At 46.6% G+C, this 71,018-nt stretch overlaps 3 protein-coding genes, 1 long non-coding RNA gene and 1 pseudogene across 7 annotated transcripts; 4 read left to right on the top strand and 1 right to left on the bottom strand.

Moving 5' to 3' along the window:
• Nucleotides 1-9,696: 9,696 nt before the first annotated feature.
• LOC143504805 (uncharacterized) lies at nt 9,697-10,251 on the top strand. Its single transcript, XR_013127654.1, has 3 exons — nt 9,697-9,726; nt 9,852-10,015; nt 10,123-10,251. It is a non-coding gene; the product is annotated as an uncharacterized LOC143504805 (long non-coding RNA).
• A 9,859-nt stretch (nt 10,252-20,110) lies between these two features.
• Nucleotides 20,111-29,724, top strand: LOC143504806 (uncharacterized). Of its 2 annotated transcripts, none has more exons than XM_076996025.1 (7): nt 20,111-20,367; nt 25,708-27,684; nt 27,799-27,962; nt 28,048-28,268; nt 28,370-28,499; nt 28,712-28,812; nt 28,922-29,724. In XM_076996025.1, exons 2-7 carry the CDS (start codon nt 25,716-25,718, stop codon nt 29,058-29,060), a joined length of 2,724 nt encoding a protein of 907 aa, XP_076852140.1. In that variant the 5' UTR covers nt 20,111-20,367; nt 25,708-25,715; the 3' UTR covers nt 29,061-29,724. The 2 variants fall into 2 exon arrangements, with proteins under 2 accessions (XP_076852140.1, XP_076852141.1); XM_076996026.1 differs by lacking the exon at nt 20,111-20,367 and adding an exon at nt 25,194-25,399.
• A 1,676-nt stretch (nt 29,725-31,400) lies between these two features.
• ccdc149a (coiled-coil domain containing 149a) lies at nt 31,401-42,068 on the top strand. 2 transcript variants are annotated; one of them, XM_076996027.1, is made up of 13 exons: nt 31,401-31,728; nt 32,782-32,943; nt 33,060-33,098; nt 33,313-33,420; nt 33,507-33,623; nt 34,233-34,405; nt 34,776-34,848; nt 34,962-35,046; nt 35,238-35,382; nt 35,584-35,660; nt 36,054-36,086; nt 39,159-39,269; nt 40,242-42,068. In XM_076996027.1, the coding sequence occupies exons 1-13, from the start codon at nt 31,678-31,680 to the stop codon at nt 40,829-40,831; spliced, it is 1,764 nt and encodes a 587-aa protein (XP_076852142.1). In that variant the 5' UTR covers nt 31,401-31,677; the 3' UTR covers nt 40,832-42,068. The 2 variants fall into 2 exon arrangements, with proteins under 2 accessions (XP_076852142.1, XP_076852143.1); XM_076996028.1 differs by lacking the exon at nt 36,054-36,086.
• Nucleotides 42,069-49,213: 7,145 nt separating this feature from the next.
• On the bottom strand, nt 49,214-50,455 carry sod3a (superoxide dismutase 3, extracellular a). The gene is given in 4 exon segments (XM_076996030.1): nt 49,214-49,622; nt 49,624-49,898; nt 49,901-49,927; nt 49,930-50,455. Coding segments are annotated over 4 exon segments (657 nt in total). The 5' UTR covers nt 50,018-50,455; the 3' UTR covers nt 49,214-49,355.
• A 9,227-nt stretch (nt 50,456-59,682) lies between these two features.
• Nucleotides 59,683-71,000, top strand: LOC143504809 (ATP-dependent RNA helicase DHX15-like; annotated as a pseudogene). Its single transcript, XR_013127655.1, has 7 exons — nt 59,683-59,907; nt 60,010-60,099; nt 61,798-62,137; nt 63,755-63,948; nt 64,031-64,190; nt 65,747-65,965; nt 69,951-71,000. The product of XR_013127655.1 is annotated as an ATP-dependent RNA helicase DHX15-like (transcript).
• Nucleotides 71,001-71,018: the final 18 nt, after the last annotated feature.

Here is a 71,018-nt window from a genome sequence, read left to right as displayed (position 1 = left end):
CAGGGGAAAGGAGGAACAAGCACCTTCCGGCATATTTGCAACAATACCAAGTGACATTACCTCCCTCCTTGGTGACATCTTCAGACCCACCAGAATGTCAAGGTGCCAAGGGCAGTGTCCAGAGAGTGAGTACACCCAAGCTGCAGTCATCTAACGTACAGTCCTCATCTGTAACAGTGGATTACCAGCCAATGGCGGTGTCACTCCCTCCATCTGGACTAGCTCAGCCATGGAGCAGTCAAGAGGGAAGTCAATGGGATCGTCATGCAGATAACCAGAACCTTTGCTTTCAAATGGATAAGGCTCTGAGCCTCAGTGAACAATCGCTTGATCTACAAAGTCACCATAGTAGTAACGGGGAACTTGGAGATGAGAGTGATGGAGACTGTACTTCACTCATAAGTAGATCAGCAGCTCACCCTCCTCATCATGCCCAATCTCAGGAGCTATTAAGTGCAAACTTACAGCATTATGTCCATTCCCCGACTCATGCAGAGATGCTGCCACAGTGCACCCTGACTCAAGCACTACCTCAGTCTGTGCCATCCACCTTACCTCCTGTGACCCGCACTGGTCAACCTGGCAACTTTGGGAGATATCAGCCACTTTCACTTCCTCAATGTATGCTTAGCCACCAAACCTATCAGCCTTTCATGCAGAACCAGCAGACATTACAGCCTACAGCGGCAAACCAGGCATGTGCCTTCTCTAAGACTGGCATGGTGACTGTAACACCGACAGTGTATCAGCCACCTCCTATCCCAGCTGTACCAACACACCAGCCAGTTACACCAGGGACAACAACACATCTGTATCAGCCTCAGTCGGTGACGAAAGGCTACCCAGCCTATTCATACTCAACCATCTTTACCCCACAGCAAGCGTATCAGCCAAACAGCACTCAAATATCTCAACCATCTCCTCTGCTCTACTCAGGCTTGATACCTCAGGTACATCAGCCTCCACCTATGTCATTTGTTCCGCCTGCATATCAAACACCAGCAGTTCCACCTACACCAATGACCTATCAGTTAGCCTCTCAGGTTAGGCCAGTCCAATCTTCCTCTCCAAGCATGTTCCAGCATTCAGCAGCAGCACCATCTCTGTCACCAACCCAACCATGGACACAGCCAGTGCCAGTGCCTAGACTTCCCAAGCTTGAGCATGACAGTGAAAGAGAATTCACGGATTTAAAGATGGCCCTCGACTGTCTCTTAAGTCCACATCCTGAGCTCACTGAATACTACAAATACAGAGTGCTAATGGAGCATCTTATCCTGGATGAAGCTCGCATGATAGCTCAAGCCTGTCGGCACTATCCTCAACCTTATATTGCGGCGATGCAGGCATTGCAATGGCAATATGGTCAACCACATCAACTCGCACAGAGCGAAATTGCCGCCATCCTGAATGCTCCAGATGTGAAAGCCGGAGACACCAAGGCCTATCAGAGTTTTGCTCTCAAGGTAACTTTGCTTGTGGGGACGCTGACCTCACTTGAAGGCCCCAGAGGGCTAGAACTCACATCGACTGGTCATGTAGATCGGCTCCTAAGTAAACTCCCGAAGTACTTACGGGACAGTTTCGTGGAGCATTTGCAAGTGCGTGGTCGCCTCCTGACTGACAACTTGAACCCTTACAACTTGAGAGATCTGGCTGAGTGGCTCACAGTTAAAGCTGAAGCCCAACGACTCTCCTCCAAAATGGCACAACGCTACCAGACCGACAAAGCTGAGCCCAAGAAAGATAAACAGTCTACTTCAAGACCAAGAAATCAAGCTGTAGCTATTTATCATGAGTCTGACAACTTAAATACTGTTAGTACCGATCGTGCTGAATCTGCTCCACCAAAGTTCAAGTCAAAGACGACCAGACGCCTGTGTCTTTTCTGTAAAAGCAATGACCACTACCTTTCACAGTGTACTAATATCACATCCTGTACCACTGAACAGGTAGAAGCCTGGATCACCAAGGGTAAAAGGTGCCGCAAGTGTGGTCGCACAAGTCATGGGCCTGAAGCATGCACCTTGAAGAAGGCCTGCACTGAGTGCCAAGAGATTCATCTAAAAGTTCTTCATGGTATCGCTCAGCCCAGCCACGGTATGTATCTTGTTACTCCGGTAGCAAGAACTACGCTTACTCCAGTGAATCAAAGTGGTAAAGTCTTTCTGAAAGTTGTACCAGTCATTATAAGGTATGAGGGCCGGTCACTACAGACCCATGCGATCTTGGATGATGGAGCTGAGCGAACAATCATTCTACCTGCAGCTGTACAGCACTTAGGCATCAAAGGTAGAGCTGAGTCCTTAGCCCTCAGAACAGTTCGCCATGATGTGGCTCATCTTAATGGCTCATCTGTCAACTTTTGTGTGTCGTCCCTAGCAAAGCCCAATAAACAGCACCTCATCCGCAGTGCCTTCACTGCAAGTCGCCTAGCTTTGGCTGACCAAGCATACCCAGTGGTAGCTCTGCAGAAGCGGTATCAACACCTTAGGGGGATCCCAATCCAGCCCTTTGACAAGGTCCATCCACTTCTCCTTATCGGAGCAGATCATACACACTTAATCACAGCCAAGGCACCGGTCAGACAAGGCATCAATGGTGGACCAGCAGCTATCTACACCGAACTTGGTTGGGCTCTTCAGGGTCCAGATGGACTCCCATCTCCTGAAGTTCAGCTATCTACATGCTACTTCACCTCACACAGCACAACACCTGATGATCTTTATCAGCATGTAGAGCGTCTCTGGCAGGTTGATGTACTGCCTTTCCGGAGTGAGAAGTCGGTTGTCCGATCTAAACAGGATCAACAGGCAGTGGATATGTTGGAGTTACGGACTACCAGAGTGAATGTTGGGGGTGCACTAAGATATGCCACACCTTTAATTCGTGCTAAAGGGGCACCACAGTTGAAGAGCACAGTAGACGCAGTCATGCCCACTCTTCGGAGTACAGAAAGACGACTGGCCAGAGATCCAGTAAAAGCACAAATCTATGAGTCTGAGATACAGAAACTCATCGATGGAGAATGTGTGACCCGACTCAACCCTGATGAGGTGGATAAAACGAGTGAGTCTTGGTTCATCCCACATCACCTCGTCCAACATAATGGCAAACACAGACTGGTGTTCAACTGCTCATTCTCCTTTCAAGGCCTCTCACTCAACGAACAGCTCCTTCCAGGTCCCACCCTTGGACCATCGCTTATTGGGGTCATCTTGCGCTTCCGGCAGTACCCGGTTGCCATAAGTGGAGACATCAAAGCTATGTTTCACCAGGTACGCCTCCTACCTGAAGATCAGCCCCTATTAAGGTTCGCTTGGAGGAATCTGCGGAAGGATGAAGCTCCGGATGTGTACCAATGGCGAGTCTTGCCATTTGGTACCACCTGGAGCCCATGCTGTGCAATCTTTGCCTTACAAAGGCATATTAAAGATTATGTGGACCAGGAGGACACTGTGAATTCCCTTGAGCAGTCATTTTACGTAGACAACTGCCTACAGAGTCTCCCAACGTCGGAATCAGCAAGGTGCCTAGTGGACAAAACATGTCAAATTCTAGCAGAAGGAGAGTTCGAAATTAGACAGTGGGCGAGCAACGACCCTGAAGCTATCAACCACCTCCCTGCATCTGCAAGGTCAGAGAGCACTGAATTATGGCTCATGCAGAAGCACACAGATCCACAAGAACCTGCATTGGGGTTGAGCTGGCATTGCATTACCGATCAGCTCGGGTACAAAGTGAGACCTCTGGAGCCCCAACTACGCACCATGAGAACTATATATAGAGTTCTTGCCAGTCAATATGATCCTCTGGGCGTAATCATTCCCTATACTACTCGAGCCAAAGTCCTCGTTCAGAGATTGTGGGCAAAGAAAAGAAGCTGGGATGATCCGGGCCTTCCAGCAGAGCTCCTGGAGGCTTGGACCACCTGGGAGAACGAACTCCCCCAGCTGAAAGACATACTCTTGCCTCATTCATTCACTCCTCCAGCCCAAAGCACCCAAGTCTCAGATTACATACTGCATATCTTCTGCGACTCTTCTGAGCAGGCATATGGATCAGTGGCCTATCTGACCACCGAACACGAAGGCCAGGTATTCGTTTCCTTTGTGATGGCCAGGTCCAGAGTGGCGCCCAAACGTCAGCTCTCAATGCCGAGGCTCGAATTGTGTGCTGCACTTACAGGAGCCCAACTCTCAGCTCTTATTCGCCGAGAGCTAACCCTGAACATCACCCAGACTTTTCTATGGTCAGATTCTACCACAGTGCTCAGCTGGCTGAAGTCGGAATCTTGTCGATTCAAAGTCTTCGTGGGTACCAGGGTCTCAGAGATTCAAGAGCTTACTCAGGCCCATGAATGGAGGTATGTCAATTCAGCGAACAATTCCGCAGATGACATCACCCGGGGCAAACCCTTAGCAGATCTTGGTCCGCAGAGCCGCTGGATTAAGGGGCCTTCATTCCTTTATGAGCCACCTGACAAATGGCCTCAAGTTCCCATCCCTGGCAACCCGGAGGACTCTAACGAGTTAAAGCAGAGTGCCTTCTGCGGCCTCTCAACAACTACTTCAGTCACCACGATTTCCGACCCGACACAGTTTACCACATGGGCTGAATTGATAACGGCTACAAAACAAGCATTACATGGGGCGGCAGACTCCGATCCTGCTTCACTTTCATTGGATCTGCATGATGCTGAAAAGCACATCTTGAGAACCTGCCAAAGTGACAGTTTTCCGGAAGAAGTCAGACTGCTAAAAGCACATAAGCATATTTCGCCCAGTAGCCGATTAAGCACGCTCTCTCCGGAATGGGATTCTGAAACTGGCCTTGTCAGAGTTGGAGGTCGTCTTCGCCGCTTGGAGAACCCCGACCTATCAGACATCCATCCAGTGGTCCTAGACCCTCAGCATCCCATAACCCAACTTCTGATTAAGGACGCAGATATTCGCCTGCTTCATCCCGGACCCGATCGTGTGTTCGCTGAGCTAAGACGTCAGTACTGGATACTTCGAGGGAGACAAGCAGTAAAACATCATCAGAAAACCTGTACGGGCTGCCGAAGATGGAGAGCACAGCCATCAGTTCCTATAATGGCGGATCTGCCACCAGCCCGCCTGCGGCTGTTCCAACCCCCTTTCTACTCGACTGGAGTCGACTGTTTCGGGCCTTACATTGTGAAGGTGGGACGACGACAGGAGAAGCGCTGGGGGTTGATCTTTAAATGCCACACCACTCGATCTGTGCACTTGGATTTACTGAACAGCCTGGATGCAGACGCTTTCCTCCTTGCCCTAAGGCGTTTCACAGCACGACGTGGTACTCCCCATGAGATATTATCTGATCAGGGTACCAATTTCAAAGGTGCAGAGAGAGAACTGAAAGAGGCATTCTCATCCATGGAACCTCAGCTACGGAAAAGCCTCGAGCAGCAGCAAATCAACTTCAGATTCAACCCCCCTGGATCCTCGCATTTCGGAGGGATTTGGGAGCGGGAGATCCGATCAGTCAAGAGAGCCTTACAGGTTGTGGTGGGAGCTCAAGCACTTTCAGAGGATGTTCTGCTCACTGTACTAGTTGAGGTAGAGGGGATACTCAACTCAAAACCTCTCGGATATGTCTCCTCTGACATAGCAGACCCTGACCCAGTGACGCCAAATATGTTGTTGATGGGGCGGCGGGACGCTTCACTTCCCCAGGTGTGTTATGCACTAGATTCAATGACCAAGAGGCGATGGCGTCACAGTCAAATTATGGCAGACCACTTCTGGTCCCAGTTTACGCGAAACTATCTGCCATCTCTTCAAGTACGGCAGAAGTGGCAAAAACCCAGTGACAACCTCTCTCCAGATGCTATAGTGATGATTGTTGATTCCCAGCTGCCACGTGCCTGTTGGCCGATTGGGAGAGTGGTCAAGCTGAATGTTAGCGCTGATGGAAACATCAGATCAGCCGAGGTTAAAGTGAAGGATAAGGTCTACGTGCGCCCGGTGGCTCGCCTAGTTCAGCTGCCGTCTATTCCAGACGATGATCCTGCACCTGATGATACTTCAGTAAATTCTTAGACATTACATAATAGCCATGCTATTCTGGGGGCGGCTGTTGCGAATTCCCTTCAGTTTCTAAGACTTTAATTCTGGCGCCACTAGGGGGCACACTAAGACAGGCATAGAATGGGTTTTAGTTCAGGCGATAGTTGGGCAGCGCTGAGGAGGTCCTCAGCACCCGGTGTTTAGCGGCAGCAGCAAGCTAGACGTTTTTCTGTTTCCTCACTGAAAGAGTTCAGTTAATGTGTTCGTGAAGAGGTCAGTTTACATCTCATGAAACTTTAGTCACATATCTTCTGGTTGTGTTGTTATTTGTAGCTGTGCTAGTTATTTTAATTATCCTACCACTAAGTACAGTTAACTATATTTACTAAAGTTATAGATATTGCATGAGCTTAGCAGCAGAGATGTAAAATGCACTACTATTTAATTAATGTGCGATTTAATCACATTATTAGCGTTTGTAACTAAGAAAGTTCATATATGAAGAATGGTTGTGTCTTTCTTGGACTTAGTGTTTGTATTTGTTATTCCAGAAAACCATTCCACTGTAACTCTGTACACTCCTGCTGAGCTACTAGTCAAAGTAAAGACCAAAACTGCATTCCCTGTCTCCGTGTCACCTCTCTTACCGGAGTGCTCCAGTGGATAAGGAATCCCAGCATAAACTGCTTTAATTTATTAACGAGCTATTGAACAACTAGTAAGGGCAGAAAGTGGAGCAGCAAGGGAGCCAAAATCTCTGATAAACCGTCTGTAGAAATTGGAAAAAACCCAGAAAGCGTTGAACCAAACGAATGGACGTGGGCACGGGCCATTGAGTTACGGCTTTGATTTTGGCGGGGTCCATTGCCAGTTGACCCTTAGCGACAATGAACCCCAAGAAGGCCACCTCGGAGACGTGGAACAGGGACTTCTCCAGTTTTACGTAGAGGTGATTCTCTAGTAACAACTGGAGGACGCGGCGAACATGTTGCTGATGCTCTTGGACGGTACGGCTATATATTAAAATGCCGTAGAGATAGACATAGGCGTAATCATCCAGAGCCTCCCTAAGTACACTGTTCACGAACCGCTGGAAAGCCGCGGGTGCGTTCATGAGCCCAAACGGCATAACTAAATACTCGTAATGACCAGAGGGTGTATTGAAGGCGGTTTTCCACTCGTCGCCTTCTCTGACTCGCAACAGATTATACGCGCTTCTCAGATCTAACTTAGTGAAGACCGTCGCCCGTTGAAGGGCCTTGAAGGCGGAGGACATAAGAGGTAAGGGGTGGCGGTCTTTGATGGTGATCTTATTTAGTCCCCTGTAGTCTATAGAAGGGTGGAGGCCCCCATCCTTTTTCCCTACAAAGAAGAACCCAGTGCCTGCGGGTGAGGTAGAGGGACGGATGGTACCAGCAGCGAGCGCTTCCTGAATGTAGGATTCCATAGCCTTGCGTTCAGGCAGTGCTAAGGAAAACAAACGCCCCCTAGGGGGAGTTGTACCAGGTAAGAGGTTGATCGCTATATCGCAGGCTCTATGCGGGGGTAGGAAGCCTGCCTTACGCTTGCTGAACACGTCTTTTAAGTCATGGTAAACAGCAGGGACTTTTTCTAAGCCTGCTATTTCTTTTTGCTTTTCCCCGGGTTTACTGCAGCGGGGCACCAAGCACGACTGTTCACACACTTTACTCCAATGATTGATAGAAAGGTTGAGCCAGTCAATATCAGGATTGTGGCGCTGAAGCCAGGGAAACCCCAAGATCAGCTGCAGTTTGGGCGCAGCAATGACATAAGGGGTGAGGGTTTCGTGATGGTTCCCTATAGTAACTGTCAGAGGAACTGTTTGGTGGGTTATATCACCTGAAGTGAGCAACCTGCCGTCCACGGCGGACACCGAGAGAGGTTTTTCTAGGGGAACCAGAGGTACAGAGAGCGAAGCTACGAGGGCGGAGTCAATGAAATTGCCAGTGGCCCCCGAGTCTACGAGAGCCAAAACCCGGTGTTCGTCTGAACCCCTCCATGAGACCACTACGTGGGGCATCAGACCGCATGCGGGGAAATAAGCGCCATGACCCGTCGGTGCAACCCCATTCACCGACGGGTCTGCCCTTTTCCCTGTAACTCGGGACACTCGGCGATTCTATGGTCAGCCCGGCCGCAATAGAGACATTTGCCTTCCCGTAAGCGGGTTTGTCTTTCCTGACGGGAGAGGCGAGTGTGCCCTAACTGCATGGGCTGTTCTGATGTTTCGCTGTCCCCTTGAGTAGTCTTGTGTACAGGAGACACTGGTTTAACACTGGGTGGAGCGAACAAACAGCGGTGTTTGCGATCCCGTAACCGATTGTCGAACCTAACTACGCCGGTTTTAAAAGTATTAGCGGCTCGCTAGGCTTGTAAACTAACCGCGCACCACGAAAATGTAGCAGTGTGTCGCCCCGTTTGTGCAGGTGAGAACGCGGACCGGCTGGGGAGCCACATGAAACCAGGCAAAGAGCCGCGGGTTGGCCACCCCTGCTCTAGACAATCATATATGTGCACTGAACACATTACATGCTTCCATTTGCATGGTGAAAGAAACATCTCCCAAAGTATTTAATGAGTTTGCACCTATTTTGATGAAAAGTCTCCTGTCCATTGACAGCCCTAATGCAGCTGTATTCAATGAGATAGTTCTAAGCATCCTCTGTGTTACTTTGGAGAAGTCCTCAAAGCACAAAGAAGGCACTGATGCTCTTAGTATTCCTGGACTGAAGGAGTTGTGCAGTGGTCTTATGCGTCTCACCCATTTAAATTATTCACCAAATGTTAGCATTCTGACTTACTGTCTGTTTGCTGACCTTTATGAGTTTGTACCAAGTCACATTAGTACATTAGGACTGCATTCAGTTCCTGACAGGGTGCTTAATGCAGCAGAGATCAGGACAGATGATGTAATTAAAGAGAAACTGCAAAAGCTGAATACAAATCTCTTGAATGGATCAGATAGTTTGTGTGAAGAAATGAATTCCCTACAGTTAAAGAACAAGAAAAAGAAGAAAAAGAAGAAGGTGAAAGAAGCCCAACAAGAGAAAACAAAAGATGTTGGACCAGGAACTAAAGATCATGCGGATTCAGATGCTGCCATGACATCAGTTGAGGAGTCAAATTCCTGCGTACAGCCATTCACAGAGAACCCTCCAATGCCGAGAAAATGGTATCCCATCAGCCAACGCTGGAGGAGCAAGTTGGAGTTACTTGCCAATATAGATGCAAGTAAGGTTTATGGACTGGGGAATCTTACCCTTTGTGTTAGCCCTGAATTCCAGATAGCAAAAGGAAGTGATGGAACTGAAGTTTATCTTGGCTTGAGGGATGATGGCACAGAGGTAGCCGTCAAAAGAATGCTCAAATCTAACTATCAAGATCTCAAAAATGAGGAGGAATTTTTACTTCTTCCAAAGCTTGACAATCCTTGTATCATTAGATATGTGGACTTTGCGGAAGATGAGAATTTTGGATATCTTGTCCTTCAGCTTTGTGAATACACACTGGAGGAATATATCCCAAAACACCTGCAAGAAAACCGCTTTCAGCAGCAAGCTGTCCTGAAGAAAATTGTAAAAGAGGTGCTATGTAGCCTTGAAGTTCTTCACAGTCAAGATACCAAAGGGACATCAAACCCGGGACATCAAACCCCAGAATGTTTTGATAGGTAGGAGTCATGCCTATTGCTCCTTAAACCTGTTTATGAATATTGAAGCAATACAATGTTTCAGTGATGTAACCTTTTTAAGAGTATTCTAAGAGTATTTAAGAGTTCTCTCTTTAATTTTTCAGATATAACTGGAAAGGCAAGATTAGCTGATTTTGGCATAAGTCGGAGGCTGAACGTGGGTCAAACAACTTTGCGCACTAGTCCTGCTGGAACAAAGTGCTGGAAAGCTAGAGAGGCTATTGAAGAGGACAGTAACAGTGGGTACAAGAGGAGTTCTGACATCCAGGTTCTGTATATCACCTAGAGTCAAATACTGATAATGCTAAAAGGTTCTAAGAAATAAAAAGTATACAAAAACAGATTATATTATGTTAATGGTTACACTTGTTTTAGGTTGCAGGAATGTTAGTGTATTACATTCTCTCTGGTGGACACCATCCTTTTGGTAAAGGTGCACGTTGTGAGAGTAACATTCTTGATGGGAACATTTTCCTGGAACACCTGACGAATGAGGTGGAAAAGGATCTGGTGGAGTGGATGGTCAATCATGAACAAAGCAAGAGGCCAAAAGTTGAGGAGACCCTTGCCCACCCCTTTTTTTGGACAGATGACATGTAGGACACAGTTCATAAAATCATTTATACATGGGAGCTTATTCTGACCCAAGCTTTTGATCTCCTGAAGTCACTGAAAAGAATAATTGCGATCTGTTTGTTAATATCTCTCAGTTGTATTGAAGTTGTGAGAAATGTAACCATTTACTCCCTCAAATACCACAAACACTACCACACTTTTTCCTTTGGAATTCCTGTCATTGTCTCCTCATGTTTCCAAATATACATTTTTATGATTAGTATAAATTTTGTAATTTCTGTGGTGTCTTGTTTTTCAAAGTTTATAAATGTACTCAGGAAAGTGGAGTACTTAAGACAACTGGGGAATATGACAGAGGTCGAGAACTACCGCCAGGCTGACAAAGAACTCCTTAATAATCTAGAGGAAATTACAGTTGGGAAATCCTTCTCAGGCTGGAAAGCAAAAGTGAGTCTTCTCAATAAGGGTTTCTTGCACTGTTTAACACTGGCTGTCAGTTCTGTCAGAAATGTTAATAATGATACTGTTTTTAATGTAATCTCAGGCAAATCTGGTGTTGATGACTATCGTTGCTTTTTCTCCAAAACCATGATTTCTAAAAATTTGGAGCATGAGTTATACCAATAGTTTTCTTTTAAGCAAACATTTAGCTATTGATATTAAGTGTTTTCTAAAGCTACCACCTGTTATACCGAGTGCTTTTTCGCGTTCTAGAATACTTAGTTTTAATGAAATCATGTTTACCTTGAACTTCCAATTTCCTACTGAGTTTGTTCAAAAGTTTACTTCTTGATGTGACGTGCGGGCAGGGCGAAGGACGAGACACGGGAATCCTTGCTTTCGTGGCAAAACGTCACTTTTAATGACAGATAACGGTTGCGCAATAGCGCACGGGCAACACAGTTTAATCACACAACGTGCAGACTTAGACAACGACGAGCACAGGACACTGCGCGAGCGCACATTAAATAGACAAACCACATTAGCCCCATGTGATCACGAGACGATTCACAGGTGAGACTTATTAATCACACGACATAACCCCAACCACGAATATACACTGACGCAGACAAAGCACGTGGACAACGTTGACACACGCCCAAAAGGGAGGGGCCGGGGTCCTCAACGTGACAGACGCTCCCTCCAAGGGCACTACCCGTCCCGGGGTGCCAACAGGACCGAGTGCCCCGAACCCACGACGATGGGCGGATCCGACGCGCTCAGTCCTGCGTCTGGGAGGTGACTGCCCTTGGCGAAGCGTCCGTCATGAATCGCCTAGCACACCCTCCCTGGGAAGACGGGGGAAAAGACGTTAGACACACACAACGGAATGGACACGAATACACACACAGGCACGTTCACACATAGAGGAACAAGAGGGAAAAAGGGGTTTGGTACACAGACGGGAAGACTCACAAACATTGGGACTGACAAACACGTAACAGGCGCCAGGCTCCCTGCCAGGAGGAGAGCGAGCAGGGGAGAGAGGTCCGGAGCTGCTGGTACTGCGTTGGGCAGTCCCCCTCCTGCCTTTGCTGCGAACCCTCCACCAGGTGCAGGGTGGCGGGCAGACGTGCCCGGTGCAGCGCCGCGGCGGGCAGACGTGCCCGGTGCATCGTCGCGGTGGGCAGACGTGCCCGGTGCATCGTCGCGGCGGGCAGACGTGCCCGGTGCTCCTCCCTCGGTCTCCATACGCTCCTCTTCATCCTCCAGGATCCCCTCCATGGACTCTACCGGGCTCTCTCCCTGGGAATAGTCCATTGAGCTAGCCCTGGAGGGTCTGGAGGACGCGTTCTCGCCGGGAATCCTCCGCCCCTTCACAGTTCCCACGGAGGAGGGAAGGCTCTCCTCCTCTTCCTCCATGTAGGAGCCCTCCTCCTCCGTGTAGAGGTCGCTGTCCGCGAACTCGGACACTCCCGAGCCCACGGACGGAGGATAGCCGTCTTGCTCCTCCTCCTCCCCGCCTTCCTCTGCGGAGAGAGTGGGACCTACGGGCGGAGGGAGGTAGTCTTCTTCCTCCGACTCCTCCTCTTCCCCATAGTCGACGGTAGACGCGTCGCACTCGGACGGAGGGCAATCGTCTTGCTCCTCCTCACCGTAGTTTACGGTAGACGCGTCGCATATCGAGGGGGGGTAACCCTCCTCGTCGTCCTCCTCCAGCTCCTCCTCCTCGGAATCTTCCGCCCCGAACTCGCTCTCTGGGGTGGACTCGGTAGCACCGATGATGCAGGAGCCCACCCTCAGAGGCGAGAGGGCGCGGGAAGGAGACGGGTGTCTGGCTAGCCAGCCCTTCACTGCCTCCTGGCGGAAGACCACCGCCCACTCAGGACTGGAGGTTTCCCGAGCCAACCTCAGCAGGTCGGCACACAGCGGGTCCCGTTCCAGCTGTTCCGACGTCGGCGTGACGTCGCCGTGCAGGGGTGAGTCCTCCCTCCCCGCAAGCCCACCCTCTGGGGGCGTCCCTGGCTCGTAGAACTCAGGGACGCTTACCCGTATGGGCGAGAGTCCCCGGGAAGGCGTGGGGTGCCTTTCTCTCCATACCCGTACCGCTTCCTTGCGGTACTCCGCCGCCAACTCGGGAATTGCGGTCTCCTGCGCCGCGAACAACATGTAGGCGCTATCGGGGTCAGCCTTCAGTTGCGCCAGAGTCGGCGTGGAGTCACGGCGTGGGGAGGGCGATGCGCGGTGATGCCGCTTGCTGGGCTTCTTGCCCTTCTTCGGCTTGGTCTTGTAGCCCGGCATGTTGGTGTCTCAAACGGCTCGTCGTTATGTGACGTGCGGGCAGGGCGAAGGACGAGACACGGGAATCCTTGCTTTCATGGCAAAACGTCACTTTTAATGACAGATAACGGTTGCGCAATAGCGCACGGGCAACACAGTTTAATCACACAACGTGCAGACTTAGACAACGACGAGCACAGGACACTGCGCGAGCGCACATTAAATAGACAAACCACATTAGCCCCATGTGATCACGAGACGATTCACAGGTGAGACTTATTAATCACACGACATAACCCCAACCACGAATATACACTGACGCAGACAAAGCACGTGGACAACGTTGACACACGCCCAAAAGGGAGGGGCCGGGTCCTCAACGTGACACTTGAGAGAAAAATAGCCATATCAACTGTTTTTTAAAGCTATATCCTTAACACTGAATACTTGTTTTGTATTCTAGAATGCTTGTTTATAATGACTTTGTGTTTAACTTCCACAGTTTAACTTCCACAGTTTTCCACAGTGCCGTCATTGTGTTCAGTTGTGTCTAGTTTAGTGCTGTGTACTTGTATCTCTGTGTTTCGCCCGTTGTCGGTTATTTGTGGTTTGTTCGGTTTTGTGAATTATCTGTCATCGCTGTTCTGGTATTTTCCGTCTCCGTTGTGTTTCTCCGTTGTGAATGGCTCTCCTGATTTTAAAGGATTTTATCCTGCACTGGTCTGTGGATGTGCAATAAATATCAAAAGTTAAACAACTTTCTGATCTACTCATTTCAACTGACTGTGAAAAATTCTTAAAAAAAAACCACAATTAATTGGCATATAACCTTTTTTAAACTGTAACGCAAATAGTTACTTTCCCTGGTAACGAGTTACTTTTATTATAGAGCAGTGGGGAACCGTCAGGGCCCTCTACGCCCTCTCAGAGGGCCTAAAATATTCTTAAAGCATTATATATATAATTATCCAATTTTATTTTATCTACTTACAGTTTGACATTCGACATCTAAACAATTACAAAAATATAAGCAAATAAAATATTCACCCGTGTCTATTCAATCTGTGTTGGAAGGTGAGGGGTTGAGTGGAAGCCTGTGAGCCTGTGTCTCCCCCTATCAGGACTGTGATGCCCGCTGTTCGTTTACAGAGGGCCTGGCAGTTATAATTCAGCGCAATACCAGTTTCAAATGACAGCAAAATTGACCAATCATATCTTCTCTCTTAGTGGGCGGGCTTAACTGTATGATAATTTCCGCCCGCTGTGGCGACGCTAGCTGTCGTTAGCACCATCGCTAGCTAGTTTTGATTCATCCCTTTGACGTCCTCGTGCGCGTTGTTTACATATTCCGCTTCCGAGAACCACGGAGCTGTGAAACCTTATTTTGTTTGGAAACTTATTTTGCTTAAGATGTTATCTAGTACAGATATTATTGTTTATTGCGTTTTTAAAGCTGTACTGTCGTCTCAGTTTTTCTTTATTTAGTTTATTAAGAAAGGGAAAAAAAAATTTCGGGGGGGGGGGGGGTAGCGGGCCCAAGTTTAAAGGTCACGGTTCGCTACTGTTATAGAGTAACTCAGTTACTTTTTTGAACAAGTAGTGAGTAACTATAACGAATTACTTTTTTAAAGTAACGTTCCCAACACTGGGCATTTCCGAGTGCACGGACAGCGAGCCAGGCTCCGGGGAGGAGGGTAGTCCGCCCCCCTCGGAGCGGTTAGCCTGGACCGTTAAAGGGTGGAACTGCTCAGAAGCAAGCGCCCCCTCTTACCGTTCAAAGGGGAGCGCGATGGACTGCTCCCAGGAGAGAAGCTCAGCCACGCCCATGAGCTGGAGCCTGGGCAGTGAGGAGGTGGAGGAGATGGAGGTCGACAGGGGACTTCCAGGCACTGCACCCGGCGCGTTCGCCAGCCGCGTTGCGCCCGGCGCGTCCGCCAGCCGCACTGTACCCGGCACGTCTGCCAACCGTGGCGCACCCGGCGGAGGGTTCGCGGCGAGGGCAGGAGGAGGACCGCCCGCCGCAGCACCGGCAGCTCCCAACCTCTCTCCCCTGATCGCCCTTCTCTTGGCGCAAAGCCTGGCGCCTGTTTCATGTTTGTCCGTTCCTGTTTTCGTGTGTCTTCCCGTGTGTCTGCCAAACCCCCTATTCCCATTCGTGCCTCTGTTTGTAAACGTGCCTGTGTGTGTTCGTGACTGTTCCGTTTTTGCTTGTCTAACGTGTTTTCCCCTGTCTTCCCAGGGAGGGTGCACTAAAGCTGTGCGTGGCGGTTCTCGCCCGTCGGGGGAGACGGCTCTCGGAGGCTCGTGGTTCCGGCGGCTCCGGACCTGCCCATCGATGTTGGTTCGGGGCTTTCCGGCTACGCGGGACGCTCCGGGAGTAGCGAGCCCCTGGTGGAGGGTTCTGTCACAGTCACAGCTCCGGACCCTTCCCTGTGGGCGTGCCGTTTCGTTGTCTGTGTGTCGTTATGTCCATGTATGTACTTCCGTGGGTGTGGGTTGTTTGTGAGCGTGTTCGTAGTCGCACCTGCGCCTTGTCTCGAGATCACGAGGGTAGGTGTTCGCCACCTATTTAATGTGCATTCGCGCAACGTCTTGTGCTCGTCTTTGTCTGAGTTTACACGTTGTGAGTGTTACGTGTTTCTTCGTGCGCTGTCTTGCGCAACACGTTTAAATAAAGCAGTGACGTCGGTTGCTAAAACCAAGGATCCGTGTCTCGTCCTTCACGCTGCACCCGTCGTTACATAAGGGGTCTACCATGGAACATTTGCATGGTTTATTTAGATGACATATTGCTCTATAACGGCTCATTTGAAGAACATCTTGCAAGTGTTTCTCAGCCTAGAGGAAGTGTTTTCAAGAATCCAACAAGCAGGACTAAAACTAAACCCCTCAAAGTGCCACTTTGCCAGAAATCATGTGCTGTTCTTAGGTCACATGATCTCTCAGGATGGACTAAAATCAGACCCAAAGAACACAGATAAAGTCAAGAAATGGCCCACTCCTCAGTCTCCATCAGAAGTAAGGGCATTCGTAGGTCTGTGTTCATACTACAGGCGTTTTGTGCAGAACTTTGCAAAACATGCAGCTCCTCTGAATCAGCTGATGGGTAAAAATGTGCCTTTCAAATGGACAGTGAATTGTGAAGCATCATTCAATTATCTAAAAAATGTCCTATCATCAACTCCTGTAGTGGCCCTGCCAAATATCAAAGTGCCATTTAAGGTGTTCACAGATGCATCCATGGAGGCTGTGGGCACTGTGCTAGCACAAGAAAGAGAGGGAGTGGAACAGGTGGTGTCATATGCTAGTAAGTCACTGAATCAAACTCAGCGTCGTTGGTCCACCTTTGATCGTGAACTGTGGGCTATAGTGTGGGCTGTGAGGGAGTTTCAACACTACATTGGACTGGATCCTTTTACCATAGTGACCGACCATCGCCCACTGTTGAGCCTACGGCGCATGGCCATTGATAATGACCCCACAGGAAGGAGAGGCAGATGGATTCTGGAACTGGAGCCGTACAACTGGGAGATTGCACACAAGGATGGTCAGCGCCACCTGAACGCTGATGCTCTTTCCCGGCGTCCTGATCGAGAGTGCCCAAGTAGCAGTAAATCAAACAACACGAACAGTGTACTGGTGGTAAACACCGTACAGGCATCACCCTCAGACCCACGAACACGAGGAACCCCAACTAACAAAGAAACTAGTACGTCATCCAAGGACTGGACGGCAGCTACGCACGAAAGGGGGGACCCAGAAAGCCTGATGTTGCTGCTAGGGTTGGCACATGATGTGACAGGCATAAGGGCATCGCAGGAAGCTGACAAGGAAATCCAAGTAGCACTGGACTGGGTGCAGAACGCCCAAAAGCCACCAAAAGCTAGACTAAGGGGGGCCTCTAGGTGCTTAAGCAAGTTCTGGACTGGATTTGATCGCCTTGAGGTACAAGACGGACTACTATGTCGTGTAGTGGGTTCTTCCCCAACAGGAGAACAGGTGACAAGTTGTGGTCCCCTCCACTCTGGTTTCTGTGGTGTTGCAACAGCTTCATGGGGGTTCAGCCTCAGTTCACTTCGCAACAGAGCGGGTATGGGAACAAGCACGGCGAATCTGCTACTGGCCGTCCATGTTCAGAGATATAAGGGACTGGTGTGAGCAATGTAAAGCATGCCAAAGACGCCGATCCCCAGTGCCACCACATCGTGCCCCATGGGGAGCTCTCCGGCAACATCGCCATTTGAAAGAGTGGCAATGGACATTGTGGAGTTACCAGTGACAACCAAAGGGAATCAATATGTGTTAGTGGTGGAGGATTACTTCACTAAATTTGTTAATCTGTATGCACTACAAAATCAAACAGCACAAACTGTGGCACAGTGTCTATTTGGGGACTATGTGTTAATACATGGGCTACCAGAGCAACTGCATAGTGATCAGGGGCGGCAGTTTGAGGCAGAAGTGGTACAATGTCTCTGTCAACTGCTTGGGATCACAAAAACGCGTACCACCGCCTACAATCCAAAATCACACTTCACTCCTTATTTTCTCACTCATGGACGGGAGACAAGGGTGCCCGCTGAGGTACTGATACCTAGCCGGGCAGTGGACTCACAGAGATCGGTGTCTTATTCTAATTTTGTCTCCTCACTGAAGGAGAAGTTGGGAGTTGCTTTCAGCAGGGCTAGAATGCAGGGTGCTGAAGCACACAAGCGTCAAAAGCTATATCATGACAAGAAGACTCGGAACAAGCCCTACATAGTGGGTGCTATGGTGTGGCTTAACAACCCAGTGGAGAGCTGCATGAAGCTAGTCCCACACTGGAAAGGGCCGTATCAGGTCATGGAAGTGATGGACTCAGGGGGTGTTCCAGGTCTCACGTACCGCATAGCAAATCCATTTGATATCACGGAGCGACGCCAGGTGGTGCACTATGACAGGCTGCGTCCGTACACACTAACAGTCCGAGTGCCCCAGCAGGCCCCGAATGCTGACCACTCTTTTGGCGCATTTCCACTAGGGCCTACTTGGCGCGGTACGGTTCGATTCACGACGGTTTGTGAGTGTTTCCATTAGTACCAGGTCCCAGTTACCCGGCCCCTTCGGGTACTATTTTCGTACCGACTCGCTCGAGGTTCTAACCATTCCGAAGCGGTACAGTTCTGTGACGTGGAGGAACAGCATGACACTGATTGGCCACGGAGTGTCGTCACAGGTTGCGTCAGGAGAGCGACTCCTCCGCTATGCTATGGACTCCTCAGCCATTTTTAAAACCCAAGGAGCGAAGTCTGTTCCCTGGTCAAACGCAGAGGTACAAACCTTTCTGTTAATAATCAGCGATCAAAAAATCCAGAGCGAACTGGACGGGGCCACTAGAAATGTAAAGGTTTTTAGCGAGGTTTCCGCGCTAATGGCCACTCATGGCTACCAGTGGTCCGTTCAGCAGTGCCGGTCAGTCCAAGCTAAAAAAGCTTAAAAGCGATTACTGGGCGGTGAAGGACCATAACGGACGCAGCAGAGCAAACCGCAAAGACTGGAAATGTTTCCAGCAAATGGATGCCATATACGGTCACCGGCCAGCCAGTAACGGAAGAGAAAAAGTGCTGGACAGACACGGCAATGTTGGTGCTGGAGGCCACAGAGAATGGTGAGTGTATTGTGATTTCACAGTTTTACTACTAGGCTCGTAAAAGATGTAATATGAACGTAATATGAACGCATCTATTGTAAACGCAGGAATTTAGAGCCGTGTTTGTAGTTAATGTTACCACCACAGTCACTACTGTACAATAGCTAGCTCTTAGCCTTGCTAGTTGCTAGTTAGCTGTAGCCATAAACAAAGCATGAGCAGCGATGACGTGCTACACATTTTGTGCAGTTACGCTATATTGTTGTTGCTTTCACGGGAATGCTTGTGTTTAATATTTGTTATTTTTTACGTTCAAGATTCCCCTTCCACTGACGAGGCGAGCGGAGTTGGCGGAAAATGTTTCCTTCAACCGGGCTTTCCTCGGGGTGCTTGGCGAACTTGTGAACACCATGCGAGACAGACGCCAGTAAAAGCACACAAAATGTTGCTTGTAGTACTATAAATATTTATTTCATATAAAGCTATACGTTATTTTTAGGTAATTTGCTTTTTGCACTTTTTTAAACTATAACTATATTATTTACATATGTTGTACTTTAAATATCTATATTTCATAATAAAGTTTGATTTCATTTGATTGTATGACTGATGCTTTTTATGCAGGGTGTGTTCAGCCTGTTTGAGTAATACCAAATTATTATCAATAATTAGAGCAACCACATACAATAATGAAGATAAGATACAATAATGCTATGTGTTAAGGGGCATCGACCGGTGTTGTGGTCGCATACAAATGATGTCACGACACTACAACCCGCGCGCCAACAGCGACTCCACCCACATTGTGGTGGTCCACCATTGTAATGGAAACACAACGCGACCGTACTGTTCCGTTGCGAATCGATCCGTATCGAACCGTACCGCGCCAAGCAGGCCCTAGTGGAAATGCGCCTTTTGTCCACTTCCCCAGCCTCCCCAGAGTTTATGTCCCCACACATTGACCCTGTTGGGATGCCCGATATATCCGATGGACCAACGAAAATGGGGAGCTCAGATATGTGGGGTACCACGGGGAACAGGGTTAGAAGGGAACACAAGGTTCCCTGTCACTTACAAGACTTTGTACTAGAGTAGAATAACAAAAAAAAAGTAACGAGAAGAAAAGAGAAATACATGAGAGAAAGGAAAAGCACTGTTCTTTGTATAACTGTTATTTGTATGCTGTTGGCATTTAAAGGTTTTTTTTCTCTGTTAGGTATCTTTTGGTTAAAAACGGGGACGTTTATTCTTAAAGGGGGGGGGGGGGGGACGTATGTAGCAGACTAATTAGTGTGCAATCCAGGTAAAATTAGTGAAATCAACACAATCCTGGAAGCCTGAGCAAAATCCTGGTGAGGACTTTTACTTTCTGAACCTGGAATTGACACCTCTGATAAACACTACACGAGTTAAACAGCTAGACTATTCCGGTGTACGTCGATGAGGCGGAGCGAGATGGAGAAGAAAGAATGAGTAAAGAGACCTTTGTAATTTTTTCTTCTGTATTCTCTTCTGTGCAGTTTTATTCGGCCACAACAGGGATTAAATATGCGGTATGGTAGTACTAGTCCCAGGGTGAAGGATCTAACCTTACAGGTGGGAGTGAGTATCAGCACTAACAGGAAGTGAATCTTGGTTTCGGTTTTCTGTAAATCGATTCTGCAAAAATCCACAAGTAATAGACTACCGACAAAGTAAGTAACGTTTTCGTATATTATTAAAGTTATTTGTTTATGTTAGGGATGACAATAATAAGAGAAGGGGACTTTATCTTAAGTACATTTCATTTAGAAAGCTGGGGTTACCAGCCAGGAAATCTTAGAGAAATCTTTACAAAGCGTACAACTATAGCTCACCTGATTACAACTGATGTAAGTGTTGGAACAATAGCAGAAGCATTATTCCAACATAGATTTGAGTGAAAGAAATGTTTGCATTGCTGCTGTAGGTGAAGTTATTTGGAGCAACTTGTGTGCGGTTAAAGACCGCCGGGTATGTTTTTCATGCAAAATCGACCACATACGAAGCTAAACGGACTAAACTGAGCAAAAGCAGCAGTGTTCATTCTCACTAAAGCTACCGAACCAGAACACACGTTCTCTGCAGTAACTTGTTTAAAAATAGTAAATTTATTCGTTTACTAAAGTTAAGCTTTTATAAAGTACCATGTTTCATCTAATGCAATAACCATTTGCGTCTCTACATTAGGGGGCGATGGGGCATGTCCCTACCTAATGTTGTTGTGGAGCAGTGAACGACATAGTCAATAATTCCACGTAACATGTAATAAAAATAAATTTTAAGTAATACAGTTGCACCTTTGTTGCATGTGACAACGCTGACCGACACACTCCAAACGTCTCCCAGCCCATGTAAACTTCCAGAGTTGTGGGACACAGTCGCTAATATAAATACTAGATTTTACAGATCTACATCAACACGGTGTAAACGTCGTTTACGGCCTCAGTAGTGCTAAGAAGCCATTGCCTGTTTGCCACAACTAGCAAGAATTTCCAAATATTGCCAATGAAACAATTTAATAAATGCCACATTTAATACAATTAGAGCGAAAAGTGGAGATTAAACGTTTGGGATCACACCAGCCAGAGGATTTCTCTTATTCGGTCTGGAAAGAACAATAGCCGTTCCTTCAATCCAGAGTTGTTCAAGAGGAAAACGTGGCCAATTGCGAGTGTAGCTAAAAGTAACTTGGTACTTTTCTTGCCTATTTAGCACTACGTGGACTACAATAGGATTCAATCATCTGAAACTTCTTTCGGAACGAGTAGCCAAACACGAAAGTGTTGGGAAATGCTGTTAGACTTGCTCGCATGGGCAAATATCGCAGCTCAGATTGATAGCTCACACACGTTATTGAGCTATACAATCAGCAAATGGAAGAGAACAGTTATATTCTTGGTAGAAGGTGTGTGTGTAGATTTACCGACGAGTCGGACACTGCCCTGGGCTTATTGTGGCCCACCAGTCTTTCTGTACCACAGACGCGACTCACCGTTTGTATTACGTGACAAGCACCACGTGTCATCTTTGCGTTCTGAAGGTGCCAAGTTCACTGTATGGCCACGCCCCTTCCTTGCAACCACGTCAACGTTGGCAGCGAGCATGATTTTTGATCAGCATCAGACTTTGATAATATTCACCAGGAGGTTCCGTTACCATTACAACCACGTCCATCCAAAAGTTGTTTACATGTCGTTTTGAATACATTTTCATAGAGTACCATGTCTCCTCTAATAATAACATACCTGGAAGAACAAACATTTCTTATCAATGAAAATGTGATCAAGCATGTTATTCAGGATTTACATCCACGCCCATCCAACTGTTGTGATTCTGTTTCAGTATGTCACGATTTCCACACAAAATAAAAACTGAGGACATATTAGCCTACAGTACTCTGCGTTAGATTTGATGTTTTAAAAGGACAGCAGATGGAAATGCAATACTGGGTTGGATTGTTTTTCAAATGTACCTTATGTTAACTTCTGACATGAATTCAGCATTTAACTTTAATTCAAAAGCAAAACCCCTGTTATTGTTTCATATCTTATGTGCACTTTTTGTAATACTATTACTCTGGTAACTGGACATGCACAGATGAATATGTTTCATTGGAAGATAAAAGTAGAATATCTCGTCAGTAATCTGCTATATGTTTTTACACACGTGTATATGGGGGGAATATGATTCCTTATTGTTTGTAAATACTGTTTGGCACATGAGAACTTTATACATTTGAGCTGGGGTAGCTGTTATTGGACCAGACTGAAAGCTCTTTCAGGACTGGATCACATAGTGTGATCACCTTAACAAGGCCAAAATTAAACCTTCACATTCTTTTTTTTTGGTACAGGCTAGCAATATGGGTTAGAAAATAAACCAAATATAAGACATTTTAGGCATACAGTAGACTACATTAGAGGAATACGTAATTCTCTGGATCCGTCATAGCCACTGTTCCATCTTAGGGGTCACTTCCTTACATCACCACTGGGACAACATTGGTGTTAGCCTTCTACATATTCTCAATTTCTTCTTTCAATCTTTTTGGGTAGTTTCTATCACTTGGCACTCAAACATCTCTTACCAATGCTGTTTTTGTCTGCTTCTAATCCACACACACACACACACACACACACACACTGCTCATATATATACTGCTTAGAAAATAAAGGCAACGCTAAAATAACATCCTAGATCTAAATGAATAAAATATTCCAGTTGAAAATCTTTATTTAATGCGTTGAGAACAAATTAAACATAAAAATGAGCAATGTAAATCAATATTATCACATGGAGGTCTGGATTTGGAATCATACTCAAAATCAAAGTGGAAAATCAAATGACAGACTGATTCAACTTCAGTGGAAATTCTTTAGGACAAGTTAAACTGAGACTCAGTAGTGTGTGGACTTCATGTGCCCCTATGACCTCCCTACAATGCCTGTGCATGTTCCTGATGAGACGGCGGATATTCTCCTGAGGAATCTCCTCCCAAAATTTGGATTAAAGGGTCAGTCAACTCCTGGACAGTCTGTGGTGCAAAGTGGTATTGGTGGATGATGTCCCAGATGTGTTCGATTGGATTCAGGTCTGGGGAACGGGTAGGCCAGTCCATAGCAACAATGCCTTCATCATGCAGGAACTGCTGACATGAGACCTATCATTGTCATGCATCAGAAGGAACCCAGGGCCCACTGAACCAGCATATGGTCTCACAGTTGGTCTGAGGATCTCATCCCAGTAACTAATGGCAGTCAGGGTTCCTCTTGCTAGCACATGGAGGTCTGTGCGGCCCTCCAAAGACATGCCTCCCCACACCATTACTGACCCAATGCCAAACCGGTCATACGGGAGGATGTTGCAAGCAGCAGAACGTTCTCCACGGCATCTTCAGACTCTGTCATGTCTGTCACATGCTCAGTATGAACCTGCTCTCATCCATGAAGAGCGCAGGGTGCCGATGGTGAAACTGCCAATCTTGGTGTTCTCTGGCAAATGCCAATCGCCCTGCATGGTGTTGGGCTGTAAGTACAAGCCCCACTTGTGGACATTGGGCCCTCATACCACCCTCATGGAGTCTGTTTCTGACAGTTTGAGTAGAAACATGGATATTAGTGGCCTGCTGGAGGTCATTTTGCAGGGCTCTGGCACTGCTCCTCCTGTTCCTCCTTGCACAAAGGAGGAGTTAGTGGTCCTGCTGCTGGGTTGTTGCCCTCCTACGGCCCCATCCATGTCTCCTGGTATCTGCTTCATGCTCTGGACACTGTGGTGACATACACAGCAAACATTCTTGCCACAGCTCACATTGATGTGCCATTCTGGATGAGCTGCATTACCTGAGCAACTTCTGTGGATCGTAGACACCACCTCATGGTATCTCTATGGTGAGAGAACTGACAAAATGCAAAATTGACCAAAACATCAGCCAGAAAGGATGAGAACAGAGAGAACCACTCCTTTATAAGGGGTGTCTTGCTGTGTGCCTTTCATTTCTACCTGTTGTCTGTTCCATTTGCACAAGAGCAGGTGAAATTGATTCACACTCAGTGTTGCTTCCTAACTGAACAGGCTGGATTCACAGAAGTATGGTTGACTTGGAGTTACATTGTGTTGTTTAAGTGTTGCTTTTATTTTTTTGAGCAGTGTGTATATATACATTTGTGTATTTCTTCACAATGTTTTATATCTATACATGTGTATATTTGCCATGCAAACTCTCCACCGGTGTTCCACAAGGCTCAGTGCTGGGTCCACTTCTTTTTTCCCTTTATACCCGCTCTCTGGGTGAGTCAATCTCTGCACATGGCTTCTCTTATCACTGTTATGCGGATGACACCCAGCTCTTCTTTTCCTTCCCACCCTCTGACACACAGGTTTCAGCTCGAATCTCTGTATGTCTGAAAGACATTGCCTCTTGGATGGCAGCTCACCACCTAAAGCTTAACCCAAGCAAGACAGAGATGCTGTACATCCCTGCAAGAGCCAGTCCTCATCGTGATCTTTCTATCTCATTCGAGAACACCGTGATCACTCCATCCATGGAAGCGCGTAGCCTTGGTGTAGTTGCCGACAATCAACTCTCCTTCACGGCCCACGTTGCTAACACAACACGATCATGCAGATTCGCCCTTCACAACATTCGGAGGATTCGGCCATTTCTCTCTAGGGAGGCCACTCAGGTCCTTGTCCAGTCCCTTGTTATCTCAAGACTGGACTACTGCAACTCCCTACTGGCTGGTCTTCCTATGCATGCCATCAAACCCCTGCAACTGATCCAGAACGCTGCAGCTCGGTTGGTCTTCAACCTTCCCAAGTTCAGCCATGTCACTCCCTTGCTGTCCTCCCTCCACTGGCTTCCGGTAGCTGCCCGCATCAAATATAAAACCCTGGTGCTGGCCTACAAAGCAAAGAATGGTCCAGCTCCTCCTTACTTGATGGCCATGGTAAAACCCAGATGCATACCTAGAGCCCTCCGCGCCTCAAGTATGTCTCGTCTTGACCCTCCATCATCCAGGACACATGGGAGACAAGCATCCAGACTTTTCTCTGTCCTGGCTCCAAGGTGGTGGAATGAACTTCCCTTGTGTGTCCGAACATCGGAGTCACTTGCTGTCTTCAGACGCCGACTGAAGACCCACCTCTTTCAAGTGCACTTTGCATAATTATGCTTTGTCTATTGTAATTTATCGTCTCTTTCCTCAGGTATTGTGCATAATTGGGTTATAGGAATTGTTTACTGTCTTTTTCCTCAGGGGATGTGTATATTCAGGTATAATTGTTAGGTATCATTTGACTTTCGTCTAGTGGTTTTTCCAGCTTAGAGTACCTTGTGTTCAGGACTATCTATTCTACCTTGGAGATTCCAAGCAACTACATAGCACTTTTGTAAGTCGCTCTGGATAAGAGCGTCTGCTAAATGCCATAAATTTAAATGTAAATGTAAATGTATATTCATATTCATTTATATTTATATTGCACAATGAATTGTATAATTTTTTTTTAATCAACAGGAGGATCTATGGAGTTTCAAATAAATGTTGCAGTTCCACTTCCAGTTGCAGTTCCTGAGCCAAAGACAACAGATCCCTTAATACAATGCATCGCTAACAACAATCGGAAGAAGTTGAAGAAACGTATCAGAGGGATTAATATTAATGGACTCTACCCTTCAACACAGTGGGGTGATCATGTGACCCTGCTGACAGCTGCAGCTGCTTGTGGACTAGAGGAGATTTGCAGTTTTCTGCTGGAGCAGGGTGCTGACCCCAATGTACTCTCAACAAAAGCACTGACCTCTCTGCACTATGCCACATGTATGCCGGGAGTACCACTGAGTGTTGTGGGAAGATTACTTGCAGCAAAAGCCAATCCAGATGGCCATGCAGTACAGATGACTTCACCATTGCAATTTGCAGCCAGAAATGACAGGCAGGATATGGTCAAAGCACTTATAGACGCTGGTGCTCATATAGAACGAAATTATGGAGTAAACCCAGATTTTGACAATAAAGTAGAGAATGTTATTCGTCATTTACCTCCAGGGAACGAAGCTTTTGAGAAATCCAGGATATTTTTTTATTTCACTTCTGATGTTCGCAAGAAAGCCCAGCCAGAGGTTTTTGACCTCTTTAAGAAGCATTTTTTAATTGAACATCGTTTAAACCATTTAACACTATTTGAGGTGTCTTTCAATGTTGTGGGCCCAACTTCAGAACAATATCGCCAAAGTAGCATCAAGTGGCTGAAGGACTCCAAGAACATAGACATCTACATTCAGGGATTCATGAAACGCTTTCCCATAATTCCTCAAGACAATCGTTTATGTGCACTGAACACTTTACGTGCAGTCATTTGCATGATGAAAAAAACATCTCCCCAAGTATTTAATGAGTTTGCACATATTTTGATGAAAAGTCTCCTGTCCATTGGCAGCCCTAATGCAGCTGTATTCAATGAGATAGTTCTAAGCATCCTCTGTGTTACACTGGAGAAGTCCTCAAAGCACAAAGAAGGCACTGATGCTCTTAGTATTCCTGGACTGAAGGAGTTGTGCAGTGGTCTTATGCTTCTCACCCATTTAAATTATTCACCAAATGTTAGCATTCTGACTTACCGTCTGTTTGCTGACCTTTATGAGTTTATACCAAGTCACATTAGTACATTAGGACTGCATTCAGTTCCTGACAGGGTGCTTAATGCAGCAGAGATCAGGACAGATGATGTAATTAAAGAGAAACTGCAAAAGCTGAATACAAATCTCTTGAATAGATCAGATAGTTTGTGTGAAGAAATGAATTCCCTGCAGTTAAAGAACAAGAAAAAGAAGAAAAAGAAGAAGCAGAAGAAGTTGAAAGAAGCCCAACAAGAGACATCAAAAGATGTTGGACCAGGAACTAAAGATCATGCGGATTCAGATGCTGCCATGACATCAGTTGAGGAGTCAAATTCCGGCGTACAGCCATTCACAGAGAACCCTCCAATACCGAGAAAATGGTATCCCATCAGCCAACGCTGGAGGAGCAAGTTGGAGCTTCTTGCTAATATAGATGCAAGTAAGGTTTATAGATTGAAGAATCTTACTCTTTGTGTTAGCCCTGAATTCCAGATAGCAAAAGGAAGTGATGGAACTGAAGTTTATCTTGGCTTGAGGGATGATGGCACAGAGGTAGCCGTCAAAAGAATGCTCAAATCTAACTATCAAGATCTCAAAAATGAGGAGGAATTTTTACGTCTTCCAAAGCTTGACAATCCTTGTATCGTTAGATATGTGGACTTTGCGGAAGATGAGAATTTTGGATATCTTGTCCTTCAGCTTTGTGAATACACACTGGAGGAATATATCCCAAAACACCTGCCAGAAAACCGCTTTCAGCAGCAAGCTGTCCTGAAGAAAATTGTAAAAGAGGTGCTATGTAGCCTTGAAGTTCTTCACAGTCAAGATACCAAAGTGCTCCATCGGGACATCAAACCCCAGAATGTTTTGATAGGTAGGAGTCATGCCTATTGCTCCTTAAACCTGTTTATGAATATTGAAGCAATACAATGTTTCAGTGATGTAACCTTTTTAAGAGTATTCTAAAGTTCTCTCTTTAATTTTTCAGATATAACTGGAAAGGCAAGATTAGCTGATTTTGGCATAAGTCGGAGGCTGAACGTGGGTCAAACAACTTTGCGCACTAGTCCTGCTGGAACAAAGTGCTGGAAAGCTAGAGAGGCTATTGAAGAGGACAGTAACAGTGGGTACAAGAGGAGTTCTGACATCCAGGTTCTGTATATCACTGAATCAAATACTGATAATGTTGAAGTTCTAAGGAAAAAAAAATTTATACTAATGGTTACACTTGTTTTAGGTTGCAGGAATGTTAGTGTATTACATCCTCTCTGGTGGACACCATCCTTTTGGTAAAGGTGTGTTTTGTGAGAGTAACATTTTTTCTGGGAAGTATTCCCTGGAACACCTGACGGATGAGGTGGAAAAGGATCTGGTGGAGTGGATGATCAATCACGATCAAAGCAAGAGGCCTAAAGTTGAGGAGACCCTTGCCCACCCCTTCTTTTGGACAGATGACATGTAGGACACAGTTTAAAGAGTTATTGGGTCCTCTTGTTTTCAAATATAAATTTTAATGAGTTTTATATGGTGTATTTTTCTTCATTTTTTTATGTCCTCAGGAGAGTGGAATATTTAAAAAAACTGGGGAATATGACTGACGTAGAGAACTGCCGCCAGGCTGATGAAGAACTCCTTAATAATCTAGAGGAAATTACAGTTGGGAAATCCTTCTCAGACTGGAAAGCAAAAGTGAGTCTTCTCAATAAGTGTTTCTTGCACTGTTTAACACTGGCTTAAATTAGGTTTCTCGGATATGGCCATATTTTCTACGAACTTGGAGCATGGGTTATATATTTTTCACTAGTTTATTTTATGAGAAAAATCAGCCATATTAACTGTTTTCTAAAGCTATACCCTTAATACTGAGTACTTGTTTTAATGAATGTGTTTAACTTCCACAGTTTCCCTCTGAGCTTGTACAAAAAATGGATAGTAAGAAAAAGCCCTACCCGGAGAACACACTCGGGCTGCTGCGATTCATACGGAATATGCACGAGCACTAGTGAGTTGCAGATAGAAACATAATGTCCACCAATAATGTGATTTGTGATCAGACAATGATGTGATCAGACCACAGACATTTTAATTTCTTCCTGATTTTTCATTTCTAGCTCTGAGGATGCAGAGAAAACAAACCTGATGACCTTATTCCCTGACCTTTTTGGAAATGCTTTCAAGTTTGCCAAAACAAGAGGATGGAATACCAGACCCAGCCTGAGAAAAATGTTTAAGCCTGTAGCGATGATCTGATAATTGTCACTTAACTGGACAACAGGGACTGAAATTTACAAAAAGTAATTCAAATTTGAGTAACATCAGCACTGCAACAGCAGAAACATTATTTTTTTTATATATAATTTTTTTATGACAAAAGAGAAAATTATATATTATGTATAGTGCCGTCAATATTAAGGCATTATTTGTAGCAATTAATTCGAAATAACGGTTTTAAAAAACGTGATTAACACAGCTGGGCATTTTCTTCCTGTGGAAAGCTTACCTGTGACCTGAGGTTTACCGCCTAACCAGATAATACTGGATAAAGATAGATAAAGACAAGGATAGAGTTTTAGATTGAAAGTATTCCTGAAAACAAAAGTAGTTTGCACAGATTGCAAAGCAGAATTTAATTATCACCGAAGTAATTCATTTTTGACATATCGCCTCTGTATCAGAGATACCCGTCGCTGCAGAAGCAAAAGTCCAGGGGGTGGAGCTGGATCTTAGATCCAACTCCTCCCACCATCGTGTCTTCATTGGTGTGAAGTAATTGCACTACGAAGAGTTGTATCAGATCAGCCATTCCAAATCACCGTTGTCGTCCTAAATTGCTATTCTTATTTACTCACATGCCGTTGTGAACAATCACGAATGTGAAAGTAGGTTAATAATAAACCAATTTTCATCTCGCTAATGCTAGTAACTAGTTTCCTTTGGTGATTAGACCTATACTAAATCTGACTATTTCTGTTTGCACGAACAGCCACTGTTAAGTTTATCTAATCTAGGTGTCTAAGTAAGTGACGGTAAAAACTGATGTTAGAAGACGAACGGTTAGCTAAACAGAATACAGATATTAAATACTTATGTATGTTGTGTTCTTCATATTGGACATAAACGGTTAAATTAATTCGTGTTTGCTGTAGTTACTGTAGTGCTGTTCGGTACCGCATGGACACTTTGATGGGGATTGTTATTCAGTAGTGCGTGCATGTAACGGCCATGATCCTCATTAACCAGTTCACTGAAAAACTTCACAACTAATATAATGCTATTTATATTTTTCCGCCCATCTGCATATCACGGTTTTGAAAAAAGGACAGACGCTTTCAGTTGTGCAGTGCATTACATGTTGCAGTAAATACCACTGTCCATTCTGCACACCTGAAGTGTACCGTCCTAACGAAAAAAGTAATTTTATTAAAGGTAAAAAAATGAAATGGTACATATTTAAGAAATGTACTGCACTTTATTATGTTGGCAATCACAGATCATTATTCCTGTCCACTTTTACGTTTTCTTGTAAACTTAAAAAAACGTATTGTGTTATTTTGATCTTTAAACGGTAAAAAGGGTGAATTTATTGGATTTCTATTTCCTGGTCGGAAACCGTAAGCGACACGTAGGATTAGATGCAGCTCCGCCCACCCCCTGGACCGACCAAAAGAAACTATGGACGGTGGGAGGAGTTGGATCTAGATCCAGCTCCACCCCTGGACTTTTAATTCTGCCGTAACGGGTACTTGGAGAGTTTCAGCCAACTTTAAACTACCCCTTGCCCTCTAGTGGCCCAACAAAATACACACAGCATGAAACGGCTCCTACACCCTCGAAAAACACCCTACCGAAATAATCTTTTTTCTTTTCTTGTTCTTTATATTTTGCACATTTGATGTTGACTTTGTCTGAAATTCAAATAGCACATAGTTCACAAGAGATAATCTGTGTTAAAAGTTGAAAAAAATTCAACTAAACATACATGAATATGAATATAAGTACATTGTGTTGATCTTATAACTATTATTTTATTTTACATTTAAAAATATGTTACTAAAAGCACCAGTCTTAATGAAAAATGCGATCAATTGCAATTAAGCACAGCATATTGTGCAATTAATTCGTTTTTTTTATCGATCGACAGCTTTAATTATGTATTATGGGAAACGATAGAATACTGAACCAAAGATGAGCTTAACAGTGTAATAAACCTCTGTTCAGTGTTTTTTCATAATATCAGGAAATAGCAGACAGGTTACTGTATTTTACTTCATTGCTTTATAGCAGTATTGCTTTATATATCATTGATACTTTTGTTCTGTAGCACAATCAACACGTCAGTTACTAGGCTTTTAAATGTTGTGTTTGGTATGAACTGAATTACTGTCTATCTTTACAGTTTCTCTCATTTCTTGCTATTCTCATGAACATTATGCCACATAAACTTTTATATTATTATTTAATTAAAATGTTAATCTTTACGAACATACTCAGATTTTCTGTCTCTTGACGCCATCTGCCGTTGGAGGTGAAGACAACGTAACATAATGCACATAATGCACGTAACATTGTGCAAGACAGGAGAATGCAACGATGCAAGATAACCGATACGCAATAAAGCTATATAACCGAAAGCTTCGCGATGGCATTTTTCGATGATACAAAGTTTACTTGTTTTAATCAAGTATTGGAAGTAAAGCTTTGGTCGGTTGACGGACCCGGACATCCCTCCTCGCGTTAGCAGCATCAGCTGACCTGGAGTAAACAGGGAGGAGGAGGAGGAGGAGGGTCCAGGATACCCAGAAAAGCGATGCCTTCATGCGCTGGATGAAAGTATACACGCTTTGAGCGATACCAAAATACCACCATAATGATTTCTTCTAAAAGAAGTGAAAGTGACTGGCAAGGTTTAGTGAGCGAGGTGAGTGTTTTAAGCCTCCCCGCCACGGGGGCGATAACATATGGGGTCGGTTTGCAGCCAGCTGTTCAGACGCCCCAACTTTCACACGCAGTATACTTGAGTTTCACACACTATTATCAGTAAAGCAGATTTTATAAACTTACAACTGCGTCTCGTTTTCAATGATCGCCTATGCGATTCATATTTATTGTGTCTATAATATACGTATAGTACATGATTTCATTGCTGTTCAGCGCTTGCTTCGTATACGGCGTTTACACCATGTTTGATAGACAGAGCCTACACCTTCGTTATTATATTAGGAAGATTCTGACAGCGTTATAATATCAGACATGCGTCTCTTCTTCTTGGTAATGGCTGTCATGCCTTGTTGACTTCTGCCTAGTTCTTATTGAGCTGCCATTCCTTATACTAAACAAACCAGTCATGACCATTCACAGCGTCTTAAATGTGTGGTCTTAATCTTGGGATATTATGAGGTTAGGAAAACTGAATGACGGCGCTAACCAAGTTTTTCAGCTATGAACTATTGCTATAAAAGTATTAAACTAAATATAATTTCGAAGGTTTGGTTGTATGTAACACAGTTCTGAAACCAGGGGACTCCGTTGAGAATGCAGTGAGCTCATCGTTTTAGCATTTTTAATAACGGAGCTGTAGCCTAACATTTGGTTTGTGGGTCGGCGGTGTCATCCACGTAACGTTTGACCGCTCCATACTTTGTATAATTCACAATGGCCTTACAGGAGCAGAGAGTAGGCTACTACACCAAGAAACGAAACGTGTGGAGTCTTATCTCCACCCTTCAAACAAAGCTTGGTGTTTACTTTTCCAGGAGCGTCAAAACTGAAAATTGCACCCTGCCATAGCACTTATACATGTAGTTTTATGCGTGGACACTTATTACAATGAATGAATGACGGGACCTCCAGTCAACTATAAATTACAAAAAAATAACAGTCATGTAATTAACAATTAACAATGTTAATCTTACTGGTGAACACACACACACACACAAACAAATGAATTTTGTTTTGTTTTTTTTCCCTGCAGTTTCTCATCTGCAAACGTAAACTGGAGAGTAAGAAGGAGGCTCTTCTGATTCTGTCCAAGGAACTGGACACTTGCCAGCAGGAGAGAGACCAGTATAAGCTAATGGCTAATCAGCTCCGCGAGAAACATCAGGGCCTGAAGAAAAAATACAGAGAGCTCATTGTGTGTCCTGTACTCCTTTAACACATTACTCTTAAGTGTGTGTGTGTGTGTGTGTGTGGGTGTGTGTGTGTTTCTGTGTCCATAAGACCTGTGTTCTTATTGTTTTTGTGCTTCAGGAAGGGGATCCTACATTACCGCCAGAGAAACGCAACCAGGTTGGCCTGTGATCTGCAGTCCCCTTAATAGAACCTTTGATTTTTGCTCTGGGTCTTGATGATGTCGGATGTTATGGTTGATGATCTATGTTGTTTTTGTTCATTTTCATGTCATCATGTATATCAGTATATCAGATATATAGTATAAATTGCAATAGGTCTCGTCCTCCTCCCCCAAACACACACACACACACACACACACACACACACACAGGTAAATCTGGCTCAGTTGTTAAGGGATTCGCGGGAGAGAAGTAAACAGTTAGTGGAGGAGGTGAAGGAGCTGACTCAGAGGTTAACCGAGGCCCAGGGCGACAACAAGGTAAAAGGACCTTCCCCTCCCATCCATACGCCCCTTATGGAGGTTTGAATTCTTCTTCAGCTTCTTCTCTGTCCTTCATCCCCCAGCTGCTGAGGATGACCATCACTAAACAGAGGCTCGGAGATGACGACGTCGGTGTAAGGCACTTCCCAGCTCATGAGCGCGAAGACCTTGTACGGCAGCTGGAAGAAGCCGGGTTACAGGTAAATGGTCTGTATTGCCGTCTGTAACGGAGACGAGCCATTGGTTGAGACCGAAACATTTTTTATTCTTTTATTCCATGAATGTGATGCGTTGATTCTTGGTTTGCTCTTGGGTATGGAAGGACTACCTGTCAAGCGATCCTTACTTAACTTCGCTTGTACATTATCACATTTTTCATCACCTTTTGACAACAATAAATGGAACAATGCCAGTGGAACAGATAAGAATATAATAAAATTATCTATATAAGGGACATGACATTTTACATGGCCTATTGCTTCCTACATTTGCCACTCCTTCATTACTCCATGAATTGCCATAATGTTTTAGAATGTTCCAGTGGAAGTCCAGTTGATGCTGAGCCTTTAATTGATTAGAATATCTCCCATTAGCTTCACATCAAGAAGTCAAATCAATCCAGTTGCATAAAAACCCACACGAAAAAAAGGCTCAACACTAACAAGACTCTTATTGTAACGCTCTTGACGGTAGCAGTGCCATGTCAGAAAATGAGCCTCAACAGTATTTAGCGTAACGGTGTGGAGTCGCAGTTCAGCTAAGCCACGGCGGACGGTGTAATGCAGTTAGCTCCATTGTAATCGTTTCAGAGGGAAGAGCTGGCGAACAGTCTGAAGGCTGTGAGCGACGAGCTGGAAGACACGAAGGCGGAACGGGCCGTGTTCCAGGAGAAAGCTGCCCGTCTCAACCTGGAGCTCAACCACGTGCTTGGAGGCCGGGGCACGCGCATCATCGACGTGGACGCCCTGTGCATGGAGAACAGGTCACGCGGGGGTCGTGTAATGGCGGCGCCATTGGCTGGATGTGACGAGCCCAGATTGCGGATTAAAGATCCATGTCCTCTTTGTTATCCTCTTGCCTGAAGTCGTACCAGTATGTTGAAGCGTTTTATGAATTTGATGGACGTTGAGCTGGGCTTTTAAAACAAAACATTAACCATCACGAAATTCCCAGTTAAAGTTACAATAGTATAGAACCCAAAAGGTTAAGCTGTTAGTATTATCACTGTAGGCTACAGTTTGAGACATTACTCAGCTCTGTGGCAAAGTAAACAACTTAGGCAGCTATTTGCTGTAACACCCTAATTTTTTAGGCTCAGAGTGAATGATATTTACTTTATGATGTCATGCCAGGTATTTACATGAGCGGCTGAAACATGTCCAGGAGGAAGTGAGCCTACTGAAGAGCAATATAATGAAATACAAGGTATTCATTTTTAAAGGACAATCAAAACAAGAAATGCAATCAATGAGTCTGCTTTCATTAATTTGCTAAACCAGGACCCTGGTTTTATTCACCGTGTGGCTTTTTCCTTGCAGACTGCTCTGGATCGGAGGAAGACGACTAAAGCAGGCGGCAGACCTACCAGCTGTGCTCTCACTGGGGTGCTCTCTGCCAAACAAGGTAATCAAGAAACGGTCCCAAACTCAGCACTTTGCAGCTAAGTGAGGAAGAGTACGCCAAGTGATTAGTTTCGGTCAGCGCTGACTGGAAACTCTCACACTTCTCCCTCTCGTTGTCCGTCTGGGCTCCACTGGTGTGCGATCGCTGGCCTCCCGCCCTCCCCTGTCACTCCAAATCACAATCCGCTGCAGTGCAAGACTTGTTGTCCGTAGATAATGGATGCGGCCTTCCGGCCACTCCTCAGTCCGTCTCCGACCTGAAGTCCCTGGCGACGGCGCTGTTGGAAACCATCCACGAGAAGAACATAGTCATCCAGCACCAGCGCCAGACCAACAGGTGTGTGAGCCTTGCTTTCTTTTGCCCTCTTTTCGCTCCCTCTCTTTTTCTTTTTTTTTCCCCCTTTTCTTTTCATCTTTGCTTTCATCCAGGATATAAAGTGACTTGCGAGGGCGGTGGAGTCGATTTTTTTGTTTTTGGCTTTTACGCACAAACAGTATGGAGACTGAATGGCCATATCTGTTGCGGTTTCTCTGACAGGATTCTGGGGAACCGGGTGGCTGAGCTGGAGCAGAAGCTGAAGACACTGGAGGTTTCTGGTCTTTGGAGTTTGCCGGGTGAGTGCTCTTTGTTTTGGCTGGGTGTTTGCTAACGGCCTGTAAATGAGCCACATCAGGACTTAGCACAATCACCCCGCGGTTATTTCCTGTCAAACTCATTGTGTATGGATTTTATTATTATTTACTGCCACAGTACCAAATTTGGCAATATCCACGGACTTGTTTACAGGTACATGCATGTCCAGGGCCACGTTACTGGACTGGTATTAGTGTGTGTTAAACGGTGTGTATGGCTGCATTTTCTACACGTCTACCTGTTTCTAGAAGATCGCTGCTTTTGATAAAACACTGAGCTGTCACTCTGTGTTCTTTCGAGCCAGCTGTGGCAGTGGGTGCATGTTGCAGGGTTTATAACGTGTGTTTTCTCCTCCCCCTTGCTGCCTTGCGAAGGCCTGACCTACGCCGTGTCCGTGGGATTAGGGAGTACGTTTCCAAGTCTCCGCCTCCTCCATCACTACACCCATTCCGTATATCAGCAGCTGATCTCAGGCCTGCTCTTCCTTGGCCATAACCACCTGGCATGAGCACGTCCCCATTATGTGATGTCTGTCTGTCCACTATAGCATGGGACGGCTAAACTCCAGATCTGGTTGAACTCATCTAGGCACTGACACTTCACCCAGTAGATATTCTGATCTCGGATCAGCTTTTCTATAACCACGTCCTGTATCTGTGTTCATAGGGATATTAGCGTCCACTGATCTGAACTCTCAGTTTGAAAGTTTGATTCACAGAACTCGTTCAGTCACTGAGTTCTGAATTAGCGAGCAGCTAATAGCTGCAGCAGGTGACTAAATTGTTGTAGATGAGTCTATGATGAGACTCGTAGCAGATTTCAACCGTACCTGTAATTCTTGGCAAGTTTAAGAATAGCTCAGTGGCTACAGGGTCCCCATTGTTTTCAATGTGCAGCCACAGAGCTGCTAAAGAATGACGTATATGGTATATATAAAGTCTGGTGGTTACGCACATAAAGACATGTTCACCACTTACAACCATTCACGCACCAGCTTCTTCCCAAAATGTGCAATTACAGAGAGCACAGTGAGCACCAAGAAGATTCCAGAAACACGAGTGGACTTCTACTCTTCTAGACTCTTCTAGTAGAATTCTAGGAGATAACTGCTCTTTATGGATCTGATATTTTAGATCACAATATTTAATAACGACATTGGATATAATAAAAAAAAAAATGCGTGTTTGCCCACAAGAGTGCAGTGTGGTGCTTTCACTCGAGCACAGGTCTGATGCGCTGAGGCCCACTGAAGCTTGCTCGTCGTAGGACTGTCATTCTACCACCACCATAAAGCTGACAAGCATCCATTACAGAAAATGATTGCCCACATTACAAACACATTTGGGGAATGTGGGGTTATTAGTGGAATTTGTAGACGAGACAGAGAGGGGCTCACGGCTCACTCTATGAAAGTAAATACACAGAGGGCGGGAGGAGTGAATGGCCTTGTGGCAGCAGAAAGCTACTAGCAGGTAACACCGGCGAGGCAACAGTGGAAAAAGACTGACCGTGGTTCCCATTACAGTTTCTAAAAAGAGGATTATTTTTTCTTTACCCATAATGCATCAGCAATCGAAACTGCTTAAATTTGAGTTGAAACCTGACGAGGGAATTACGTCAGTGTTGCGTTAGCTATCTTACTGTGAGAACAACCCTGTCTATGAAACAGAAGGAGAGAGAATTCATCATCAGATGTAAATTTCCATTTAACAAAGAAAAACCCCCCCAAAAAAAACAAAAAACAGTGTGTGTGTCGTTGGCTTTCGTGTCCGCTTCTGTCTTTGGGTGACGGCACGTGTTTGGGTGTCACGGTGTCCTGACAGGCTTGTCAGAACGCACGCTCAGACAGGTGTCTCCCCTTCATCCTGCTGTCTTTAGCTTTCCATAGCTACAAAAGACGAGCAGGTGTAAATTTGCATGGAATCACACAGATGCTGCTGGGAAATGTGAGGGGGGATGATTAGGCTTGCTTCTTCAAATAATTGTGAGTAATAGCAGCCTATTGTAACTCGAAAACCTAGGCTGTGTGTGTGTGTGTGTGTGTGTGTGTGTGTGTGTGTGTGTGTGTGTGTGTGTGTGTGTGTGTGTGTGTGTGTGTATGGGTGTATGAGTGATACACTAGCTAGAAAGGCAGGAGAGACCGTGTGCTGTCCGTCCTGCTTTTTGTAGTCTGCGGGTGGGAGAGTGACAGACACAGGGAGAGACAGAGAGAGGACGGATGGATGGGCAGCTGCCAGGTGGGTGTAGCCACTCATCCATCCATCCTGCTTTGCACAGCAGGCTGTGCCAAACCTCCACCCTGCTCTGCATACCAAATTAGCCCAAGTTTTTAATTGGTTCTGAGGCGAGTCTATGCATCACATCAGTGACCTTTTCAAACCAAGAGAGCTGAACATAGTGCTTTAAAAGTGTCACTTGCTTGCCACTACAGAAGTAATACCCCTATTTCACATTTGTGAGTGTGTGTGTGTGTGTGTGTGTGTGTGTATGTGAGTGTGTGTGACAGAGAGAGAGAGCCCATGAGAGGGACACATTCCAACTGCAGCAGTTCAGGACGCCCAAACCGAACAGCAGCAGTAGCTGTTCTTCTCGTTGTGCCATTATTCAGAACGCCGGACTCCCCGACCCGGACTCCCCGACCCGTACTCTCAGCTGGGACCGTCTCTCACCGCCGACTCTTTGCAGCAGTGCGTGACACGCTGTCCTCGGACGCGTCGGATGCAATTTGGGACGCGGCGGCCGTGGCCCTTCAACCGCACCCCCCCAACTGCCCAACCCCTCCCACCACTCTAGCGTCTCCGCTCCCCCCTCGTATATCTGTTCCTTCCTTACATCGCCTCTCCCGGGATGGCGCGCTCCAGACAGATCAGACAGCGCTGACACGTCAGCGAGAAGCCGACGGCTTCAGGTTTCGTGATGGCATGTGCATACAGTGCACGCTCCCCTGGGTGTGGCATATGGCTATATCCTACGATGCATACAGCTAGCACTAATGAAGACAGATGACGGAGGGGGCTGCAGCTACTTCCTGTGTGTGTGTGTGTGTGTGTGTGTGTGTGTGTGTGTGTGTGTGTGTGTGTGTGTGTGTGTGTGGCTAACGTTTCAATCCAATTTACGTGCATGCCTTTTGGAGCCAGCCGGTTTTTAGGTTCTGTGTTCCATCGTTTTTGTGTATTTCATAATGTCTGATAGCTTATTCAGAAACGACAACAATTCTGGATTTTTTCATATCTCATGTGCACGTATGAACCACTTTTTTTGTTTGTTTGTTTTCATGTTTGTTTGTTTGTTTGTCTTCCCTATGCGTGTGCAGCATTTAGAACAGGGAGTCTGTAAAGTCACGTTTGTCCACCGTGTCCTCGGCATCATCGTTCTGAAATCCCCTCGGTCATTATAAGCCATTTCATGGTGTCCGCGTGCGAGCCTTAATGACATGGTGAGATAACGCTGTCCTATCTCCTGGTCATGGTGTCCAACAGGAGGTAAGGATGCTATTACTCTGGGCGAGGTCCAACGAGTCACCCCTCCCCCGTCCCTCAGACTTCTGCAACCTGTGACCGCCGAATCAGCTGGCCCCCGGTCCCCCGCAGGTGAGTGGCGTAATTGCACGTAACCGAAACCGCCGCACGCTAATTGCGCCCTCTGCTTGGCGCTAAAGTGTCATAATTGCCTGGATGGCTCAGCGGCCCACCCCCGGGTACATGCGGGCGTGCACGCCCACCTCCGCCCCATACGCGCACGCGCCCCCGTCGGTGTTGTGGCTAAACTGCCAATCCTCGTCAAATGCCATGGCATTTTGCAAATGCTAGCGAATTCTCGCCCGCTGACATTCACCAACTTTTGGGGCGTTTTTTTTTTCTTCTTCTTCTTCTTCTTTTCCGTGGAAGGGACGGCCCCATAAATATGGATGCCAGCCGGACTACGGGCTGCGCTCTCCTGGTTCCTCAAGACAGCGGCGTGCAAGCGTTTAACCTTTCAGCTGCATGTTCCCAAATATGGGTCACTAACCCAAAAGAACGGGCATGGGCGATTTGGGCGTGGAGGCGAATGCTGTTTCCGGCACTGCACTCTTCTCCGCCTGGACGGCTTTATGTTTGAAGGCTCTGTTTAATATGCTGTTATGGAAGCAGTTCAGCCCGTCCATTATTACAGTAATGCTTTTGCTTCCATCAAAAGCCAAATTAGCAGTGTTTGTATTTTTAGGCTGTTTATGTATTGGGAAAAAAAAACTCCCCAATTCCCTAGTTCTATTATCTTGCCGATACGTATGGTTTTCTTGGTTTAAACAATTTAGTAAGGAGCTATTTTTGTCTTTAGAGGCCACAAAGAACCCAGCAGGCCACTATTTTCATAGTGCTGCTTCTTAAATTGATCTTGGTCTGTATTCCTAGCGACATATGCCAAGGTCATACAGTGTTTTCCTTCCAAGTAGTCCTGAATGTGGTTTTTTGAAAGCTTTCCACCATCAACACATTGTGCACATTAGCAGACAGGGCACCTCTCCATTAGCATGGCGCTAACACAATGACCATTAATCTTCTGAACCCCCCTGACTGTGTCAGCTGACAGGACAGGAAGAGGAGGGCTATCGTCATGGGAACTGGACACAGCTGGCGATGACTGCTTCCTGAACGTGCGGCCTGGCTCCCGCCACAGTCCAGATGGAGGTGGAGACGAGGTGGAGATGGGCGTCCCGCACGGAGAGAAGGCCGGCAGGCATGGGACCGGAGGCGTGGCCCAGGTGTGGCCTGGCATCGCCGTGGAGACGGGCCCGGTCGCAGAGCAGCGTCCTGTTGTGGAGGAGGGGGAGGTCTCGGAGGGGGACAGCAGCTTGACCGTGGAAGAAGGAGAAGACGCCGCCATGGTGCTGACCCCCCCACCGCCCGTCTGTTCCGATCTCTCCACAGGCCTCGGCTCCACAATGGCTTCTTTGGGTGCCAACGGCCAACGCGCACAAGACCGTTGCCACGGCTGCAGAGAACCTCCGACTGTATCAGATGGCCCCAACGATGGTTTGGGAGGAGGAGTCTCGAGTGCCGTCTCCGTTCTCAAAGAGCCCATCCAGCCGTGTGCTCCATCTTTGGTGCGAGGGTGGGATGTGGACTGGCAGTCGGCGGAGATCGACGGCCGCGGTGGAGAAAGCCTCGCCTAAGCTTTAATCGCTCTTCCACCATTACAGGGACCCTTTTTAAAAACCGACCACCAATGAAGTCTGGAGTCTTGAAAACCGGAGTGTTCATTCATCCTACTAGTTTTTCCCGTTCGCTTCTCTCCACAGAGACCAAAACGGCCTCTAAGCGCCTGGCTGGTGGCTTTAACCAGGTGTTTGTGAACAGCGTGAATAATTAAACCAAAGTATAAAGAGCCCTGCTTTAAAGTGCATGTTAAAGGCAGCAACGCTGTCTGTGTCGAAAGACTTGGTAGGTTAAAGCAAGCATGGGTCTTTGATTTTGCACTCTTTGGTTTAAGGCTTCTGTGACTCTCCATCCATTTAGGGTGAACTACCATTAGTTTACAGTACCTTACAATTTCTTGATTAGAAGCATTAAACTATTATATAGACACAGTAGTGGTTGATCTTTCATCAACGGGGACAATTTGTCTTTACCCTGAAATGCTTCCTTGCATGCATATCAGTATCACTGATTTATGCACGTATTTTCATCCAGTGTTCGGTAGTCAGCAGGTGTCACCGAAATTCATTGGCCTTGCTCCATAACGTGTGTTTGCACTTTACATGTAGTTAGGCTTGGTGAGGCTTCAGACAGGTGCCATCTCTACACCCACCAACACACCTTCTCCCCCGACTAACATTATGCAAAAGATCTGTGGTGTTGTGACGTCGCAATGCTCCTCACGTTTGCCTCCTGACCTCTCGTCGTGGGAATGCCGTTTGCCTGTTGTCACCATACGGAAAGTCAGTGTTTTGGCCCTCGCGGAGACGGAGAAGAGTTTTGAACCACCTGCCGAGCCGCTCACAATACATTTGAATCTTACTGCATTGCAGCACGCTGAATCACGCAGTGGAATCACGGAGTGTGTAAGAGACATGGTGCGTGTTGCTGTTTCGTCTGCTGATTATATGCCAGTTTAAATGTTTACAATTCCCAGTTGCCAGTGCACTGTTCTTTGTTGCTGCATGTGCCTTTATATAGGACGAGACTGGCTGTGCGTTCCCTGTTAGTCATGTTAAAGTTATGTTCTCAGTCTGGGACCGGATGATTGGCTCATGGTGTTCTGCTTGGTAGTTTTGGGCTCCGGTCAAAGATTTTGTCTGTGATGTTTGGGGGTGTGTGTGTGTGTGTGTGTGTGTGTCTGTCATTGTGTGTGTGTATATTGTCATTGTTAACTGTTTACTTTATGAAATGCTAAAGTATTTTCTCAAACTATCAATGCAGCTGTGATCTATTTCCTGATCTTTTTAAACAAAACAAGGGTATGTTTTATGCAGGCATGTGTTTATTTTTGTTGACTGATTCTTTCAGTCTGAGGTTCGCTGCGGATGAATTAGTGAATCATTATTCTGTTCCCACTGATCATGTGACGTTAAATGTCATTCCATCGACAGACACGGATGTTATTTAGAAAAAAACCTGTCGCGTGTTTATATCTATGATAATTTTCCTCTTCGACAAGTAGGAGTTGTGGAACAAGAAGAACCTTCACGTGCCTCCCAGTCCAGAGATTTGCGCGGCTCGGCACGGCGGTTCTGCTGAGAGTGTGGGAGTGGACTGGCCAAAGATGCTTCAGTTAATTGAAGTTAATATCTTAGCACCCCCACCCACCGCTTGGGGTCAGGTAGTGAGCCGAAAGGTGTGACCCCAGCAGACGGAGCAGATCCTTCTGCTCTAGGTCAACATCCCTTTCTAGCAACGGTCTGCTTTGTGCTGTACGCCCCTTTACTGGCTGGGCCACGTGTGGTTTGGTAGCGTCCCCTCCGGTGCGAACCCCATGGTTTCCTGCTCAGTAAATATGTTATCATATGAACACAATATGAACACAAGCCTTGATTCAGTCACATGCAAGGGATCACAGTCTGTTAGCAGTCTGTAGTTCTGTTGCTACCACTCTGCCAATTCAAGCAGAGTGTGCATACACACACACACACACACCCACACCCAAAAACACTAATCCAGACATATCCCATCTCAGCCTGGACTCAGCTGGCAGCTGGCACCTCCGAGCAAATGCATCATCAAAGCCCAAAACTCTTGAATTGCTTATTCTGCAGAAGGCAAGGTTTTTCTATTTTTAATCTGTCTCTGCCCTATACACACACACACACTCTCTCTCTCTCTCTATCTCTCTCTCTCTCTCTCTCTCTCTCTCTCTCTCTCTCTCTCTCTCTCTCTCACACACACACACACACTCCTCACTCAGATGGACAGACATTCTGGAGGAGCCAAGCGGAGGGGGCGGAGTGGTGCCAGGTAGCTGCTGTAAAATGCTGGCTCACTCAGAGCAGATGAACTTGTGCAGTGGGTCCAGAGACTGGAGCACGCCACCGTGATGGGGGCCAGCCCCAGTGATTACTGGGACGCAGTACTGAGGGCCCATATGCCCTTTCTTAGTCACACATACGTGTGTGTGTGTGTGTGTGTGTGTGTGTGTGTGTGTGTGTGTGTGTGTGTGTGTGTGTGTGTGCGTGTGCGTGTGTGTGTGTGTGCGCGTGCGTGCGTGAAAGATAGGTGGAAGTAGTTTAACTCTTCACTTCTACCTTGAACATTTACAGGATCACCTTTTGCAGCTACAGAGAGGTTCTCATCTCTTTTCTGTGAGCCACTGCACTATTGTCTCCACACACTCAAGTCACTGCTGGTGACAGACAGGACCCCACACAGTCATGCCCACTACAACTGACTACACCTCTTCACTGGAGACTGCTCTCTACTCACTACTCCTACTTACTGACTCCATTCTCTACTCCTCACCACTCTCTACTCGTTTACTCTCTACTCCTCTTCACTCTCTACTCGTTTACTCTCTACTCCTCTCCCCTGTCTACTCCTCTCCACTGTCTCCTCTCCACTGTCGACTCCTGTTTACTGTCTACTCCTCTCCTCTCCACTGACTACTCCTGTTTACTGACTACTCCTCTCCACTGACTACTCCTGTTTACTGACTACTCCTCTCCACTGTCTACTCCTGATTACTGTCTACTCCTCTCCTCTCCACTGACTACTCCTGTTTACTGACTACTCCTCTCCACTGACTACTCCTGTTTACTGACTACTCCTCTCTACTGTCTACTCCTGTTTACTGTCTACTCCTCTACAATGTCTACTCTCCACTGACTACTCCTGTTTACTGACTACTCCTCTCCACTGTCTACTCCTGTTTACTGTCTACTCCTGTTTACTGACTACTCCTCTCCACTGCTACTCCTGTTTACTGTCTACTCCTCTCCTCTCCACTGACTACTCCTGTTTACTGACTACTCCTCTCCACTGACTACTCCTGTTTACTGTCTACTCGTCTACACTGTCTACTCCTGTTTACTGACTACTCCTCTACACTGTCTACTCCTGTTTACTGACTACTCCTCTCCACTGTCTAGTCCTGTTTACTGTCTACTCCTGTTTACTGACTACTCCTCTACACTGTCTACTCCTGTTTACTGTCTACTCCTGTTTACTGTCTACTCCTCTACACTGTCTACTCCTGTTTACTGTCTACTCCTCTCCACTGTCTACTCCTGTTTACTGACTACTCCTCTACACTGTCTACTCCTGTTTACTGACTACTCCTCTCCACTGTCTACTCCTGTTTACTGTCTACTCGTCTACACTGTCTACTCCTGTTTACTGACTACTCCTCTACACTGTCTACTCCTGTTTACTGACTACTCCTCTCCACTGTCTACTCCTGTTTACTGACTACTCCTCTACACTGTCTACTCCTGTTTACTGTCTACTCCTCTACACTGTCTACTCCTGTTTACTGTCTACTCCTCTCCACTGTCTACTCCTGTTTACTGACTACTCCTCTACACTGTCTACTCCTGTTTACTGACTACTCCTCTCCACTGTCTACTCCTGTTTACTGTCTACTCCTGTTTACTGACTACTCCTCTACACTGTCTACTCCTGTTTACTGTCTACTCCTGTTTACTGACTACTCCTCTACACTGTCTACTCCTGTTTACTGTCTACTCCTCTCCACTGTCTACTCCTGTTTACTGACTACTCCTCTACACTGTCTACTCCTGTTTACTGACTACTCCTCTCCACTGTCTACTCCTGTTTACTGACTACTCTTCTACACTGTCTACTCCTGTTTACTGACTACTCCTCTCCACTGTCTACTCCTGTTTACTGACTACTCCTCTACACTGTCTACTCCTGTTTACTGTCTACTCCTGTTTACTGACTACTCCTCTACACTGTCTACTCCTGTTTACTGTCTACTCCTCTCCACTGTCTACTCCTGTTTACTGACTACTCCTCTACACTGTCTACTCCTGTTTACTGACTACTCCTCTCCACTGTCTACTCCTGTTTACTGACTACTCGTCTACACTGTCTACTCCTGTTTACTGACTACTCCTCTACACTGTCTACTCCTGTTTACTGACTACTCCTCTACACTGTCTACTCCTGTTTACTGTCTACTCCTCTCCACTGTCTACTCCTGTTTACTGACTACTCCTCTACACTGTCTATTCCTGTTTACTGACTACTCCTCTCCACTGTCTACTCCTGTTTACTGACTACTCGTCTACACTGTCTACTCCTGTTTACTGACTACTCCTCTCCACTGTCTACTCCTGTTTACTGACTACTCGTCTACACTGTCTACTCCTGTTTACTGACTACTCCTCTCCACTGTCTACTCCTGTTTACTGACTACTCCTCTACACTGTCTACTCCTGTTTACTGTCTACTCCTCTCCACTGTCTACTCCTGTTTACTGACTACTCCTCTACACTGTCTACTCCTGTTTACTGACTACTCCTCTCCACTGTCTACTCCTGTTTACTGACTACTCCTCTACACTGTCTATTCCTGTTTACTGACTACTCCTCTCCACTGTCTACTCCTGTTTACTGACTACTCGTCTACACTGTCTACTCCTGTTTACTGACTACTCGTCTACACTGTCTACTCCTGTTTACTGACTACTCCTCTACACTGTCTACTCCTGTTTACTGACTACTCCTGTTTACTGACTACTCCTCTACACTGTCTACTCCTGTTTACTGTCTACTCCTCTCCACTGTCTACTCCTGTTTACTGACTACTCCTCTACACTGTCTATTCCTGTTTACTGACTACTCCTCTCCACTGTCTACTCCTGTTTACTGACTACTCGTCTACACTGTCTACTCCTGTTTACTGACTACTCCTCTCCACTGTCTACTCCTGTTTACTGACTACTCGTCTACACTGTCTACTCCTGTTTACTGACTACTCCTCTCCACTGTCTACTCCTGTTTACTGACTACTCCTCTACACTGTCTACTCCTGTTTACTGTCTACTCCTCTCCACTGTCTACTCCTGTTTACTGACTTCTCCTCTACACTGTCTACTCCTGTTTACTGACTACTCCTCTCCACTGTCTACTCCTGTTTACTGACTACTCCTCTCCACTGTCTACTCCTGTTTACTGACTACTCCTCTACACTGTCTATTCCTGTTTACTGACTACTCCTCTCCACTGTCTACTCCTGTTTACTGACTACTCGTCTACACTGTCTACTCCTGTTTACTGACTACTCGTCTACACTGTCTACTCCTGTTTACTGACTACTCCTCTCCACTGTCTACTCCTGTTTACTGACTACTCCTCTACACTGTCTACTCCTGTTTACTGACTACTCGTCTACACTGTCTACTCCTGTTTACTGACTACTCCTCTCCACTGTCTGCTTCTCTTGAACTGTGTTTCCTTGACTCTGCCAGGCGCATGGTGAAATCAGGATTTTGATGTGATGCCGATTGAAGTCGACAATTCTTTTCATCCCTACGCCCCCCCCCCCCCCATGTGCCCGTGCCCCCCCCCCCACCATCTCGGTGGCAGGTCGTCAGTCTCCTCCTGCCACAGCTGCTCTGCGGGAAGGAAGATCTCCCCAGATGCTTTATCTTGCTCCTTGGTTCTATTAGACAGGGAGTGGTGCATTTGTACAGGAGGATGCACACGGGCATTGTTCAATTATTCATGGAAGAATAAGGAGACGTTGTCAGATCTGAGTGATGGAACAAGGTGTGAGTCTAAACTGGTTTGGCTCCGTGTTTTGGAAGGAACGTGTTTTTCCGGCTAGGAAAACAGATAGCGCACGTGGTTGCCAGCTAAAAAACTGACCTGAAAAGTAAATCCAAAAACACGAGAAATAGCAGTATCTTACGTCTAAATAGTGAACCCCGGCCCTACGAATCTAAATATACTGCTTAAGATCTGAAGATCTGACTTCTCGTCTGCTCCCTCAGAGCTGGTAACGGTGGACATTGAGTCCAGGACGGAGTGTCCGTCCTGGTGTCCAGACAGAGCAGTGGGCATGTCCTGCGGACATGGTGGGCCGTGGGGACGGCACTTGGCCGACAGGTGCTGGTGCTCTGCCTTCCGCGTGAGATAATTGGGTTTGAGATGGGAGTCACTGGAGCTGAAGGAGGGAGCTCGATCTGTGTCAGCTGTCCTCTTGTGAGACATTTTGTGTGTGTGTGTGTGTGTGTGTGTGTGTGTATGAATGAATGAATGAATGAATGTATGTCTTGGCTAACAAAGATTAAAGTGTGAGCTCGTTCTAATTGGGAGACATTTTGTGAATATAGTCACTACTTCTGGTTCAGAACCACCTCCCCAGACCAAACACGGACCGACAAACTTGACGCGTTATTTATTCAAAAATTTTTACTACTTAGGAGAATACTTTTCGTTTCATGTTCTGACAGTATCAGGATGAGGAGTTTTGAGATTAGCGCTGTTGTTTTGAGATGTTTGATGCACATGGAGGGCTTATCTTGGACAGACAGCTTGGCACAATCTCTGCAATTAGTGTAATATGAATCTGTTTCTAATTTGAGCTATTTAGACTTATTTTTATTTTTCCTATAATGCCTGGAGCTTTCCGTGCAGAAGGGTTTTACTCTTGCACAATATACTGCTCTCCTTGGGGTTAATTAATTCAGGTGAAACAAGACTTCGAAATGATATAGATTCACACTGACATGGACTTCATACATTTATTTATTTACACTGGTCAAGTTCAGTCAGTTCCCTGTAAGAAATATTCTCAACCATAGGAGCAGACTCACTATAAGGACTCACTGTTTAATAGCATTTCCTGAATTTGTTAATTTTTTTCACAAATAAGATTGTGATCCGTTTTAAAAATAAAGTCATTTAAGGCCAAACTCCATCACGTACACTGTTTTGAAGTTTCACATAATAAGCAGTACATTTGCGTATCATTCCAAACTGTGCAGTCTCTGAACCCTACATTTTAACCCTGCCAATAAAGTTTACTATTTAAATGAACAATTACACAATTGAGCGAATCGGCATACCATCCCGGTCTGCTCGGTTTGACCCTAAACAACCAAGCATACTCAACTGATTTCAACCACCCACAGTCTTCCGGAAGTTATTTATTGGAGCCAATTACTTTTGGTGAGCTGCCCACATGGGCATCATCCTGAAGAGACCTCCCGAAGAAACACTCGGGACGTTGCTTTTTATGCCTTTATTTATAGCCCATTTGATTTGTTTATAGGCTGGGAACTAAGGTGGTGTGTAGGTGCATGGCTGTAGAACACTACATAAATCCTGTAGCAGGATGCAGGATGGGATATCTTTTCATCCCAGGTGGTTTAAATGTTTTCCCTTCTGATGAGCGTCCTTATGTATCTCAAAGATGTAACGTTTACTGGGCGTGGGAAGCTAAATCCTTCTGAATGGAACGGTGCGATGGTTTTGTTCTAAAGGTATTTTACGGCAGATTTTGGGACTAAAAGATTTTAGTGATGATAATTTCCCATAATACAGATTCCATAAAAGTCATGACTCAGATTCATAAAATCAGCTGGAAATATAGACACTGATAAAGCTTAGATCTTTTATGGGCCGTACAAGATCTCATCTTGAGACCTCATCAGAGTTGGCCTTTTGCAGATCGAGTTTTGGAGAAACTTATTATAGCCTAAATAATGATCATGTCATAATAAAATCAGCCATGTTCTCTCCCCAAAATGCTGATCTATTTATTTATAATCCTTATTAGACATTGGCTGTTGGTTGATGTTTGTGTAGAGACTTGTGTAAAAACGGGTTTAATTTGTGTTTATATACTTTTGTATGAGATTAAGGTAATACTCTGTGTTTAAATACAGCTAAATGTAAAATGTTTATATAGTGGATAATGCTTAGTGAAGCAGGCTTGAGTTATCCATGACATTTTATTACATTTAATCTATACAGAGTTTTATATTACATTCATTATGATCAGTGTAGATTAAACAGGTTAATGCAAACTATGCCCACAGATGAATATGTAAATCAGATGAATATCTTGTAAATCTTGTAAAAATAGTTGAAAATACAAAATAGTGCTCCTTCTCCAGTTATCTTCTGAGAACATTTTATGCCTCATCTTTTCTGTTTTTTCTCCCTCTTTCTTGTGTTTTTTTTTCTCTTTTCCTCTCTTCTCCCCTCATTTTCTCTTTCTTCCCCACTGCTCTGATCACTCGCTCATGTCCTGCACCTTCCCGGTGAGTTGCAGTGTGTTCTCCCACAAGCTGGGCGAGGACACGGCGATGACACACCCAGCGGTTCTCCTCCCCACGTTCCCCCTCCGTTTGCCCTCCTCGTCTGACCCCAGTCCTGGGTTGTCCTCTTTCTCGTGGACCACAACGGCGCGTCCCAGAATCGACTGGCCTCCAAAAAGCGTGGCACCCCCAGCGCTCAGCCATTGTCTTAGGGTTCTGTTGCTGAAGAAGTAGTTGCCGAAAATCACCTCGGTGATGTGGATGCTCCACCCCCAGGGGGTTGAAGTTGAAGTGCGGGCCGGCGGTAACACATCCCTGGCTTAGGTCCCCCAACTGATGGATGAGAATGGCACGTTTGTGATGGTCATCGATAGGCAAGCCACGAAGGTTGAGCATCACTTGCAGAGTGCCTGATGGGAAGACTTGTTTGAACAGAACTTGGCCATAGATTTCAGGCTGGCCAGAGGGTAGATTGGGGTCAGGGGTCACCTCACAGGTGCCAAACACACTTCCATTGCCACCTCCAGCGGATCTTCAACAATGCTTCGGTGTAATTTAAGGAAGTCCCACCTCCAATGTGCACATTTATCACCAGTGCCAGACGTACTTTGAGCCTATCATTTCCATTGTGTGACATTGTGAAACAGGTGTGAGTAAGGAACTGAAAACCTTTTTTTTTTCACTAAAAGCAGGGACAGAAAACCCCTTCAGATAAGCCAGTCTGCCAAAGGCTAACTGGTAGATATAGCACTTTCAAACAAAACAAGGAATTACCAGACTTTCTTTTTGATTTGTATAGATTAAGATTTTTTTGCAGGTTGAATCCAGCAAATATCCAGGGAAAAAAAAGTATCCTGTAGGGATCATTACTGTGAAAGTTGAACAGACAACATAAAACCCATAACAAATGTCTAATAAACATACATTGCCACTAAGGTCTAATCCTGGTTGTTCTATGGGTCTGAGGTTCTACACTGTGCTCATGAGCTTATTTCAAAGCTAAGTCCTTTGTGTGATCTGGGATATCCCTTCCACTTCTGTGCTGCAACACGGAGCAGACTCACTGCAGTGGGACTTTGTGTTATTGATTGCCATTACTTACACGGGGCTAGAAAAAAATGTTAGGAGGACAAACACAGGCTGTTCAAATTCCCTTTATCAGTTAGTATGAGGAAAAATAAATCATTGCTTAGATACATAACCAGTACAATGCATTATTTTTGTCATTTAACAAAATGCAAAGCGAATGAAAGTTAACCCAAATCAATATTTGGTGTGACTACCCTTTGCCTTCAAAACAGCATCAGTTCTTCTAGGTCCACTTGCACAAAGTCAGGATTTTGTAGGATTATAGACAGGTATGATTAACCAATTACATCAAACAGGTGATGATAATCATAATTTTCATATGTAGGTGGAAACATCCATTAACTAAAACAGAAGCAGCTATGCAGGTGGATTAAAAGCTATAAACGTGAATGTGCAAGTTACAAACTACGTCACACACAATGGCAAGACTGAGCACAGGAGCAAGACACAAGGTAGTTATACTGCATCAGCAAGTTCTCACAGGCAAAGATTTCAAAGCGGACTTTATATTTCAAGATGTGCTGTACAAGCTCTTTTGAAGAAACACAAAAAAACGTGTAACGTTGAGGACTGCAGATACAGTTCCTACGTAGTCGGCCTAGGAGACTTGCAGCAGATGAAAGACACATCATGTTTACTACCCTCCGAAATCGGATGTCTAGCAGTGCCAGCAGCTCAGAACCGGCTGTGGAAACCAGGTTCACCCAACTACTGATTGGAGACGTCTGGCCAGAAGTTGTCTCCATGGAAGAATTGTGGCCCAAAAGCCATACCTTCAACGTGGAAACAAAGCCAAGCAACTTTAAATAAAAACATAGGAACTGGGGTACAGAAAAATCACAGCAGGTGCTCCAAACATGCGTTTAGTTAGTTGTCCTCGTTAGTTACAGAGACTTGATCTCAATATCATCAAGTCTGTCAGGGATTACCTAAACTGAGAGAAGAACTTGAGCAAGCCAACAGTTACAACCAGAAGATTTGTGGTTAGTTCTCAGAACATGTTTGGAGCAACTGCCCTTACAAGTTCCTTCAAAACCTGTGGGCAAAGGTGACTAGAATGGTGGATACTGTGACGGGCAGGTGTGAGCAACAAAAAGGAAGCGATCACGCCAAGTCTCAGGGAAAAAGGGTGGTTTAATATAAAGTGTGCAAACCTAAAACCCGTGCAATAGATCCGAATTAAGGATATAATGACCAGCGGTCAACTGGTACAAAGACAAGACATATAGACAGACAAACGACCATCAGGTGGGAACGGATCACGGGCTCCGCCCACCTGAGGGGCGTACACGACGTCACAAAACAACAACAACAACAACAACAACAACACAGCCGCTGTGGACGGAGGCGGCCGGTAGGGGGCCGCCTCACCGTGACAGACCCCCCCACCAAGCCGCACTCCCCTCCACTGGGTGTGTGGCACACAGCGGCTGCACAACAACACGAAGGGGCAGGAAGGCAAGGACAGGCAGGGACACACCTCCTGCAGTCCACGAGCTGAAACACAAAACACATAAAACATTACTCAGCTCACCTCCCCGGGCGGGACCCTGGACCGACCGGGCCGTTAACAACACATAACCACGCCCCAGTCGGTCACAGGGCCCTCACGCCCTAACCGGCGTTTAGCCAGAGAGCCCCAAGGGTGTGCGGACGAGGAGCTACGACTCCTTTGTCGTCCTTAGTGTGTGCGTGTGTGCAGGTTACCTCCCCGAGGCGTGGCTACTTCACCTCCTGGACCTACCTCCTCCCAGAGCTGACCCCTGCCTTCTGCTAGGGGTCACCCCAGCCTCCTGGGGGAGCCAACCCCTCCCGGGGTCCCTCATCACAAGGTGGACTCCTCCACCCAACCCAGGAGCGCCAGAGACCGAGGCCCAGAGCGCCCCCGACGCGGGCTAGGGAGCAGCCCCAAGGGCCTCCTGGTCACCCCGGGCAGGAGGGAGGATCTCCATCCCCAGCAGGAGCTTTTCAGACCGGAGCCCCATGGTCCCCAAACATCCGGGGGCCCCAGCCCTCTAGGGAGGGGCTCTTCACGACCGGGCTCCGGTCACCCCACAACACAAGGGGGCTCCTGCCAGGTGGAGACCCCCACAAGGTCCAGGAACACCACGACACCGCCAAGGGGAAGCACCTGCACAGAAACAGCACTCACACACACACACACACACACACACACACACACACACCCCAACACCAACATAGAACACAAACGCGCCCTACCCTATTCAGGGCCTCCCTCGGGAGAGACGCCCTCCGTGCCACACCCCATGGCACGGGACCACAGCCGGTCCCCCCCCAAACACACATTTAAGGGGAGGAGCATGTGTGGAATTACATTTAACAGTTGACATCACGCTAGGACAAAACACACACGCAAATACTAGACAAACAAAAAACGGTGTACAAACAGACAGACGGAACCCATCACATGCGCGCTCTGCTTACACACACACACAGTGACGCGCGCCGCTCAGAGCCGCAGTCGCTCCCCACATTAAACACACGACACACGGGGAGCGAGGCGACAGTGACGAGCGGCAACCGCGTCACACATAAAACATTCAACATAGAACAGAACGAGCACGCACACTGGTCCACACGTCCGTCACCCGTACACACATACAAAACACACACGAGAGTCCACCAGGCAGACACCCTGGTGTTCGCCGTGCCACATACACACAAGCGCACGGCGAAACTCCCGCAACATACAACGGACACGAAGAGCTGTCTCAGGGCAGACTGCCCTGGTCCTCGCCGTGCTACACACACACACACACACACAAAACACAAAAGCACGGCGGAGCTCTTCAAACAAAACACCACGCAGACAAACACTTACCACGAGACATGACCACGAACGAAGGAGAAAGAAAAAGAGACTCGGCGGCTTCCGAAGGGTGGCTGGTCATTCTGTGACGGGCAGGTGTGAGCAACAAAAAGGAAGCGATCACGCCAAGTCTCAGGGAAAAAGGGTGGTTTAATATAAAGTGTGCAAACCTAAAACCCGTGCAATAGATCCGAATTAAGGATATAATGACCAGCGGTCAACTGGTACAAAGACAAGACATATATAGACAGACAAACGACCATCAGGTGGGAACGGATCACGGGCTCCGCCCACCTGAGGGGCGTACACGACGTCACAAAACAACAACAACACAGCCGCTGTGGACGGAGGCGGCCGGTAGGGGGCCGCCTCACCGTGACAGATACACCAAATATTGATTGGGTTTACATTTCTCTGTTCATTACCTTTCATTTTGTTAATTCACAAAAATAAACTATTACCTATAATAAAAAATAACTATTAACACTTCCGTTTTTGAAAGTATTCTTGCTTTGCAGCACTTTTCCACATCTCCCTAACACTTTCACAGAGTATATGAGAGTAAGTGAAATATGAAAATGTCTTAGGAATTAGGAATACACCTTAAATCATGACAAAGTATCTACAATAGGTGGTACAACAGGTAAAATAGTTACAAAATGTCTAATTAAAACATGCAAAAGCCACATAGGTTCATATTTCTTGCTTTTACAGCAGCAAATGATGGATCACTTCTTTCCCATTATCCACAAACTTCCCAAGAAATATAGAGTAATCTACAAATAGCTTCACTCCACAGGTGCTAAAGCATCACTGCCGATGATCATAAAATATCAGACCATTAATTTAGCATCAAACCCATTTCATTTAATAGGACTGCAGAAGAGTGGAATCACTAAAGCAGAAGCCAACCAGTCCCTGCTCCTGTCTGACAGTCGCCTGTTGGAAGCGACATAAACACCTTACCCTTATTTTAAAGGCAAATATGTTGTTAGCTCACACAGTCAGTTACTAGCACTACACTCCAAAATGTTTTAAGTATTTAGCTAGAAACTATAGCAGTGAATAAAAAGATTTAGTGCACAGATTGGTGGTCCGAAATGTAAAAATATTTAGATATCTTTGTGCAACTCATGTTAGCTGGACCCATCAACATTAGGCATAGAGAAACATGGCCCCACTGTTCAGAATTGTCACGTTTGTAGTCTTTCTCTCTTTCTTTTGTCTTGTAATTAAATTACGCTACTGGCACCCAGCCTCAGCTCTGCAACTCAGTGAGGCTTTGTTTTGAGTATCTCAGGTAAAAGGGCCAAGGTTACTGAGCATAATCAACAATTAATCTGTCTCATGAGGTTTCTCTCTCACTCTCTCTCTCTCTCTCTCTCTCTCTCACTCTCTCTCTCTCTCTCACTCTCTCTCTCACTCACTCACTCTCTCTCTCTCTCTCTCTCTCTCTCTGTAGGGGCTGTCTGTCAGGCTTATTTCACACGCAATTGAACTGTTACTTAATTGCCTGTGAAAGTGAGGGTGGGAAAAGGGCCCAGTGTTTTAAATTAGCCATGGATACTGAGTGCATTACAGACTTTGTTGTAATGTTAACTTCTCCTTCCCTTCACCATCAGCCGCTAGTTACATGCAATGAACCGGCGGCCTTTGAGTGGTTTGTTTGAAATGTCGAGGTGGTGTAATTACCTGTGTCAGTGGCAGAGATTGTCTTCTGCACTTGCTGAGTCACTGGGGTTTAATACTAGAGCTGAAAAGATGTTGAGTGCCTTGAGTAAATTCAAAAACTTCGGAGTGGGTCTATGACAGTAGAATAATAGACTAGTATAGGGGTTTCTCAAGCGTTTTTCTGAGGACGTAAATAAAGTGAAAAAAGTCCTCATGGTACATGGTCCATGTACATTATCATGATTATTTCTGACATTTTCTGTTTGCAGAATTTGAGCTGTCATGGATAAAATATGCAGTTCTAACTGGAAGGAGACTCAACAGAGCAATATAAACTGTATATGTTAGTTGCATTTTGTAGGGGGTGTATTTGGCCTTATGGGTTTTATTATGTACTTAATCTTGTTAAGTATGTATGCTCGCCATTGGCCAATGCAATAATGCTGACCTATCAACCAAAGGTTCACGTGCAAAACATCCTAACCAAACCTACTTACATTCAATGGCCAGAAAAAGCCTTGATCAGGACTAGACAAATGTATTTTTGAAATGTAAGAAAAATATTCTTAGGCCATAGGGCTAAATCCTGTAGGAAAATATATTAAACATGAAAAATATTTCACAAAAAGACATTTACAAATAGGACAGGGTAGTGGAATGAAGTATCCTAAAATATAATAAGTAGGCTAACACCTACATTATGATGTAGTCTTAGGCTATTTAATTTAACCCAATTAAACGAGACTTTTGCAAAAGGGCCAAACATTTCAAACAAAGTGTCATCTTGGCGTCATGAGGCTACATGCTGTTTTAGCCTATTTTAGCCAATAGCAGGGCTGCCAACTTTTGAGTTCATCTTGGACTAGGATTTGTTCCCAGAGGAGATGGGATTATTTTAGTTGTACTTATTTCTGTTACACAGTGATGTTGTGCTTAGCCATCAAAAATAAATAAATAAATAAATAAATAACCTCACAAATGCCAAAAAAACCTTTCATTGCAAGAAGTATAGAGTGTTCATTGGACAACCGAACAGTGTTTCTTTAAATGTACTGACAACATAGAGTTTGATTCACATTTCTTTTTAAGGCTGCCTAACCCACTAAACCCCTAAAACACAGAAAATTAAATAGAAGCAGGTTGACAGTTTCTCATGTGCTGTGGTGTAGGTGCTGGTGGCTGAATTAGCAGCCTTCTTCATTGATTGGGACAGGTCCCACTTGCAGCACGGCTCCAACTCTGCCATCTTAACTAGAGATGTCTGTGTTCCCTACAGAGCCAGGCTCTTTCTGGTTTTCATTTTGTTCAATCCCAAACAAAGAATTTCCCTCCCTTCTGTTCTGCAGTGTGGCAGGACCGAGACTCCCAGCAATCTCACTGAAACCTGCCCACCGCTGTCACCTGTCACAACGTAACATGTAACATGTTTTCAAATGAGACATGATTAGATTTCTGACCTTGGGGTTTTAAGTTTGCCATGTTGTCTCAGAGACCCTCAATCCCTGAGTCTGCTGTCTGATAATCTAGGAACTTCTTCCCTGGTGAGACATGTTCCTGTGGGCTGTGGAGGAGGTGCACATACCTTAAGAAACAAATGTAAACCTGTCCTCACTCCATATGATATATACTTCAAAAAGTTCTGTTCTGTTGTTCAGAACATATATCCTTATTTTTATCTGTTTAATTACTTTTTGTTTACTTACTACTGTGAATCCTCCACCCCACAATCCTACCCTTTACCTGGCATCCACAAATCTGGCATACTTCAGTGAGGGGTTCCCTCAGAGGCAGGGTTTGTAGGACATACTCTACAGTCCTCCTCAATAACTATTGTTCAGCATCTCCACTTGCTGGCCTGTGATGCTTCAGGGTCCAGGAGAAGCTGAGCCTCATCCTGGTGGTGAATCTGACATTCAGTACGTTGCCAGATAAGAGTCGCAGGAAAAAAAATCAGTACATAAATACACCTACATACACATCGTTCCTTGTGCTTCATCTTAGTAGAGAGTCTGAATGTTTGACTGTTACTATACACACTTTATCCTGCTTTAGTTTTTAGTGAACTAAAACTAAAAGCTAGTGTTTTTAGCAATTACCAGGCAGATGGCTTTCTTTACCCACATATGGGATGGCCTGAGGTGATCGGCCTGTAGTTCCCTGGGCAAAATGAACTTAGAGCAGAGCTTGTGGATGAATTTAATCATCCGGAATATATTTACGAAAGTGTAACACCTCACCCGAATATTAAATTAGTGCAGCCTTACAGAAAAAAAGACTTTGAATGCAAGCTTGTGATATAAATATAGCTAAATGTTTTCTTTGTAGGAGGAGATTCAGGTGTAGGCTGGTATAGTGGCGTAGGTGAGGTACACTTCAGTCACGGGGTCAGAAAAAGCTGGCTGTAGCATCTTCAATATTGGTTGCTTCTCATCTGTAAGTGAAAGAAAACAAATATACACCTCAAACACATACTGTTCATTTTTTATTTAAAATAGCTGCAGGTTACACAGGTTTTGAATTCAACTGCCCAGAGAACTAATGTCCAGAGAACAACTGCTGCCCAAAACTCAGTGTACAGGCAATTCATTGTGGAACAGTAATCTTAACAATGGATAACTGCTTAAACATGTATTTGTATAATTTGTGTAGAACTGGCAAGACATTGACAGTCGCAAGAAAGCCCTTTGCGATTGGTGTTGCCTTTCGACCAAAAGCCCACATCTACTACAATGTATACATCAATAATGCACACTTGTAATTAAACATTTTCAGTAGTTTAATTATCTGTACATCACGTAAGTCATAAGCATACATTCAACCAACATTTACCTCAGCAAAGACAAGACCTGGGCACTGGATTGCTGTAGCAGAGGCGGGGAGAGGTTCCCTGTCCTTGCCCCCATTGGCTCGTTGGCGTTGCTGGTATGCCCTCTTACACCTGACAGTCGACAAGCCTCCAAATCAAGTCTTTCACCCATGGCTGAGTGAAGGTGGGAAACCTGAGCAGATGTCACGTGTTCGAGTTCATGTCTTCACAGAGCACAGAGACCCCCCCCCCTCCCCGCCAACCACCACCACCACCACGTTTTTCAATGGGTGGCGCCCCCAGGTGTAGAACAGCTGAAAATGCAGCATCAGAGCCGGTCGGAGGAGGTCAGCAGGTCAGCAACTGAAATGAAGGAATGCCGCCACTGTGCTTTAAGGAGAGAGCAGGCATGGCTGAAGGTAGTGCTGTTACTGCTGTTGTCGCCCCCAGCAGAACTGGATTCGATGCCACAAGATGGCCCCGGGCTGGATGGCGGCAGGGCCGCACAGATGTGACACTGTGTGGGCCCCCATGAAAAACCAGCTCAGGGCTCATATTGGCAGGGACAGCCACTCTTGTCGTCGATGCACTTGTGGCTGTACCCACCCACGCCCTAAAATGAAAGTTCACCGCATACCAGCCCCATGAGAAGGGGGGGGGGGGGTTGTCGGGAGGCCAAACGGGTTGTCAGGAGCCCCGTCACAGCGCGAATGTAGATCCTAGGAAGGACTTGTGAGGTTACAACGTGAGCAGCGTGTGAGCGCACTCCCCATGGACTTTGTTGGGACATTGGACACTTGGCAGGGACTGTGGATTAGGGAATGTGGAGAGTGGAGATTAGAACAGAGAGGGCTCCCAGAATGCCTTGCACCTCTACACAGACTTTATTTAGTTTAAAGTTTCAATGTTGTATATAATTCTTTGCATGGGTATGTGTTTGATTTTGTCTAGATTTAGTCTGTGTCTTTTAGCATTTTGCTAATTGGGTTATTAGAAATGTATCTACTGTTTTTTAATTACCCTCCCCAATATCCCCAGAGTTCAGTTCCCAGTCCTTGTTAAAGTCTGTAAAATATTCTGGAGCAGACAGTAAAGTAAACCAAAGAAAGGTGCCAAATAAAATGGCACCTCTCTATGTTGGTAGACTATTGCTTAACTCTGAAGTGAGATGTTTCCGAGGCCAAATACAGATGGAAATTATACATTTTAGAAGCAAGTCCGTACATATCTTTAGGGTAGCCTAACAACACAATATTTACGAATTAGTAACTAGCGAATAACTAACTCAAACACATGCCTGATAAAAAAATTCTAAAAACAGTTTCTAACGTTAATGTAAAATATAGCCTATTTATGCTAGACCTGTGGGTTTGTGGGGGAAAAAAAATAAGTAAGATGAAGTAACTCACTACTAGTGTCATTTTTTTTTTTAGTTTTCCACCTCATACAGCACTTACACATCCAAAGTGAAAATATAATCTTCATTACTATATCTACAACATCTACAACATTATCATAAACCCACCTCAGGAACATCTGTATACATAGGCCTATATATATTCATACTCACATGTGTATAGAACAGATTTTATATTTTACATTTTATATTGTCTTATGACTTTTGTCTACGCTCTTTTTTCCAGTACTGACTATATTCCAGAGTCTATTTATTGTTTATTGTACATCTAGAGTTATGTTTGTCAACAGAGTGAACGTGTTACATGTCATACATGTGTTCCTCTCACCAAGACAAATTCCTAGTATGTTTAACATACCTGGCGAAATAAAGAGATTCTAATTCTGATACTAATTTAACAGTTTAATACAAATACAAATGTAAACCGTTGAGCTGCATTAAGTCGGAGCATCCAGGCTCAGTGCAGTCCCATCCGGTCAATGTTAGTATTGCGTGCGTTTAGACTGGGAAATAATTTGGCGCTAGATACAACATCCTCTCCGGATTCTAGCTGCAGAGCATCCACACTGTACTGTGTTGACCAAACAAGAGGGCACTCACGACGTAAAACACATATAGTATTTGCACTAACAGTAGCTGTCGCCACGGGGCTGTTTAATCCACCGTTATTCCACCTGAACATATTCCTCTCGCTCCCTCAGAAATAATGATGAGGTAAGTGCTTCCGGTCGCCATCTTGTCGTTTAGCGGTGTGTGTGTGTGTGTGAGTGTTGAGGGTTTGTTTGGAATAATCGACCAATCTCTTTCTTTTTTTAGTTCTTAACGTTTGTAATACAAGATGTCTAAGCGACATCGCTTGGATTTAGGCGATGATTACTCATCGAGCAAAAAGAGATCTTCTGACGGGTAGGTTTAATACAGTACGAGCTGTTAAAATGTGCTGTCCGCTTGTGGAGAGTGTGGCCGTACAAAGCGGCGAGGCTAGCGGTGTGTGGCCTGTCGGCGTACGCGCTTTGTTAGGCTAGCGGCTAACGCGTTTGTACGACAGTCACATCTAAAGGGGACGGGGGCCGTGTATTAATATGCCACTCTAACCGTCACTTTCTTGAAATTCGTACAATATCGGTGCGAATGGCGGTGAAGGTAAAACGCGGTACTGGTTTCCTTCGCATCTTTGTCGTGAATGACACTGGCACGTGGGCATTCGACTTCGCTAGCTTAGCATTAGCTTAGCGTTAGCTTGGGCTCGGTGTAGCCGGTCCTGTTCGCCTGGCTGATGATCACTTGTTTCATTTTCGTGCGGCCTGTATCGAAAACTCGCTTCCTGATGTTAGCTTAGCTACGGTGTTACAGAACGGGATAATTTACTGACTGAACACCGATGAATCTACGTGTAACCCAGTTTGTCTGCTAAATCCTATTTTAGGTCTTTATAAGGTCTATATAATATAGTAGGTCTATATAAGGTCTGCCTGTATTACTCGAGGTACATTGGCTACCTGCTCGGAAATGCTAAAGCTAACGAGCGTCGGAATTCGTGTTTGCCGCCGCCGGTGTGCCAGGAAGACAGTTAGCTAGTTAGCACACACAGCTGCTCCGTCTAATAAGTGCCGTGTTGTATTTTCCGTCTGGCGAGGTAACTAAAATCTCCAACTCCTGTTTTCCGCCATTTTGTTTGTTACCACCAAGCCAAAGACTCTGGGCTTCACCCACAAGTGAATATGCTACAGACACTAACTTTAGCTAACGTGCGTACTTGGATAAACGCAGAACAGGCGTCGTTGTTGACATGTGCTTAATGTGGGGGGCATGGTTGCAGATATACGATTTCAAGGTTACTTGAATAGAATAGACCTGCAACGAATTTACTGACAGGTTAGATTTCCTGTAAGTGTCACGTCAAGAAAATTGACTGTTGATTAGAGAAGTCAAATATGTGTCCCAAGGACTGGAATTTGAACCCCTCCGCTTTGCCGCTTTTTTCTTTCAATCCCACCAGTTTCCCGTTCTTTGACAGGGACCTTAGACCCAGGACGTGTGAAACCAGCTTTTATTGCTTGAATTACATCTTCAGCTACTCTTGTTTACTCAAGTTGTGCGTTACATGCAAGTATCTCCAATTACTGACGTCAAGGAGAGACACACACTAGAGGCTGTGTGCTCCTGTTGTGCTTGCTGAGCTCTGGGAAGCCTACAGCAAAGCAAAGTCCTTTTTCTAATTGAAAATGTAGAGTAAGACAAACATCACACATTGTACACAGCTAGGCTATTTTCAGGCACTCGCCATTTTTGTTTATGCAGCAGGCTTAGGTCTTGGGTCTGAAAGTTTGTTTTTAAATTGGGACTCGTAAGAGACTGGGCTGAGCATTCTGGATTATGTAATCCATTTGGCATAATATTGTTTGACCAGTGTTGTATTCCTCCCTTTCCCATGTGTTAAAATACAGAAGTATATCTGCACACACAGCTCTCAGCCAGCCTGTGTTAGTCTTGATCACCACTGCTGCAGTGCAAAACCCAGTTTCGTTCCCGGGGAGGTCTGAGCACCTTGTTCATTTGCTATTAATTCCGAACCGTCCATTCCATCTCTCCTCCCTCTTGCAGAAAAGACCGTGAACGGGATCGGGATGAGCGGTCGAAAGACCGTGATCGAGACCGGGACCGGGAGCGCGACAGAGAGCGGGATCGCGAGAGCAAGGCCATGGGAGCGCTGCTGAACTCCAGCATGGCGCCGGGCGGCGGCCTGCCCCCGCTCAAGCAGGCCATCGTGCACCAGCAGGTCAACCCCTTCACCAACCTGCCGCACACACCGCGCTACTACGAGATCCTCAAGAAGAGGCTCCTGCTGCCCGTCTGGGAGTACAAGGAGCGCTTCAATGACATCATCACCCGCAACCAGAGCTTCGTGCTGGTGGGAGAGACCGGCTCCGGGAAGACCACGCAGGTTTGTCACGCCACGCTGGGGGCTGCGGCTGCTGTGATTGCCCTCTCTCTCTGTGTGTGTGTGTGTGTGTGTGTGTGTGTGTGTGTGTGTGTGTGTGTGTGTGTTGGGACAAAGTTTGGGACAAATTTGGCTATAAAACCTTGGTAGGTCTTTGTCTAGCCATTTTTGAAGGGTTTGGTTGGAGGACACAGGGTTGGGACTTTAAACCTAAAATTGCAATTTATAAAAGACCATGGTTCAGGCAAACGCCATGTCCAGTTGAGAAAGACAGTGCAGGGGAAGTTGGCCCCTGAGGAAACTGTCCCTGAGGAAACTGTCCCTGAGGAAACTGTCCCTGAGGAAACTGTCCCTGAGGAAATTGTCCCCGAGGAAACTGTCCCTGAGGTGCACTGCTGAAACACCAGTCCGATTCTGACAAGCGTGAGTGGCGTTAATCTGGCGTTGGACATGAGGATGGGGAGGTTTTGTCTTTGTTAAAACTATCCAACTCAACCAATGGAACTTTCATCAGTTCACAATTAGTGTCTGTGCGCAAGAATGAGAGAGAATGTCTGCATTTTCCTTTAGAAATATAAAAAAAAAACTTTAAAATCTTAAATTAAGTTGCTCTTTCAATTGAATAGTCAAGCTTGAACATTGTAGATTGTGTATTATTTTTCACATGCAGTTACATGCTGCTGGTTAAAACAAGAAAGTAAAAAACAGTGGCTGATGGATTTTGGAATCTGCTGACTGCTGTGACTGGTGGGTAAAAGTTCATGTCCAGCCATGGCAGGATGATGGACTTTGGTAGAATACTCTCTAACACAGACTTGACTAAGCTCTGCGCTTCTAGTTTGATGTACCAGGGTCCTGCCTTTCAATTAAAGTTGCAGTCTAGGTTCTCAAAGTGATCCATTTCATACGTCACGTGATATTGCTTCAGAGTCTTGCTTTAATAATCGGCCCGTTAATTATTAATCCGTTACTATTAAACCTAATTGACTGAGCTGACAGATTAACTTTTTCAGAAAATCTCTCAAAGAAAAATAGTTATTTTCATCGTTATGTCTGTAAGAGATTAGTACTGAAACATGCCCATAGTGTCCTCTGGTCTGCACAGGCAATCACCCCCAATCCTGGAGTTAATAGCATCATGGGTAGTGTAGGCAATGTATTATGAATTCATTATGAATAGCATCATGGGTAGTGTAGGCAACACGGTATGAATTCATTATGAATAGCATCATGGGTAGTGTAGGCAACACTGTATGAATTCATTATGAATAGCATCATGGGTAGTTTAGGCAATGCATTATGGATGCTTTATTCCTGCCTCGAAAGACCATAGAAGTTGAGGCCCTAGTAGGTCTCACTAGTATTTAAAAATCCAGGCGTCAGCCATAGCGGTTCAACGTGGCAACCAGAGCAGTAGCTAGTTTTCATCTTCATAGCTGGGATGGGGGAGAAAAGGCTTCAGAAATGCTTCACATCTTGTTGTTTTTTGTAGCACATGCTACCCGACTGCTGAAATGTTGACATGCGCACCAGGAGGGCGCGTGCCTGACTAAACGATGCTTCCTGCCTGTTGATTTATGCGTGTGTGTGTGTGTGTGTGTGTGTGTGTGTGTCCCGTAGATCCCTCAGTGGTGCGTGGACATGGTGCGCTCCCTGCCCGGGCCTAAACGCGGCGTGGCCTGCACCCAGCCGCGGAGAGTGGCGGCCATGAGCGTGGCGCAGAGGGTGGCCGACGAGATGGACGTCATGCTGGGACAGGAAGTGGGCTACTCCATCCGATTCGAGGACTGCAGCTCAGCTAAGACCATCCTCAAGTGAGCCGGCGCTCCGCCACGCGCAGTCGTCGTGAGCGTATATGCCCCGTCCCTACGCCCTAACGAGCTTTCGCACGTGCAGGTACATGACCGACGGGATGCTGCTTCGCGAGGCCATGAACGACCCCCTGCTGGAGCGGTACGGCGTCATCATCCTGGACGAGGCACACGAGCGCACGCTGGCCACAGATATCCTGATGGGCGTCCTCAAGGAAGTCGTACGCCAGAGATCGGACCTGAAGGTGCGTGCGCAGGCCCTGTAAACGGCCCCTTCGCCCTCCCGCCACACGTCACCGTCATTGTTGGTTCGTACAGTCCGGCTCAATTAATGCGTCTAGCCGGAGCGGCGGGAAGGCGCGGCTCTGTTTGTCTGGCTCGGTGCGGGATTGCAAAGTGTCCAATTTTCCAAAGGGGTGTCGTAATGCGATCGTGTCACCCGAACCCTGCGGCCTCGTTGGAAGTCATTTCTTTGGAAACTGCTTTGACCAGGCGTGCGCTGATATGCGATTCTCCTGGCGTTCCACACCAGAGGAGAGTGATATGGGGTGATGTGTCGCACCCGGGAACGTTACCTGCTCCTGGACGGGCCTGTTCACCACGCGCCTTCTCATTCTAGTCTACAAACGGTTTCTTTTCTTTAAAGTGAGTTTTAGTTATTTAGTAGTCCTGAAGAAGTTAATTGAATTGAAATTAATTAACTTAAGAGCAATTATATTTATCTTGGTGAACATTGCCAAAAATGAATAATTAGATCTCGCAGTAGCTCATCTATTAGGTGTGGTATGTTAAAGACAAATTAATCCATTTGTAGATTGGAGATATTATGCTGGGCAGAAGCAAAATGGAGCACTTTGTCTAGGCCAGGACTCTGCCTGTTCTGTAGTGGTGCGGGTGTAGCTGGTCTGTCGTGGTGCGGGTGTAGCTGGTCTGTCGTGGTGCGAGTGTAGCTGGTCTGTCGTGGTGCGGGTGTAGCTGGTCTGTCGTGGTGCGGGTGTAGCTGGAAGCGTATAGATTGATCCTGAGCTTCACCTACCTTGACCTCCAGCCATGAAGTTGGCCCCGCCCTTCCTGAGAGCTGGGCCTAATGTGCTTTTGCGAGCGTGTCCCCCACTCCTGCCTCTGCTCTGCCCTGGTTTAAGCACTCCATTTTCCTCCCCCTACGATGCGTCTCTACCTAGCGCTGCTCCTGTGTACTCAATCACAGCCGTTCTGCCAGGCAAGGCGAACCACCAATGGCCCCCCCATACCCACCTCCCCCGCCCCCCATACCCACCTCCCCCGCCCCCCATACCCACCTCCCCCGCCCCCCATACCCACCTCCCCCGCCCCCCATGCCATTCACTTTTTATGAGCGGAATGTGCTGGACCCAATCCTCATAAAGCAGATGGATAATGACTACTTGTTGTCAGGATCGAATCAAAGGTTATACATGTGTTCAGAGACTGTTAAATGAGGTCTAGGTCACTCCAAATGATCCCTGGCCCCCGTGTCCCCATCTGAATTTGAAGCTTAATTTGCCTTGATTAAGAGCAATTACGCCAGCCCGCAGCGCGTAAAGGCGCCGGCCCGCTCCGCAGAGCGCCGCGCCCCGAAAGCGCCGAGCTCCATCTTCCTCCGTCACAGTCCTAATGCGTTTGGATGGGGGCGAGCTCCTGGGGCAGCACATCACGGCCAGGCCTCCCCGGGCCAAGCGTGGCAGAGCCGGGGAAAAAACCTCCACAAAAACGTCACGTCGTTACCCCCCCCCCCCCCCCCCCCCCCCCCCCCCCCCCCTCTGTGCTGTCCTCTCTGCCGCAGGTCATAGTCATGAGCGCCACGCTGGACGCCGGGAAGTTCCAGGTCTACTTCGACAGCTGCCCCCTGCTCACCATCCCGGGCCGAACGCACCCGGTGGAGATCTTCTACACGCCGGAGCCGGAACGCGACTACCTGGAGGCGGCCATCCGCACGGTCATCCAGATCCACATGTGCGAGGAGGACGAGGGCGACGTTCTGCTCTTCCTCACGGGCCAGGAGGTAAGGGCGTGCTCGGCCGCCGGGCGATGCCGATTTTGTGGTCGGCGGGTTCTGGCATGCGAAAAAGAGGGTGCTAGATGCCTTGTGCCGTTTTGGTTTGTTTGGTATTTAAATTAAACGATGGCCTCTTGCTCTGTGAGTCAACAAATGACTTGAACCTCAGCTCGTCGTGTGCAGGTCCTGCCACATACAGAAATGGTTGAACGTTGTGATGAAGCACTACAAACGCTACAATAGCATACTCCATAAATCCCTCAGGTCCTAGATTTCTAGGAGATGTCTGTGAAGCGTCTGTCGGCCCATCAAGATTCCTCTTAAATTACTCGCACTTGTCTCATCACTTTCGGCAAACTTGTTTTAATCAGCTACGAGCGTTCAAAAATTACTTTCCAGTGCATACGTTGTTTAGCAGAATTAAACAAATTCATCTCCATCCTCTTGAGCGAAGTCCCAAAGAGGTGACCAGATCAGTGTTGATATTGATAATGGTAGTGACTGGAACTGGGTGTGTGGGGGGGGCCCTGGGTGTGTGGAGGGGTCCTGGGTGTGGGGGGGTCCCTGGGTGTGTGGGGTGGGGGGAGCGGTTGGGCTGGCAGATTGTGACCCAGATTCAGCCCTGAAATTAAGTCATTTGTTATTTTCCCTTTCTTGCAACTGGTGCCCACCCAACCGGAAGGGGGGGGGGGGGGGGTTAGAATCCTGCCCAGAATGATAAATATGGTCACAGATGAAGGTTCAGTCGTGTGTGTGAGGGAGAGTGAGTGAGTGCACATACACATTCTTCTATACGCTGTAATCTGTAAGTAATTGGACCGAATTTTTTTTTGTTTTATATTTTTGCTCTGTGCTTGTGCATGTTGGATTTGATGGAGTAGTCATGGAGAATGGGAACTCCAGTTTGGGTATATATATGTGTATATATATTTACATAGAATCACACTCCTGTCTGTACCAAGTGCCCCCGAGTCAGGGGGCCATGAGTAATTGAGCATTTGGCTGCAGTGACTAAAGAACATAGCTGAGAGTGGCTGGGGTTGTTTCTAGTTCTGGCATCGGCGTGTCGTGTCTGATGCCGTCGTGTTTCGATGTAAGGAAGCGGAGCCGTGCCAGCAGTTCTGGCCATGGCGACGCTATAGAACTGGAGTGAGCTGGTCTGAGTGGGTCCCCAGAACCTCAGCCTCATCCCCCAGAACCGTAAGAACAGCTCGCGACGACAAGGAAGCACCAAGAACAATCAACAATAGACACAGACGTGTCCGATCTGACGAACGACACACTGCCGCTTTCTCACAGGGTTCACCACAACCATCGCCAAGACTTAATACCAGCTTTTATATTACCCCTTTTTAAAGTGATCAGCAGCACGTTAACTGGTTAGATCGAACCGAATGCAGTGTGTGTGCTACTGAAGCAACGTCAGGGCCCTGGAGCGGGATGTTTGACTAGCCAAGTTTCCCAAAGGTTAAGTACGCGCACATTTGACTTCTTCAATAGAACACAAGGCAAACGCTCCTAAAAGCGAATACATCATCATACTTTTAACCTTACTAAATAAAGAAAATGCTCTTTGGGCAGTCGTGTTCATTCCAGTGCTAAATATTCACATCCATGCTGGTGGTATGGAATATGTTGGTTTAGTGCGAATTAGTTTGTCTAAGTTATCATCCTGTGCTATAAGTCTTGTGGGTGCACCCTGTGTCCCTCACAGAGAAGCTGGATAGCAGAGGCGGCTGTCACGCACCCTCGTTAGCGTGCCGTTTTAATCAGCTATGAACTTGGTGTATGCTGGCTCTGTTCACAGGGCTGCCCTCTCTGTGCCTGGGGGTCCTTGTGAATCTTTGGGCCACCAATAATAGAGTTGCTCTATCATAAACACCCATTGTTTGGTATACCTGCGGTGTTGGTGTTTGTAATCGAAGAAACTTTATTGCAGATTAGTACTATGGAGACTCGCATCCAAATCTTGGCTATAGCCTATTTTTTGTTACAGCTTAATATTCGGATTTTATAACAAATAACAAAATCACCTCTTCCTTATGACCTTTTAATTACTTAAAGTTTTTTTCGTGCAAACAGATTGCGCCAAACCCATGCCATGCTCATCTGTCGGTTTGCTGCATCTTAAACGAGTTCCTGCGAGATGAAATAGTTCTTTGAACAACTGCGGCGGCTCAGCCCGCCTCCCCGAGCAGCTGAAGACCGTTCCTGCACGTTCCTCGCTCCCGCACCTCATCCAGCTCATTTGCATCTGTAGCGCGTAGATTAAAAGGCGCGTTTGGAGAGCGCTCGTGGATCGTCTCTCCGAGGCCCGGTGCGTGGAGTGGACGGGGGGGCCCCCCGCGCTGGCGTCCTGCCCCGGGTGCGGGCGCTCTCGCCTGGGCACGGGCCGCCGTCCTCCTCCCCTCTGATGCCTTGGCAGTGCGGATGCTGGCCCTCCTGACAGCTGCTGCATCCAGAGGGCTGATGGGCTATTAATACATCTGCTAATTTGATCAATCCATTCACATTTCCCCTGTCCCGCTCCAGTTGTGGCGGGGCTTTGATTAAGAGGCGAGAGGCCGGGGGCGCCGTCGTGTGTGTGTGTGCGCGCGGCGTAACCCTCCGGAGCTCCTGCTGTACGGCCGCACGGGCTGTGCGCACGCAGGCCAGGGTCCCTTTTTAATTTTACACCCGGCACAAAGCGAATAATTATTCCCGGCTTCGTTCATTTTATCAACAGCCATGATTCCTTGGCCCCTTTCAGTGATGATGAGGACGGTGGCTTCAGTGTGGCAGGGCAGTCTTTGTGTAATGATACAATGTAGATCCTCGCACGTTAAACCTCCGCCACGGTCTGCTGCAGTGGGGAGGTCTCGCTGGAACTTTGTGCTCGGCCATTTTTCAGGCATGTGACTGCCGCCTGTCTGGAGGAACTGGACGCACTTCACGCTGCGGCCTGTGGATGGTGCTAGCGCACAGGCAATCGGCCCAGTGGCACTGTTCTTTGCATTACCATAGTTGCTCGGCTAGAAGAAAATGAGCTTTTTTTTTTTTTATATATACCTTATAAGGTCATGTCTTCCTTTATGTTTATAACTGTATTTTTGCCTGCACTGAGATGCCCTGCTGATTGGTAATGGATAGGCTAAATTAAACCGCACTATCGCAAATGGCCGACAGATTAAGGGCGCATGTTGCCTGGTTGTCTCCTTCACAACAGAGCTGATCTGTTTGGACTCAGCAGTTATTAATATTGTTGCACCCCCCCATTTACCTGTGGTAGCGCGTATATTAATTTGTACCGATATAACCAATAGCAGGGTTGCCTGCTCGCGCCTCCCCACCTGTGCCCTGTTGTATCGGCACCGGAAACGCAGCCGGGCCGCTATATGAGCGCTTCGGCGCCGCTTAGCTTCGGCGTATCTCTAATTCTCTGTGTCAACTGTCATATTTTGCTGGTTGCCGGAGATGCGTGCGTCCCTCCCGGCCCGCCCGCCTACGTTTGTAATGTTCAGCCTCACTTAACAGATCCTTTGTGATTCGCATCTGGTTCTGCATCAGCGCAGCCTTCTCGTCCCCCCCCGCCCCTCCGTGCCCGAGAGACCCTGCCACACGGGAAGGTGGGGGTGGTTTGGGAGCTCCAGGTTTAGTTTTCCCGGCCGCGTCACAGCTGGATGCGGACCGGGCCCTCACCGAGCGCCGGTGTCCCGCGCCCCTGGGACGCGGTCCAGGGACACTTAATGTGATTTGCATGGGAAGGCTGAAGTCAAGATTAGCGCGGGGGGGGGGGTTGGAGACTCGTCCAGAAATCAGCCGCTGGGCCAAACTGGGCCAAAACAGGACGCGGTGCAGGGAGACTAATGAGCAAGGACGTATGATTGCTGCTGTCACACTAAAGGCAGGCCCGCGGTTATTTATCGCCGTTATTACTTTGCTTTTATGAGCAACGGCGTGCGACTTGTCGGCCGGCCCGGGCGCTAAACTGCGGCGCCCTCTGCCTCCGCAGGAGATCGACGAGGCCTGCAAGCGGATCAAGCGTGAGATTGACGACCTGGGCCCCGAGGTGGGGGGACATCAAGATCATCCCGCTCTACTCTACGCTCCCGCCCCAGCAGCAGCAGCGGATCTTCGAGCCGCCGCCACCACGCAAGCCCAGCGGGGCCATCGGCAGGAAGGTAAGACGCCGGCACTCTCCTCCCGGGGGAGGCTGGGGTGGGCGGAATGGGGTTAGGACTGCAGGTAGGACAGTGGGGGTGGCAGGCCGGCTCTGGAAGCGTTTCTCCCATCTATCCCCCCACGTTCCCCCCAAGCTTTGGTGCAGCAGTGACTCACGGCGTATGCTGCCTTTGTCGGCGGCCGCTTCTCTCCCCTTACAGGCAGCGTCTCGCTCACGACTTCCTCACCACGGATGGATTAACGCGGCCGACGGCTGTCGTGCCCCGCCCGTCCTCTCCCGCCAGTTTGGGCCGCAGCCTCGGCCCGTATTCGCGGCGGGGCTGTGGGTTTTACGGCGATGGCGTGGACGGCACGCGCCTCCCGCTCCGTTCCCTCGTCCCGCACTCCCTCTCCAAGCCCTCCTGCTCCTGGCGGCTACAGGAATGGAACCACCTGGACATCCCCACTGCCTGCCAAGGACCTGATAGAACACCAGTTTAATCATTGCCTATAAATTTGCAGACATTTTCCCCCCACTAGATGTTATGGACCTTATTGGGACTAATAGATGCGGAGGTCTGCTCCGGATTGCTCCGGTCCCAGCCTGTCGGCGCGGAGGTCCTTCTGCCATCGGCGCTCTTTCTTGGGTTGCTGTGGCTATGCACCCCCCCCCGCACTCGTTCGCCGTGGCTTTGGGTCATTTCATCTCTCGCCACCACTTCAGGGTTTAAAGAGGTGCAGGGTTTTTTGCGTGGGGACTGGTGTTGCCACTTTAAGCCCCGATGTTGCCACTTTAAGAGTCCCGCTTGCTTTAAACGTTCAAAGCCGGTATTTGCTCTGGCTGTTCAAAGGGATGTTGACTTGAAACGCGCACACTGTGGCTGCCTGGGTCCAAGCCCACTACCTCTTGACCTAGACG

The sequence above is a fragment of the Brachyhypopomus gauderio genome, unplaced genomic scaffold, assembly GCF_052324685.1.
Source record: "Brachyhypopomus gauderio isolate BG-103 unplaced genomic scaffold, BGAUD_0.2 sc333, whole genome shotgun sequence".
Taxonomy (NCBI): Eukaryota; Metazoa; Chordata; class Actinopteri; order Gymnotiformes; family Hypopomidae; genus Brachyhypopomus; species Brachyhypopomus gauderio.
The sequence above is the reverse complement of the archived record's forward strand: the minus strand, read 5'-3'. Positions and strand labels throughout refer to the sequence as shown.

Coding starts and splice junctions, on each gene's coding strand:
- LOC143504806 (XM_076996025.1), top strand. CDS start 25,716: ATGGAGTTTCAAATAAATGTTGCAGTTCCACTTCCAGTTGCAGTTCCT. Junction 27,963..28,047: donor AGAGGAGTTCTGACATCCAG/GTTCTGTATATC, acceptor CACTTGTTTTAG/GTTGCAGGAATGTTAGTGTA. Junction 28,500..28,711: donor TCTCAGACTGGAAAGCAAAA/GTGAGTCTTCTC, acceptor TAACTTCCACAG/TTTCCCTCTGAGCTTGTACA.
- ccdc149a (XM_076996027.1), top strand. CDS start 31,678: ATGATTTCTTCTAAAAGAAGTGAAAGTGACTGGCAAGGTTTAGTGAGC. Junction 31,729..32,781: donor GGCAAGGTTTAGTGAGCGAG/GTGAGTGTTTTA, acceptor TTTTCCCTGCAG/TTTCTCATCTGCAAACGTAA. Junction 33,099..33,312: donor CGCCAGAGAAACGCAACCAG/GTTGGCCTGTGA, acceptor ACACACACACAG/GTAAATCTGGCTCAGTTGTT.